This window comes from Oncorhynchus masou, chromosome 18 (genome assembly GCF_036934945.1).
Source record: "Oncorhynchus masou masou isolate Uvic2021 chromosome 18, UVic_Omas_1.1, whole genome shotgun sequence".
In the NCBI taxonomy this organism is placed as follows: domain Eukaryota; kingdom Metazoa; phylum Chordata; class Actinopteri; order Salmoniformes; family Salmonidae; genus Oncorhynchus; species Oncorhynchus masou.
Genome location: NC_088229.1, coordinates 33,613,130 through 33,679,907, shown reverse-complemented (window position 1 = coordinate 33,679,907; position 66,778 = coordinate 33,613,130). Strand labels below are relative to the sequence as shown.

The following is a 66,778-nucleotide window of genomic DNA, read 5'->3' as shown; positions in this document are numbered from 1 at the left end:
CACAGTGGAGCAGAGACCGAGACCGTCCCCTACCCACCTTTTACCCAGACCCCTGTCACTGTCACCCACATTCAAATGTCAATCAATCAAATGTATTTATAAAGCCCTTTTTACATCAGCAGATGTCACAAAGTGCTATAGAGAAACCCAGCCTAAAACCCCAAACAATACAGATGTAGATGCACAGTGGCTAGGAAAAACTCCCTAGAAAGGCAGGAACCTACAAAGAAACCTAGAGGAAATCGGCTCTGAGGGGTGACCAGTACCTCTTCTGGTTGTGCCGGGTGGAGATAAGAGTACGTGGCCATTTAAGGCCAGCCACAGGCAGAACAGTTGAATCTGGAGCAGCAGCACAACCGGCACATAGACTATTGCAGCATAGAGACTGAGACGGGTGGGTCAGGGGACACTGTGGCCCCATCCGACAATATGCCAGGACAGGGCCAACCAGGCAGGATATAATCCCACTCACTTTGCCAAAGCACAGCCCCCACACCACTAGAGGGATATCAACAAACCACCAACTTACTACCCTGAGACAAGGCTAAGTATAGTCCACAAAGATCTCCTCCACAGAAACAAGCCCGAGGGGGTGCAAAACCGGACAGGAAGATCACGTCTGTGACTCAACCCACTCAAGTGACGCACCCCTCCTAGGGATGACATGGAAGAGCACTAGTAAGCTAGTGACTCAGCCTCCATAATAGGGTCAGAGGCAGAGAATCCCAGTGGAGCTGGCCAGGCAGAGACCACAAAGGTGGTTCGTCGCTCCAGTGCCTTGCCGTTCACCTTCGCACTCCTGGGCCAATCTACACTCAATCATAGGACCTACTCTTTGTTTATTGGGACCTATAACTAGCATCTCTGTTTTGGCCGACTTTAAAAGTAAAGCATTTGCCGTCATCCACTTACTTATGTCTGAAACACAGGCTTTCAGGGTAGCCAATTTTGGGGTTTCATCAAAATGTAGAGCTGTGTGTCATCCATATAGCAGTGAAAGTTGACATTGTGTTTCCAAATGACATCGCCAAGAGGTAGAATATGTAGTGAAAACTAAAGTGTTCCTAAAACAACCTTGAGGAACACCGAAACGTTCAATTGATTTAGAGGACAAACTATCCACAGAGACTAAATTATATCTTTCTAACAGATCTAAACCAGGCAAGAACTTGTCTGTGTCGACCAGTTAGAGTTTCTAATCTCTCCAAAAGAATGTGGTGATTGCTTTGGGTCAAAAGCAGCACTAAGGTCTAGGAGCACGAGCACAGATGCAGAGCCTTGGTCTGACGCCATTAAAAGAACATTTACCACCTTCGTGAGTGCAATCTTAGTGCTATGATGGGGTTTAAAACCAGACTGAAATAAATATTGGTTGTTTGATGTTTTCTGAAAAAGATGTGGCAGCATGACTAGGTTTGGGTGGATTAAACCGCTTGAGACAAAATGATGTAAAGTCGTTGTGAAATTGGTTGTTGGTTATTTGATACACTACATGATACACTACACTACATAACCAAAAGTATGTGCTCGACGAACATCTCATTCCAAATATGTGGGCATTGGTATGGAGTTGGTCCCCTTTGCTGCAGGATTTCAGAATTTCCAGTAGATGTTGGAACATTGCTGCGGGGACTTGCTTCCATTCAGCCACAATCATTAGTGAGGCTGGGCACTGATGCTGGGCGATAAGGCCTGGCTCGCAGTCGGCGTTCCAATTCATCTCAAAGGTGTTTGATGGGGTTGAGGTCAGGGCTCTGTGCAGGTCAGTCAAGTTCTTCCACACTGATCGACAAACCATTTCTGTATGGACCTCGCTTTGTTCATGGGGGCATTGTCATGCTGAAACCAGAAAGGGCCTTCCCAAACTGTTGCCACAAAGTCGGAAGCACAGAATCATCTAGAATGTCATTGTATGCATAAGCGTTAAGATTTCCCTTCCCTGGAACTAATGGGCCTAGCCCGAACCATGAAAAATAGTGCCAGACTCATCCGTTGGATGTTGGATGTTGTAATTCATCACAAGCTTTATACCACTCCAGCTGAAGCTTGGCATTGCGCATGGTGATCTTAGGCTTGTGTCCGGCTGTTTGGCCATGGAAACCCATTTCATGAAGCTCCTAATGAACAGTTCTTGTGCTGACGTTGCTTGGAACTTGGTAGTGAGTGTTGCAACCGAGGACAGACGATTTTTACACACTACGCACTTCAGCACTCAGCGGTCCAATTTTGTGAGCTTGTGTGGCCTACCACTTCGTGGCTGAGCAGTTGTGGCTCTTAGACATGTTCACTTCACAATAACAGCATTTACAATTGGCCGGGGCAGCTCTAGCAGGACAGAAATTTGACAAACTGACCTGTTGGAAAGGTGGCATTCTATGATGATGCCACATTGAATGTCACTGAGCACTTCAGTAAGGCCATTCTCCTGCCAATGTTTGTCTATGGAGATGGCTGTGTGCTCAATTTTATACACCTGTCAGCAACATGTGGCTGAAATAGCTGAATCCACACATTTGAAGGGGGGTCCACATACACTATATTCGAAAGTATGTTGAATAAGTAATGAGTCATCAATTTCCGAAAACCGATGTACGAACATGACTGTGTGATCTCGCTATCGATAGCCGATGTAAGACCTTTAAACAGGTTAACATTCACAAGGCCGCAGAGCCAGACAGATTACCAGGACGGGTACTCAGATCATGCGCTGACCAGGTGGCAATTGTCTTCACTAACATTGTTTTGTCTTTAACCTCTCCCTGACCCAGGTTGTAATACATACATACATACATACATACATGATTCAAGCATACCACCACAGTTCCTGTCCCCAAAAGGTAATCTGTCTAAATGAATATTGCCTTCTAGCACTCACGTCTGTAGCCATGAAATGCTTTGAAAGGCTGATCATGGCTCACATAAACACAATCATCCCAGATGCCCTGGACCCTCTCCAATTCGCATACCGCCCCAACAGATCCCTACATGACACAATCTCTATTGCACTGCCCTCTCCCACCTGGACAAGAGGAACACCTACTTGAGAATGCTGTTCATTGACTATAGCTCAGAGTTCAACACAAAAGTGCCCTCAAAGCTCATCACTAAGCTAAGGACCGTGGGACTAAACACCTCCCTCTACAACTGGATCCTGGACTTCCTGATAGACTGCCCCCAGGTGGTAAGGGTAGGTAACAACACATCCACCACGCTGATTCTTAACACAGGGGCCCCTCAGGGGTGTGTGCTCAGTCCCCTCCTGTACTCCCTGTTCACTTATCACTGCACAATCTGGCACAACTCCAACACCATTAAGTTTGCCGATGACACAACAGTGGTAGGCCTGATCACCAACAACGACGAGACAGCATATAGGGAGGAGGTAAGAGACCTGGCCATGTGGTGCCAAGACAACAACCTCTCCCTCAACGTGATCAAGACCAAGGAGATCATTGTGGACGACCTGCTCCCCATTCTCATCAACGGGGAGCAGGTTGAGAGCTTCAAGTTCCTTGGTGTCCACATCACCAACAAACTAACAAATCCCATGGAAACTCGATAGAGACCGAAATGACGGCTGAGAGAACTTTCCCAAACTGTTAGTAATGTGCAGTTTGTGAAAGATTTGTTATTTCTTAATAGTTTGCAATTTGTACCTATCACCCTCACGGCAGTCATTTAAGCTATGCATTCTGCCAAGAGTCATTCACAATCTCGTCCGGTTGCGGCTACAACTAGACCTCGTTTCAAATGTATAAAGAAATAATTGTATTTCTATGCCTAGCAATCAACAAATGTACATTGTTTAAAGCAAACGTTTACATGTCTCAGTCACAAATGACAGGTCCAATAAGAACCCTATTGAGAATGAGATGTGAACAAGAGATTTGTGGAATCATGACTCTAGTTTTTTCTAGTTTAAGTTAATCATTTGCCGGTGTAGGGTCCTGCATACTCTGGGCATTACTGACTCGAATGAACAAAATGTGTCTTACTTGGAGAGGAAAGGGGAAAAGGGGATACCTAGTCAGTTGTCCAACAATGTATTCTGAATCAGAGAGGTGTGTGGGGCTGCCTTAATCGACATCCGCGTCTTTGGCGCCTGGGGAACAGTGGGTTAACTGCCTTGCTCGGGCACAACGACAGATTTTTACCTTGTCAGCTTGGGGATTCGATCCAGTTACTGCCCAACGCTCTAACCACTAGATGGGCCCATGGTAATGGCTGGAGCGGAATTAGTAGAATAGTATCAAATAAATCAGACACATGGTTTCCATATGTTTGATGCCATTCCATTTTCTCTGTTCCAGCCATCATTATGAGCCGTCCTCCCCTCAGCAGCCTCCTGTGACACCAACTCCCCTTTCTCCTGTCTGCTCCAGGTGTTGTAATGTCTGTCAACACTTTTACAACCCACACTATCAGTGTTACAACTTCTCTGTGACATACACTATATATACAAAAGTATGTGGACACCCCTTCAATTTAGAGGATTTGGCTATTTCAGCCACACCCGTTGCTGACAGGTGTATAAAATTGAGCAAACAGCCATGTTATCTCCATAGACAAAGATTGGCAGTGGAATGGCCTTACTGAAGAGCTCAGTGACTTTCAAAATGGCACCGTCATAGGATGCCACCTTTCCAACAGGTCAGTTCCTCAAATTTCGACCCTGCTTCGAACCCAACTGCCTCAGTTAACTGTTATTGTGAAGTGGTAGGCCTTTACAAGCTCACAGAACGGGACCGCTGAGTGTTGAAGCGTATCGCAACATTCACTACCGAGTTCCAAACTGCCTCTGGAAGCAACGTCAGCACAATAACTGTTCGTTGGGCACTTCATGAAATGGGTTTCCATGGCCAAACAGCCGCAAGCTTAAGATCACCATGTGCAATACCAAGCGTCGGCTGGAGTGGTGTAAAGCTCACCGCCATTGGACTCTGGAGCAGTGGAAACACGTTCTCTGGAGTGAAGAATCATGCTTCACCTTCTGGCAGTCCGACGGATTAATCTGGGTTTGGCGGATGCCAGAAGAATGTTTCCTGCCCCAATGCATAGTGCCAACTGTAACGTTTGGTGGAGGAGAAATAATGGTCTGGGTCTGTTTTCATGTTTCGGGCTAGGTCCCTTAGATCCAGTGAAAGGAAATCTTAATGCTACATACAATGATATTCTAGACAATTCTGTGCTTCCGACATTGTAGCAACAGTTTGGGGAAGGCCCTTTCCTATTTTAGCATGACAATGCCCCCGTGCACAAAGTAAGGTCCATACAAAAAATGGTTTGTCGAGATCTGTGTGGAAGAACTTGACTGGCCGCAGTCAACCGCATCGAACACCTTTGGAATGAATTAGAACACAGACTGCGAGCCAGGTCTAATCGCCCGACATTAGTGCCCGACCTCACTAATGCTCTTGTGGCTGAATGAAAGCAAGTCCCTGCAACAATGTTCCAACATCAGGTGGAAAGCCTTCCCAAAAGAGTGGAGGCTGTTCTAACAGCTAAGGGAGGACCAACTCCATATTAATGCCAATGATTCTGGAAGGAGATGTTCCACGAACAGGTGTCCGCAAACTTTTTCGCTGGTTAGTATCTATGCATGGTCACTTTACCCCTACCTACATGTGCAAATTACATTGACTAACCTGTAGCCCTGCACATTGACTCGGTACCGGTACCCCCTGTATATAGCCTCGTTAATGTTATTTTACTGTGTTACTTTTTATTTAAAACATTTGTTTATTTAGTAATATATTTTCTTAACTTTATTTCTTGAACTGCATTGTTGGTTAAGGGCTTTATAAGTAAGCATTTCATGGTGAGGTTGACACCTGTTATAATAATGCTTGTCTCTATCAAATAACAGCTAAACACTCCACCTTCCCTCTTGATTAAATTACTCCGCTTGAGCTGCTTTTCATACAAGCTTTAGATTGCTCTCTTAAAGACTGGAGCTTCTCCCATTGAGTTGAACTAGTATGATGACTGTTTAGTGCCTTGGGTGGATTGGTTTGCACATTATGGTTCAGCAGCTTGGGATGAACTGTCAGTTTATTGGAAATGTGTCTATTTCATATAATGTGGCTAGGATGTTCAAAGTCCAGTCATAGACAGAAACTGGAATTAAAGCTGTGGGATGAGGGATGTGCCACAGGCACAATCATTAGTTTGTGACTCATTCTTTGGCCAGAAACAAGCACTGTCTATTTAAGACAAATCTCTGGTTTTGGTTTAATTTTGAATGGACATTTTAGTTTTTTAGGTGTGCCCTCTCTACTCATAATAACCTTTAATGATGCTTTTAAGAAATTGTGAAAACACTTGCAGTGCTCCTAATCCGAAAGTAACTAGGCCTCGGTCATAATTAGTCAATAAGGTAGGAGGAGGTGTGGTATATGGCCAATATACCACGGCTAAGGGCTGTTGTTAAGTACGACGCAATGCCGAGTGCCTTATAGCTATTAGAAACTGGTTACCAACGTAATTGGATCAGTAAAAATAAATGTTTGGTCATACCCATGGTATACGGTTAAATAAGCCACAGCTTTCAGTCAATCAGCATTCAGGGCTCGAACCACCCAGTTTATAATAAGTCTTAAAATATGAGATATTGGCCTATCCGCATGGTGTATTGATTTTGTTAAATGTTTCCTCTGTTGCTCCTGATGACAATGAAACACCAAGAGAGGAATTCATCTGACAGTGTTTTTAAAATGAAATATTAGCAGTGTTACCATAACACTATACAGTATAATTCTTGGCTATAACACTTAATATCCGTCATCAAACAGGAGCTTGTGTATATCGACTGGCCTTCCAGCTGAAACTGTAGATTTAATTTAAATATGGAACTCTTTCATATGCAAACAAGTATCAGTCGATGACTAACACTAGAAGCACTGAAGTAATCATTTTGACGGCATATTAATTTAAAATTGAAATAGGCCTACCTCTGCCATTATTAGAGTCATGCCCCACCTCCGTCCTTGACCTTTCCTAAATAAGTATATTTAACACACTAATTTTGTTAAAATTTGAATACCACAAACTTCTTGCCCCTCATTCACCGCTAGTCATTCACCACCAGCCTGTGCAGCCCAACTACACCTAAACTCTATCAAAACTAATTTCACACATATATAAACAGAGCCTAAAGACAAGATTAAATTAACAATATTCTGATGGGTGACAATATTATCAATTGTCAAATTGTAGCCTAAAAGAAGAGATGCATGAGTAGCTTGGAATTGACACAAAGGCAAGGAAATGGAGCGCCAAAAAGTGACTTTTTCAAATCCTCCGACAGTCACATGCAGGTATGACGTTGTCTATATAGTATGAAAAAAAGCGAATTCTGAGGTTTCCAAAACACTTACCTTTGCCAAATAACGTTTATATTTTAAGAGATGAGCTCTATTTTCAAATATGACTTCTTACCAGAATAACAGCTGTTCTATGCCACATGGGTAACATATAGCCCAGGTTACAAAGCAAAGACTATTAATACAATAAAACTAAAAATATGCTATTTTGTTATTTTGAATGCATGTTCTTAGTTCCATAATGTTTCTTAAAACCTCTTGGAACTCCCCATCCCGGATCCGGGATCGTCACTAAAGCCTCAGGCTCATTAGCATAACGCAACGTTAACGATTTCTGAAAATCGCAAATAAAATGAAAATAATGTGTCTGCTCTCAAGCTTAGCCTTTTCTTAACAACACTGTCATCTCAGATTTCCAAAATATACTTTTGAACCATAGAAATTGACTAATTTGCGTAAGAGTATGCAAAGCTAGCATAGCATTTTGAGTAGCATTTAGCACGCAACATTTTCACAAAAACCAGATAACCAAATAAATAAAATCATTTACCTTTGAAGAGCTTCTGATGTTTTCAATGAGGAGACTCTCAGTTACATACCAAATGCGCAGTTTTTCCTGAAAGCGTCTGTGTGTAGGAGAAATCGTTCCGTTTTCTACATTGCATCTGGCTACCGAAACGAACCGAAAATTCAGTCACCTACAACGTAAAACTTTTTCCGAATTAACTACATAATATCGACCGAAACATGGCAAACGTTGTTTGGAATCAATCCTCAAGGTGTTTTTTCACATATCTCTTCATTGATATATCGTTCGTGGAAGCTTGCTTTCCTCTCTGAATCCCATGGAAAAATACTGGCAGCTGACTTTTGCGCACCAATTTCGGCGCAGGACACCGGGCGGACACCTGGTAAATGTGGTCTCTTATGGTCAATCTTCCAATGATCTGCCTACAAATACGTCACAATGCTGCAGACACCTTGGGGAAACGACAGAAAGGGTTGACTCACTCCTCTCGCGTTCACAGCCATATAAGGAGACAATGGAAAACAGAGCTTCAAAAATCCTGCTCTTTTCCTGGATGCCGTCTCATCTTGGTTTTGCCTGAAGCTCACGTTCTAGGGCACGCACAGAAAATATCTTGGTAGTTCTGGACACGTCAGAGTGTTTTCTTTCGAAAGCTATCAATTATATGCATAGTCGAGCATCTTTTTGTGACAAAATATCTTGTTTAAAACGGGAACGTTTTTCATCCAAAAATGAAATAGCGCCCCCAGAGCATCAACAGGTTAAAACCTACCATAAAGAAAATGTATTTCTCTTGTGATGGATTTAACACTTGAATTGTGGTGTTTTTTGTTTGTTTTAGAGCGAGCCTACAGTAACATAAATGAATATGCTATTGTCTTCTTAATTGTTCTTCTTTGTATTCTAATGTTACCCAAGACCTTCGTAAACACAACCAAATGATTATTTTTGCGACGGCATATTAAATGTACTTATTAGACTGTTAGAATGTTGCAGTCAAAATGATGGATGACTGAAAACGGGATGGCTCAAGGCCGGACCTTTCTAGTGTTAAACAGAGAGACACATAGGTAAGAATACAGCACTGACATAACATTCTGGTCTGCTATACATGGACGATATCTTCTCTTCATGAAATGTAATGTTATATAAAAAAAATTCAGTTCATTTTGGGTTTAAAGTGATATTACTGAAAAAACATGTTTTATGCACGATGTGGGAAAAATGTTTATTCCCTTTTTTTGTAAGCTGTTGATATATATAGAACAACTACAAGAGACTGACCTCAGTTTTAATATCACATCCTTTGTCGTCACTCTGAAACGTAAGTAATAACGTTGTGCTCAATGTATATGGGGAAATAATAAATACTTCTTTGGGCAACAGGCTCAGACATGTCCCCGTCTGGAAGGTAACTCCTCTCCCCTCTGATTGACACCACCATCAACCACCACCAATTCAGAGTGACCTGTCTTTTCATGATATTATTTAAACATTGAAATTCGGCCCATTTGGCTGGTGGAACGAGAGAAATGACACACTTCGCTCTGCCCCAATTTCTTTGTTGTGGAATGATTTTAACAGAGGGATCCCACGCAGGGTGTGAAATACACACATGTGCACGCACACACACACACACACACACACACACACACACACACACACACACACACACACACTCCCTGACACAACTCAAAGCCCCGCCCCCTGCGCGCACACACTCTCACTGACACATACCCACACTGGTCTGCCTCTACAATCCTCGCCCTGCCCTCTTCTCCCTCAGTATCCGCCTGACTTCAGTAAGCACACTGCCTCCACACCGTCTGCTTTGGGTTACACAGTCACCATCACAGAGGAACATAATACAGGACATCTATAGAGGAGCGGACAGCCCCGACAACAGTAGAGCAGCATGGGGAGCAGCATGTCATGTGTTCCCCAACAAAACTTCAGGTTCTCCAGCAAGAGTTTCATACGCAGGAACAGGTAAGAAAGGGCAAATCCTCACAACACAGGCAGAGTCTTAATGTCATACATGTCTGGCTTGTGTGTTGTGGTGTGGTATTGGAGATGGATGGAATTCCTGGTATTTTTCACAGTGTTTGAGGTGTACGGTTTAAACGGAGGTTGGGAGGTTTATGGGATCAGAGACAGGATCACATAGGGGGTACACGAGAGCACATGAGCAGTGGTATATTTCCAACTGTGTGATACAGTTACTGTTTTCCTCTTATTTGCATCTCCCTGTTAGACTGTAGTTTTGTTTCTTGTCAGATAATCTGGTTCCCTTCCCATCAGTATCTGACCCAAATTAGAATAGAATAAAAGACAATGGTTAGGATATAATATAATATAATAGAATGGTTAGGATAGAATATAATAGAATGGTTAGGACAGAATATAATAGAATGGTTAGGATAGGATATGATATAATGGTTAGGATAGGATATGATATAATGGTTAGGATAGAATAGAATAGAATGGTTAGGATAGAATATAATAGAATGGTTAGGATAGGATATGATATAATGGTTAGGATATAATATAATAGAATGGTTAGGATATAATATAATAGAATGGTTAGGATATAATATAATATAATAGAATGGTTAGGATAGAATATAATATAATAGAATGGTTAGGATAGAATAGAATGGTTAGGATATAATATAATAGAATGGTTAGGATATAATAGAATGATTAGGATATAATAGAATGGTTAGGATAAAATAGAAAATAATGGGTAGGATATAATAGAATGGTTAGCATAGAATATAATGGTTAGGATAGAATATAATCACTGCCGGGACATAAACCGACAATGTCCTAGTCATGAAATAATTATTTTGGATTGTTTCGAAGTTGATTGGTATTGCTGTAAGCTTATGCTACTTTAATGTACTATCAGAGTCATGAAATGAATCAACTTTATGACCCTCAGTGAAATGCTTTTACTTATAGCCACTGAGCAAAGCAAGGGCCATGATGGTACAACTGTTATGAGTTGCTACTTTACCACATGGTTCACCATTCTGGAGGCAGCCTCTATCTCTAGTATCCTTAGGGTTCTGCCAAGTAAATTTATGTTCAAATAAAAACAGAGGTTTAGTGTTGTCCAAAGTGCACCTAACCGTTGCCTCTTTACAAGCATGCACACACTTGAAAGCGCACACACACACACACACACACACACACACACACACACACACACACACACACACACACACACACACACACACACACACACACACACACACACACACACAGGTGAATTGATTGTTCACTTGGAACAATAAATTCCGTGTTCTCACATACTCTGTGTTCTGCTCTCTCTCAATTCAGTTCAATTCAAGGGGATTTATTGCCATGGGAAACATACAGTCGAAGTCTGAAGTTTACATACACTTAGGTTGGAGTCATTAAAACTCGTTTTTCAATCACTCCACAAATTTCTTGTCAACAAACTATAGTTTTAGCAAGTCGGTTAGGACATCCACTTTGTGCATGACACAAGTCATTTTTCCAACAATTGTTTATAGAAAGATTATTTCACTTATAACTCACTGTATCACAATTCCAGTGGGTCAGAAGTTTACATACACTAAGTTGACTGTGCCTTTAATTAAACAGCTTGGAAAATTCCAGAACATGATGTCATGGCTTTAGAAGCTTCTGATAGGCTAATTTACTTCATTTGAGTCCATTGGCAGTGTACCTGTGGATGTACTTCAAGGCCTACCTTCAATCTCAGTGTCTCACTGCTTGACCTCATGGGGAAATCAAAAAAATCAGCCAAGACCTCAAAACAAATTGTAGACCTCCACAAGTTCATCCTTGGGAACAATTTCCAAACGACTGAAGGTACCACGTTCATCTGTACAAACAACAGTACACAAGTATAAACACCATGACACCACACAGCCGTCATACCGCTCAGGAAGGAGACGCATTCTGTCTCCTAGAAATGAACGTACTTTGGTGCGAAAAGTGCAAATCAATCACAGAACAACAGCAAAGGACCTTGTGAAGATGCTGGTGGAAACAGGTACAAAAGTATCTATATCCACAGTAAAATGAGTCCTATATCGACATAACCTGAAAGGCCACTCTGCAAGGAAGAAGCCACTGCTCCAAAACCGCCATAAAAAAGCCAGCCTACGGTTTGCAACTGCACATGGGGACAAAGATCGGACTTTTTGGAGAAATGTCCTCTGGTCTGATGAAACAAAAATTGAACTGTTTGTCCATAATGACCGTTGTTATGTTTGGAGGAAAAAGGGGGATGCTTGCAAGCTGAAGAACACCATCCCAACCATGAAGCATGGGGGTGGCAGGATCATGTTGTGGGGGTGCTTTGCTGCAGGAGGGACTGATGCACGTCACAAAATAGATGTCATCATGAGACCGGAAAATTATGTGGCTATATTGAAGCAACATCTCAACATTACATTACATTACATTTAAGTCATTTGGCAGACGCTCTTATCCAGAGCGACTTACAAATTGGTGAATTCACCTTATGACACCTTACTCACCTGACATCACATTATACCTTACTCACCTGACATCACATTATACCTTACTCACCTGACCTCACATTATACCTTACTCACCTGACCTCTCACATTATACCTTACTCACCTGACCTCTCACATTATACCTTACTCACCTGACCTCACATTATACCTTACTCACCTGACCTCTCACATTATACCTTACTCACCTGACCTCTCACATTATACCTTACTCACCTGACCTCTCACATTATACCTTACTCACCTGAAGACATCAGTCAGGAAGTTAAAGCTTGGTCTCAAACGTGTCTTCCAAATGGACAATGACCCCAAACATATTTCCAAAGTTGTGGCAAAATGGCTTCAGGGCAACAAAGTCAAGGCATTTGAGTGGCCATCACAAAGCCCTGACCTCAATCCTATAGAACATTTGTGGGCAGAAATGAAAAAGGGTGTGCGAGCAAGGAGGCCTGCAAACCTGACTCAGTTGCACCAGCTCTGTCAGGAGGAATGGGTCAAAATTCACCCAACATATTGTGGGAAGCTTGTGGAAGGCTACCCAAAGCAGTTGACTGAAGTTAAACAATTTAAAGGCCATGCTACCAAATACTAATTGAGTGTAAGTAAACTTCTGACCCACTGGGAATGTGATGAAAGAAATGAAAGCTGAAATAAATGGTTACCCTAACTGACTTAAGACAGAGAATTCTTACTAGGATTAAATGTCAGGAATTGTGAAAAAAGTACATTTAAATGTATTTGACTAAGGTGTAAACTTCCAACTTCAACTGTATATGTTGAAAAGGGTGGGGCTTAAGCTGCATCCCTGTCTCACCCCACGGCCCTGTGGGAAGAAATGTGTGTCTTTTTGTCTATTTTAACCGCACACTTGTTGTTTGTGTACATGGATTTTATAATGTCGTATGTTTTCCCCCCCGACACCACTTTCCATCAATGTGTATAGCAGACACTTGTGCCAAATTGAGTCGAAGGCTTTTTTGAAATTAACAAAGACTTTTTCTTTGTTTTGGTTTGTTTGTTTGTCAATTATGGTGTGCAGGGTGAATACGTGGTCTGTCGTACGATAATTTGGTAAAAAGCCAATTTGACATTTGCCCAGTACATTGTTTTCACTAAGGAAATGTATGAGTCTGCTTTTAATGATAATGCAGAGGATTTTCCCAAGGTTGATGTTGACGCATATCCCATGGTAGTTATTGGGGTTGAATTGTGGATTGGGGTGATCAGTCCTTGGTTCCAAATATTGGGGAAGATGCCAGAGCTAAGGATGATTTTGAAGAGTTTTAGTTTCGCCAATTGGAATTTGTTGTCTGTATATTTGATCATTTCATTGAGGAATCTATCAACACCACAGGCCTTTTTGGGTTGGAGGGTTTTTATTTTGTCCTGTAGTTCATTCAAGGTAATTGGAGAATCTAGTGGGTTCTGGTAGTCTTTAATTGTTGATTCGAAGATTTGTATTTGATCATGTATAGATTGTTGCTGTTTGTTCTTTGTTAAAGAGCCTAAAAGATTTGGAGAAGTGGTTTAAAGTTTCTTCGGTTTCTTATTTGAGATTGCTGAGAGGTCAGATATACTGTTAATATTTTCTACTGCAGAGTTTACACCTTCACTATTACAGTGGAACGTTTTGTACAGGAAGTTGTCTTAAAGGGATTGAATTTGTTGTTGCCTAATTGTTTTTTGGTAGTTTTCCAAACTGCATTCCTTCCATCTATAGCATTTCTTAATATTACTCAGTTCCTTTGGCTTTGATGCCTCGATTGAGTATTGCTTTGTTCAAGTAGACTGCGATTTTGCTGTGGTCTAATAGGGGTGTCAGCGGGCTGACTGTGAACGCTCTGAGAGACTCTGGGTTGAGGTCAGTGATAAAGTAGTCTACTGTACTACTGTCAGGAGATGAGCTATAGGTGTACCTACCATAGGAGTCCTCTCGAAGCCTACCATTGACTATGTACATATCCAGCATACGACAGAGCTGCAGGAGTTTTTATTGGTTATGTTATCATAGTTATGCCTAGGCGGGCATATGGGGGAGAGAATGCTGTCACCTCCAGGCAGGTGTTTGTCCCCCTGTGTGCTGAGGGTGTCGGGTTCTTGTCCGGTTCTGGCATTTAGGTCGCTACAGACTAGTACATGTCATTAAAGTATGGTGACTCTAGTGGGGGGATATAGGTAGCACACAGGAGGACATTTTTCTCTGTTCTATACCAAATTAGCATACCCCCTTACCCCCTTAGTCCCTTCCCTATTTTACACCTGGTAGTTTGGTGGATGGGACTACCAGCTCTCTGTAACCTAGAGGGCAACCAGTGGGTCCGTCTCCTCTATACCAGGTTTATTGTAGGATGACAATGTCTCACACTCTCTCTGTGTAGTGAAAGGGCCAGGTTCAGCTCAGTTATTCCCTGTAGAGCAAGATAATGTGACTGCCAATCTAGTGACACAGAAAATACTAGGTTCGCAGATACCAGTCTTAGTCAATACGTTTACAGAGTTTACATTTCTGGATTGCATTAGACAGTCAGTGTTCACATTATATTGTTCTGCTCAGAATTCAAAGAACAAGAACCTGGAATGTAGTGATCACTTTATTGATGATTGATTCATGCTTGTCAGTCTTATTTGTCAGTCATCACATTCTGATCCGAACTTGATTTACCACCAGCTCAGATGAAGTCTTTGTTTCATGCTAATGTCATTTAGATGGGCCACAGGGAGATAGAGAGAGAAACTCAAGGGAGATTGTAAAAGTTGACTCACTCTGTTGTCAATGCACCGGAAATGTTTCTTTATGAAGCGGTGACACTAAAGATAAGAGACGGGGTTCAGGCTTGACAAAGGAGGATATTGAAGCCTTTATTTCTTTATTTATGCACTGCCTATCTGAGACATAAGCCCTGAATGTTTTGCTCATTTAAATGGGTGATATTGAAGGGAACTGACCAAAAGGTTTCCTGGTCAAATGTGTCTAGATTTACAATGTGAAACCAGGCACTCACTTTACACTCCACACCCTCTCAAACTGAAAAGGGAACTCTTCAGAAAGGAACACATTCATCTTGAACTCATTGTTTTCATCCGCCATTGAGAAGCCTGTTGGCAGCACAGCAAACAAACAGGCTAGCTAGGCTACCTGCGTGGGAAACATGGGAGAGTGAGTTGTAACAGAAGTTTCTTTTCCCCCTTCCCTCCCGGAGCAGCAGCCGCTTGTTCCGTAAGAGGTATCCCCAGGAAGGACAGGAGAAGTCCAACAGCATCATCAATATTCTCTGCACTGTCACTCCGAGGAAGGTATGGAATGCTGGAAAACTCTCTCCCTCCCTCTTCCCCCCTTTCTCCGTCCGTCTCTCTCACTCTCCATCTTCCATATTCTCTCTCTCAACCATGATAAATGACAGACATATTTCATGAACACACACAAATATTTTTCTCTCATTTCAACCATGTCAGAGAAACACACTTACTATGTTAATACATGTACAGTATGTATAATCTTGGGACACCTGAATAACCTTTTTTTTCTGAAAATTAACAATCAAACTTCTTTATCCCCAATTTAAGTTAGATTTGTTTTACCTAGGCAAGTCAGTTAAGAACAAATTCTTATTTTCAATGACAGCCTAGGAACACTGTGTTAACTGTCTTGTTCAGGGGCAGAACGACAGATTTTTAACTTGTCAGCTCGGGGATTTGATCTTGCAACCTTTCGGTAACTAGTCCAACGCTCTAACCACTAGGCTACCTGCCGCCCCAGGTTTGTTGTGCACAATTGGCTAATATTCACTAATGTGATTGGTTGCTTGCAGGAGATGACCCATAAGGATCTGCAGAAGATCGAGAACATTAAGTGGGAACCTCCGTTTCCTTACGACCCAGCCAGTGGCTGGAAGAAAAGCAGCATCAATGTCAAAAATTATGGCAGGATGGTCCACAGCTCTAAAGTCCGCTTCCGCTTTCTCCACTGCCAGGTGAGAATCTACACACACACACACACACACACACACACACACACACACACACACACACACACACACACACACACACACACACACACACACACACACACACACACACACACACACACACACACACACACACACACACACACACACACACACACACACACACACACACACACACACAGAGAGGCGAGCACACACACATGCACACACACACACACAGAGGCGAGCACACGCACACGTCCTCTGACGGAACTGTAACACCTCAAGTCACTTCAGATAACTGACTAACTAAATGATGAAACAACAATAAAGCACAATAAACATATGCCTCCACACAGTCATTGTGGTTAATGAGGTCTTTAAAAAAGCCTCAACCCTACAGTGAAACAGTGTGTTAGTCACCCCCGACGAGAGGCAAACCAAACAAACAGGTGGAGGGGACAGGATGTAGTCCTAGCTCTGCGGGTTTGTGAAACGGTTAGCTAATGCTTAGCTAACGTTGACGTGGTGACCGAGGGGGATGAATAAAACGAGGGTAGGGGATCGCAGGCCGTGTCAGCATAGGGGACCGCAGGCCGCGTTTCAACATGCTGGGCACTGAAGGAATTGGGAAACAACTCCCTGAGACAACCTCAGGGCTGATCTAAGAACAGGTATACGGGAAAATACCGGCGCCCAACCGTGGGAATCGCTATCTGTCACAGATGCAATCACACTGTCAAAGAGAGTGAGAGAGCGAGAGAGAGACAAAAAAGGAGTGAAAAAATGGAGTGTTGTAATGGAGTGTCATAGGGGAAAGAACACATTGTTTGGTAACTCAATACAACGCAGAGAGTAAATCGAGGAGGAAGTATTGCTTCACTGTTTTTGAACCTGAAAAGAATACAGGGCTAGTCTTGGCAAATTGCAGGAAGTGATTGTAAATCACAAGTGGCTCTTTGAGAAATCCCATAAATCCTCAGAATACCACAAGTCCTCATAATACCACACATCCTCCTAATACAACACGTCCTCCTAATACAACAAGTCCTTATGATCGAAATCTAGCACAACACTTACAGATGTAAAATTACCCCCAGTCAGCAAAATTAGTGCACTTTACAGGGAATCGGGTGCTTTGTGGGACGTTCATTATGTCATGATGAATCAATCTCCAAATCATTATTTGGTAACACTGCGTCATATTGCCAATCTTTTAGTCTTTCTCTGATATTCTATGTTTCCCCAAATGACCACCATAATAGACAGATAGAGGCATATCACTTCCTCACACACACACACACACACACACACACACACACACACACACACACACACACACACACACACACACACACACACACACACACACACACACACACACACACACACACACACACACACACAGGCAGACACAGGCAGACACCCTCAGTCTCTTGCACTCTCTCCTCAGGATGTGCATGACTGCTACCTGGACCTCTTCCAGACACACCTTCATTTTGTCTCCAACAACACCACTGGACTCACCTACCAGGTGAGGCTTTCCAACTGTTCTTCAAAGTCTGCCGTTATGTTATTTACGGAGATAGATTGTACTCAACATGTTGTAAATTAATGAGTAATGATTCACAAATTGATCACAAATGACAAATGGAGAGGAAATGTTTCCTATGACACAGTAGTCTCAGTGCACTGATTGTAAAATAGCTCGGTATTATAAGAGCATCTGCTAAATGACTCAGATGTAATGTCGTTTTCAATCTCGTGTCCCCGTCTAAGTGAATATAACCGATACACTGATTACGTGTCCCTTGCGAAAGGTTTTTGTATAGGTTAACATGGTGTGTATGACTGTCTCCTTAACCTGTCTAATAAAGTATGAACAGTCATCAAGCAGTGTCTATATCGTGTTTGTCTATATCGTGTTTGTCTATATCGTGTTTGTCTATATCGTGTTTGTACTAGACTCAGTGACAGGGTGGGAGGCTGCTGGAGCATTACTGGATATTAGACATTATGACAACAAATGTAAGGCCTCAAACAATCATACATGCAACCTGGCTGGCTTTAGTTTCACACCAATTAATTGTGATATTTGCCTAAGTAGAAATTCCAGAACTGAAATGGAAAAACGAGCACATTTGACCATTGATGGTCATAAGATCCCAAAAAATCAGAAGCTATTTTGAATACATTTTCTTGGTCCTAGAGTCATGAAATGTTCATAAAGGGGAGTGACTGCTTTCAATGAATATAAAACTATAACATTTGTCAACAATTTAGTTATGAGGTATTATCCATGCTTGAAAAACAGTGAAACCCATCCTTTTTTTAAAGTATATTTCTATGGTCATGACAATGAAACTGTATGGTTCAATGGAATGATTGAATGACTAAGATTTGACTTGTGTTTTGTGTGTGCAGGGGACTCTTCCTCTGAAAGAGCTCACCATCTGCAACCTGCAGCAGAACTGTAACCACAGCCAACTCCAGGAATTTGCCTTCCAGATCAACGGTTAGTTGGCCTTTTACTTGAAAGGGAAAAACAAAATGACTCCTTGTGGTAGTAGCATTCATAATTAGCAGAGCATGGAGCGCCGAGATGTTGAAATCACTTGCTTCGTGTTTTCTATTGACTATAACCAATCTGTGTTGAGTTGGCATTGGACCGCCGTGTGTTTATAGTTGTTTATGATTCACAGGCTAACCTCAAGCCTCTCTGTAACTCAGCTGTGTGGTAGGCAACGTTCTATTCTCACCGACTGAAACAAAGAAAATCTAGTTCAGGAATTTGTAAAAGCTACTTTGCATTAAGTAGTGACTAAATGCCCCTCTTCTTTCAACCAATCTCAAAGCTACTTGAGATGTGTGCGAAATAACTTGACTGTCACTTATATCTTGTATTGCTGTCAAAAACTCAAAACGAAGCGCATGGTTCTCAAGTTTCGTTTCTTTCTCAGCAAAGACAGGCAGAGCCCATATTCATGTTCACAATCCCAAACTGCAACCACCCACTATTTTCAAATGGTGGCGTTTCCTATATTCCGGTGACTCAAAAGTGCTGTGACCTATTTCACCTCCACACAACCCCAAGACTAACTAGAGTCGCCTCCCTCAGCCCTCAGTCAGGGGGCCAAGCCGCTCTTGAAGGCCCCTCTTGTTGTGCGACAGGTGCTCCTGAACTCGCTCAGCTGTCAAGGCAGAAAGGCCAGCGCCCGCTCTAAGCCCTATCAAGACATTTAATCTATTGCACATTCCAGGGGCATCCTACTTAATGCCTGCTAGTTTTGCCCCTTAGAATCTGGGCTCATATCCACAAACTGTCTCAGAGTAGGAGTGCTGAACTATGATCCGTTTTACCTTATAGATATGAATGAATAAGATGATATGGACAGATCCTAGATCAGCACTCCTACTCTGAGAGGTTTTGTGGATATGGGCGCTTATCTCTAAATGTTCCTGGACTTCATTAACAACTTGACTGCATCTTTGATAGTGATAGGAAGTAGTTGCAAAATGAATTTGAGCATGGTTGATGGATTTGTCCCTTAGCCAGCTTCTCTGTCGTCCATTCTATGGCATAAGCAATTATTGTCAGAGGGGTCTGTTAAAGCACAGACATACCTGGCACCCGGGCTAGAATTGGAATGTATTTAGGATTTAAATGTGTTTGATGAGGGGATCTTGGGCATTTCTCTGCACTCAAGATGACATATTGTGAATAAAAGTCATTGACACGTAAAGTCAGCTCAAGTCACAGAGAATTCTTTATCATTCACATCCTGTTTTTGAAACGGAAGAGATTTCCACTGTCAAACGTTTTCTTCGCTACCTATGGCCAAAACATACATCACATTCATGGCTATTTTCCGGAGAAAACTGATTTAATAAACTGTTGTATTTCCGATATTCAGCCTTTATTTACCTGCAGGGAGGCTGTAGTAGACTTCACTGGAAACACACGTAGAATAACATGACAAGACTGAGTGAAGTGAGATATTGTGCGCAGCGATAACCCTGAGTAAAAATATTCCTCATTGCTACACTACTGAATTAGCTTCACTGTAAACTGACCAGGAATTGACTTAGCATGACATACTAGGAACATGTAAGGTCCGGAAAACTGACCTAAAAAATCCTGGAAAGTTCATTGAAATTATAAGTTGGTGTCATGTTGCGCCACATTTTTTCATAACATTTTTGTAATTGCATTCTGATAGAGATGTATATGAAATGAGGATGAGACAGATGAGAGGGTAATCACAGCCAGGAAAAGAGTAGTTGAGGGGACCACACGCTACCGCCTCTAGGAGGAATGGACTCAGTCCAGAGTCGACAGCGCTACCGCTAGTCGCTAGTCCAGACTCTCACACGTCAGTTAAGGTGGACAGGTCAGATCAATAGGCCTCAACTCCTGAAATATTTCACAACCCGACAAGCCTTGGTTGGGTTTGAACTTTGGCTGTCCTCACGTGAACCATGTGAAAATGCCTCTTTCAAGGGAGTGTGATGATCAAGGTCTAAAATGAAGGCTGGAACAAGGAGAAAGAAAACTAACGAGAGCAGCATGGCCGCCGATTAGAGAAGCAGCCAGCTGGCAAGGCAAGCATTCCGGACAATGACAAAGGGGCTGGAATGAGAGGCTGTTATCTCTAGTATGTGTGGTAGGGCTGATAAAGGGAGATTCCTGCTCTTTTCACCGCAGGTCCTGTAGGCTACATTCCTGTTGGGAAGGAAGGTAGTCCAGAGGGAGGTGGGTTTGCTTCCCCACTACGTGAGCTGTTATGAGGCCAAAGAGAGCAGGGCTCATATGTAGCAAGTGATTCAGAGTAGAAGGGCTGATTTAGGATCGGTTTGGCCTTTTAGATCACAACGGACAAGATGACATGGACATGGGGACCTGATCCTAGATCAGCAGTCCTGCTCTGAGACACTATGAATAGCGGCCCAGGTTGCAAGCTCTCTCCTGTAGTAGTTTACATGTAAGTTATAACTAATTCACACATGATTTACTGTATGTTTCCTTGGGGTATTGCTTGTATGGCCTCCTTTCAAACAGTCCTCTTTTTACCACATTCTTGCCGGCGTAAACCTTTTATATATCCTGTGTGCATGCCGCCACTGTTGACGAGTGGGAGTAGGGGTGTGCCGATGTGGATGGGCCTATTTGAAAAAATCCATTAAATATACACCATTCCGAAGTTTGGAAATGATCCGATAATCATTTGTTTATAATTTGTCCATAAGAGACATTAAGACTAATACAATTTATTTTCATATTTTGCTTTTTAATTACGTTAATTACGTTACGTTACCATTGCTATGCAGTGGTGTAAAGTACTTAAGTAAAAATACTTTAAAGTTTTTTGGGGGTATCTGTACTCTACTTTACTATTTGTATTATTGACAACTTCTACTTTTACCCCACTACATTCCTAAAGAAAATAATGTACGTTTTATTCCATAGTTTCCCTGTCACCCAAAAGTACTCGTTACATTTTGAATGCTTAGCAGGACAGGAAAATGGCTCTGATCTGGCAGACTCACTTAACCCAAATGCTTTGTTTGTAAATGATGTGTTGGAGTGTGCCCCTGGCTATCCGTAAGTAAAACAAATATAAAAATCATGCCGTCTGGTTTGCTTAATATGAGGATTTTTTGATACTTAAGTATCTTTTAGCAACTACATTTACTTTTGATACTTAAGTATATTTAAAACCAAATAATTTTACTTGAGGTATTTTCTATTAAGATATTTTTACTTTTACTCAACTATGACAATTGAGTACTTTTTCCACCACTGTGGTTGTGCCACGCAAATTAAATCAATAGTTTATTATTTTGTTCATTAAACAGACAAGACATTCTTACATAATTGCACATGGGCTCATCTGGAAAAGAGAGGCTATGTGTAGCTCAAGAAGTTCATTCATATTAACCCATCGTTCAGTGGCTAAATATTATTCCTAATACTGCAGTAAATAAATCACCAGCCAATGTGATCACACCATTGTGTGTTCTCTCCTTTCAAACTACCCAGTTATTTTGTTTGAAGACAGATAAACTACAAATGGCTAGTAGTTAGATACGTATGCATATTAACCCATCATTTATTAGCTAAATATCAGTGGCCTTTAAATATTTATCTGTCAAAGTCAAGAAAAAATATGAAATGGCAGTGTGCGTTCCCCCAAGCCAAATGCCAAGGCATTTCTGTGACAATAGACAAGAATAGCTCAAGGACAGAACTACATACATTTAAATGGAGAGAATAAATGCATTAAAATCATTTATGTGAAGCTGCGTCTGTAAGTTTGAAAGGGATATCAGGCTACAGGGTATCTTCTGGGGAAGTTTGACAGAACGTGTAATTAACATGACGGAGAGCTCTACCTCTACAGTATTTTCACAATACTTTCTTTGTGAAATAGTGGTAAAACCAAAAGTCTGATTTACTAGCGACGACAAGCTTCCAGTTGCATAATGTACAACCTTCTCTTTGTAAATGGATAGGGTAGGGCTTTAGCAGGAAGCGCTGGTGGCCATCTCCTCTCTGACCTCATGACCTTTGACCCCTGCAGGTGTCAGCCTGAACCCCATCATTGTCTATTGCTCCAACCAGGAGGAGATGGACATGTGGTTCGGCCTGCTCAAAGAACACATCGAGATCAACGGGGGCACCCCCATCGCACCTATCGAGACCTACACCAGGGTTAAGGTAAGGAAATAATACTATGTTTCATTGATATGGCAGTGCAGATGACAGAAATAGAGGCCAGTTAAAAAGGCCAGTTAAGGAGGCCCAAGTAGGAGCTACACCCTGGGTTGATCCTGAGGGTAAAACAGCAATCAATCAACAGGATGTGTTGAGTCATGTAGGTCACGGCTGTCTCTTCCTGAGTGCATGATCCATTCCCAGGGAGCGGTCATGACTGTGGCCACACCACAACCACATCACTAGACTCACATCTGCACTGGGTCAAAGTATGGTTACACCAACAGGTGTGGAAAAGGCTGATCATACACATTCAATAGTGGACGAAATATAGGGCATCTACACAAGCAGGTTTGACCAACGGTATAACCCAATGCATATGTTCTGAAAAGCAAAGAAAAAAAACATTCATGCAACATTCTTCCTGTATCACTTCCAATAGTGACAGCTAGGAACAATTGTTGTTTTGTTATACAGTATTCTCGCCCAGGAAGTATGATAGTATTTAAGTATGATTGCGTCACTATCAGAGAATGAAAAGCCCCATCATTATAGCAATAATAGCTCATGCTGTGGAGAAGTTCTGTATGTGTTTAATGTTTATTTCTTGTAACTGGTTGGGTGAGGTAGATTATTTCCATGCCTCGCTAATGTAAACATGTCTACCTGTTTCCTGCAGAATGTAAAGGAGAACATGGACGGGAGAGAGGAGCTGAGGAACTCAATCAGTAAAGACCCCATCTATGAGTGGGAGGGTTCTCAGCGTGAAAGTCTGGGGCCCATCACTTTCGTGACCAAAGTCAGTCTGCAGCACCTCCCCTGCCAGGTACAACACCCACCTCCGCTCACCTTTCTTTGTCTTATGATGTGCCTATGGTGCATTGTAACCTGACACTGAAACATTATAACCTGACAGTGAAACATTATAATCTGACACTGAAACATTATAACCTGACAGTGAAACATTATAATCTGACACTGAAACATTATAACCTGACAGTGAAACATTATAATCTGACAGTGAAACATTATAATCTGACAGTGAAACATTATAACCTGACAGTGAAACATTATAATCTGACAGTCAAACATTATAATCTGACAGTGAAACATTTTAATCTGACAGTGAAACATTATAACCTGACAGTGAAACATTATAATCTGACAGTGAAACATTATAATCTGACAGTGAAACATTATAATCTGACAGTGAAACATTATAATCTGACAGTGAAACATTATAATCTGACAGTGAAACATTATAACCTGACAGTGAAACATTATAATCTGACAGTGAAACATTATAATCTGACAGTGAAACATTATAATATGACAGTGAAACATTATAATCTGACAGTGAAACATTATAATCTGACAGTGAAACATTATAACCTTTGATATTAGAACATGACTGATTATTGATTGTAGAGACACTTTTTGATATTCAAATATCACTCAAACGAAGAAGCCTGTATATACAGTCCGCATTGCTCATAAATAGATTAGACACATTGTAAGAAAGATGAATAAGAGAGTGTATTCATGGTCTTGACTGTTGCCATCTTGTTTTGTGAAACCAGACAATTTATGGAACTCTCCATTAGACAGTTATGACTCCAACCTGTTATCAGGCAGATAGCGGAGATCTGAGAATGAGGAGTAAACGTAACATTATCAATCAACAACATCTACCTTAGAGCCCACTGACTCTCTCTCACACACACACACACACACACACACACACACACACACACACACACACACACACACACACACACACACACACACACACACACACACACACACACACACACACACACACACACACACACACACACACACACACACACACAATTACTCTTTCTCAACTTCACCATGGCCTCACCACAACGTAAGGAGTGAGCATTGTTGTCTGCTGGGACTCTAAACCTTGAGGGAGTGTATGGGCAGAACACTAGTCTACTACAGTTACCACAACACTTACTCCCTAGGTATCTTACACTCCTACAAGACGTGACGTTACTCTGCTAACCGAGCGAGAAAGTAACCAAGGAAATACATGATGCTGACTAGGCTTAATCCTATAAAACAGCAACGCTCATGTAGCCGGCGGGTGAATCGGCAAATTAACGTTTGATGTGAACTTGCGGTAGCCTGATGGAATTATTTCGAAGGGAGATTGAAGGGCTTGTAAACTGGGTGTGTCAGAGGCAGTTGCTTAGCTCACGCAGCAACTTGACTCACCTCACAGCTGGAATGTCAGCTGTCTGCCAGACACGCCCTCGGCAGGGCGGAGAAACACGCTCACGGGCATGCAAGTGCGTGCGCACCACACACACACACACACAGGGTTGGGTCGGTTACTTTCTATATGTAATCCATTAGTTACTAGTTACCAAAATTGTAATCAGTAATGTAACTTTTTGATTTCCCAAACTCAGTAATTTAATCAGATTATTTTCTGTTACTTTTAGATTACTTTCCCCTGAAGAGTCATTAGAAGAAGAGAAAAAGAATGTAGCATATTACGTTGTGGGTTGGTTATGTAGGCTTACTACAGATAATAATGCAATTAGGCTATTTCTTTACATTAAAAACCAAAATCTGTCAGATTTCCAGTCATTCCATTTAATATAATACCCCTTGAATATAGATCAGCCAAATTGTTTTACCAGCGCATAATCCAAAAATGAAGGATTTATTAGTCTACTCTGTTGTTTATTCATTATGATTTTGTTGTCATGGAGGACTGATTGGGCTCATTGCTTCAAAACATGGTTGAAAAATAAATGCTGCTGTCTTGGAATGGCTTGTTTTGAGAACTACCAAAAACGGTTATTTGCATGTGGAAACACACACACACACACACACACACACACACACACACACACACACACACACACACACACACACACACACACACACACACACACACACACACACACACACACACACACACACACACACGCTCAGGGAGATAACAGCCTACTTGCACTTAGCTACTACACTGAAAAAAAATATAAACACAACATGTAAAGTGTTGGTGCCATGTTTCATTATCTGAAATAAAATATCCCAGAAATGTTCCATACTGTACGCACAAAAAGCTTTCTCTGAAATGTTCTGCACACATTTGTTTATATCCCTCTTAGTGAGCATTTCTCCTTTGTCAAGATCAAATCAAATCAAATTTGATTTGTCACGTGCGTCGAATACCACAGGTTTAGACCTTACTATGAAATGCTTACTTACAGGCCCTTAACCAAGAACACAGTTTTAAGAAAAATAAGAGTTAAGAAAAATATTTACACAATAAACTAAAGTAAAAAATTAAAGAGAAACAATAAGATAACAATGCTGAGGCTATATACGGGGGTACCTGTACCGAGTCAATTTGCAGGGATAGAGGTTAGTCGAAGTAATTGAGATAATATGTACATGTAGGTCGAGGTAAAGTGACTATGCAAAGATAATAGATAATAAACAGTGAGTAGCAGCAGCGTAAAAAAAGTGTGTGGGGGTCAATGCAAATAGTCTGGGTAGCCATTTGATTAGCTGTTCAGCAGTCTTATGGCTTTGGGGGTAGAAACTGTTAAGAATTCTTTTGGCCGAGTGGCAAGCGGTACCAGAGAGAACAGTCTATGACTAGGATGGCTGGAGTCTTTGGCAATTTTTAAGACCTGTCGCCGCCTGGTACAGAGGTCCTGGATGTCATCAAGCTTGGCCCCAGTGATGTACTGGGTCATATGCACTACCCTCCGTAGAGCCTTGCGGTCGGAGGCCGAACAGTTGTCCTATCAGGCGGTGATACAACCAGTCAGGATGCTCTCGATCGTGCAGCTGTAGAACACCTGACAGGTGTGGCATATCAAGAAGCTGATGATTATCAAGCTGATTAAACAGCATGATTATTACACATTACACAGAGGAGTATTTCTGTCTGTAATAAAGCCCTTTTGTGGTGAAAAACTCATTCTGATTGGCTGGGCCTGACTCCCCAGTGGCTGGGCCTGGCTTCCAAGTGTGTGGGCATATGCCCTCCAAGGCCCACCCATGGCTGCACCCCTGCCCATTCATATGAAATCCATAGATTAGGGCCGTATTAATTTATTTCAATTGACTGATTTCCTTATGAACTGTAAATCAGTAAAATATTTGAAATTGTTGCATGTTGCGTTTATATTTTTTGTTGAGTAGATTTCAATGTAAGGGCCTTCTATAATTGACACAGAAAGCCCAGTACAACTATGTAACTGATTGCATCTGATGTGAAAACACATGGCACTTCAATTAGTCAATCTTACACTGAGCGCAAGATACATTGACAGGATATAGACATTTTTAATTCATTAGCTAATGCAGTGAGAGTTGATTGTTTCTATTGTGTCCAAAACAGGAGCAGAGTGACAGACTACTGGTGATGTACCCAGCCACTCTAATCATCCTATCAGAAGAGAGCCACGGACTTTTCTACAAGGTACCTTTCATTCGTCCCATTGAACCATACAGATGTAGGATCTTAATTTGAGCCATTTTTCTACAGCAGGAAAATAATTCTGCCGCAACAGGAAATGTGAATTATTATGTGGATTATAATTAATGGCCATTCTTTGTAGGGTTTGATATATTTTCTGGCAAATCAAGGGCAAATCAAGTCTGACGTTTTAAATGGAAATGACAAACAAGAAGCCTTTTAAAACCTCAAATACACTACAAGTTTCCACTTCCTGCTGTGCAGAAATATTCTCAGCAACAAAAGAGTGATGCAATTAAGATAATACATCTGTAGATGTAGACTCTTAGCTAGCCTGGTCCCAGATCTGTTTGTGCTATCAAGTCAAATCCTTGTCATGCCAAAAAGTGGCAAGGAATTGGCATGATAGCACACACAGACTGGCATTCAGACTAACTCTTATGTACATTATGTACTATACATAATGTACTCACCCCAAGAGCTCATATACAGTAAGTGACTCATATCCTTGATTATGCTCGAGGGCCTTATTTGTCATGTACCCTCTGATCTGTCTTTGAATCAGAAGTGTGTGAAATGGTATGTATAACGGTGTGTGTGTGTATGTGTATGTGTATGTGTATGTGTGTATGTGTATGTGTGTGTGTGTGTGTGTGTGTGTGTGTGTGTGTGTGTGTGTGTGTGTGTGTGTCTGCCTGTGTCTCTCTCTGTGTGTGTGTGTGTGTGTGTGTGTGTGTGTGTGTCTGCCTGTGTCTGTGTGTGTGTGTGTATGTGTATGATTGCAGGGGAAACTTCCACTTAACATGATCACTGTGACCACACCCTGCCAGGACGTCAAGCCCAACACCTTCATGATTGAAGGTAAATTGACCTCGATGTCACACTTATTGTGCAAGCCTCCCCTCAAATACAACATATGTATATGACACAGGTCTGTTGTGATGCATAGAATTTAATGAAGGCGGGTGTTTTGTCGACATTTCCAAATGTCAGAAAACAAGAAACGTTTTTATGCCCAAATATTGATATAATCACCATCATATCGAAGTAACTTGGAGTCACACGATGACATGCTGTGTGGTCCTCCTACTACGAAAGGCATGCAGTTTATTAGGCTACAAATGAAATAAATTACGATGAATTTATCAGGGTGGTGAAAGTGCAAGGTGATGAGCTTGATGCTCCTTTCTAATAAATATCGGGGGTCTTATTCTGGTGACGTGATGATCAACGTCTTCTGTTTGACAAATACAAATAATCTCACTCTTTGGTCCATAATAATCTCATCATGTAGGCTATTTGTGCGCTCTAGCCAATGTGGCTCTAGCTAACAGCACGACATGTCAATACCAGAGTGGGCACACTTGCTATATCTCAAAAATGTTTGTGAGAAAACCATCAGTAGAGTTGAAAATGCAATGGGAACCCAATTCATTTGTATCTTTTCTTCGGTACATGGGAATTTAACCACAAAAGGTATTTTTATGTGCACTACGTCATCACGCACAGCCTTTTGTCGGAAACAAGTCAATTTGATGGAAACATCTCCAGCGGGAAAATGTGCATGAAAATCTGTCCCCAATTGAATGCAAATCTAGCTGATGTCACTGAACATTGCCTCATGCACATTCAATGAGTGACCTTAGCCATTGTTTTGCCCTGCTGTCACAGGCAAGATGATAAACCCTATTGTGGTGTCCTGTTTGGATAAGAGGGAGTTCTATGACTGGATCCAGCACTTCAAAGCCTTCGATGTCCCTGTGGTCAGCCCCCCACCCCCCGTTTATGACATCATCTACACCCCCACAGCGAAAGAGGTGAGACATTAGATTAGGACAACAAGGCCCTTCTGAGTTTTAACTGTGTCCATTCCCTTGTTGTCAGTTCTTAACATGTAGTGTTGTATTTTTCACACTAGGCTCCAGAGGTTGATAGGTGGAGTTGGAACAGCCGGAGCCAGAGCCGGAGTGAGTCTCTGAGGCTGGGGCAGTCTGCTGGGAGTGAGTCTCTGAGGCTGGGGCAGTCTGCTGGGAGTGAGTCTCTGAGGCTGAGGCAGTCTGCTGGGAGTGAGTCTCTGAGGCTGAGGCAGTCTGCTGGGAGTGAGTCTCTGAGGTTGGGGCAGTCCGTTGGGAGTGATTCTCTGAGGATGGGTCAGTCCCACAGTGGACGGGGGTCTGGTTCCGGGTCCCAGCACCTCCAGTTCCCGCCTAGACACGCGGACAACCCTCTGTCCCCAGGCTACACAGAACCCCTATGTGTAAGTTTGCACTTGAATACTTTCTACCAGGCCTGGATCAAATACATATGTAAGACTCATTCAAATGACAAAATAAGCTAAATTAAGCACATGTCAAAGTATTTGAAATGTTTTTGAGCCAGTTCTGCTTTCTACAAAGATATTAGGGTGAAATGGAATGTGTGCTACTTCCATGTGAACTAGGCCACTCAAAGTGAATTTATTTACCTTTGCACTACGATGTTGGGCATTGTAAGGCTCTGCCTTGTGGTAGTCATTTTTATGCAGACGGTATATATAGTATCTGATATCCATATCATTAAAGCGCTTGTTTGTTTTGGTGGAGTTGAGCTCAGCATTTTCCAAATGTGAATTATTAACAAAGGTTTAGACTGTGCCTCTCCTGGTACAACCCAAGCCAATGTTGAAGTTCTTAAACCTCTCGAAAACGAGATCATTTGTTGTGTTTTCCTCCTCTGAAATAACACCATTAAGATAACTTTGACCATGAGAAATGAGGGGCACTTACACGCTGCTTCAGCAATCAATAGCTTAACTGATAACGGAGAGTGTTTCAGATTCAGCATAAGTTGCGTACACTATCAAGACCTTGAGTTGACTTCCTGAAGAGAGAATGACCCTATAGACAGACTGGTCACTCATCCGAATGACCCCTCAAATTGAGTTGAGACACTAAAAACAATAGAGTCAAACATGCTACAGAAGTCATCTATTAATACATTGCATCATTTATACACATACAGTATATGCAAAAAAACAAAAAACAAAGTACAGTCGATTAAAGGACAGTTAGGTAATTATAAAGAAACGTTTCCATTGGAGGATAAGGTGGCAGGCTTTGATGCAGGCATTTACATTATTGTTACCTGATAAAATTTCACATAATTAATTATTTTAATTGAGACTGTTAACATTTTCATTTTGGCTGGAGAGCTGAAGAAAAAGATCATTCCTAATATTGTTGTACAGTGAGGGAAAAAAGTATTTGATCCCCTGCTGATTTTGTACGTTTGCCCACTGACAAAGAAATTATCAGTCTATAATTTTAATGGTAGGATTATCTGAACAGTTGAGAGACAGAATAACAACAAAAAAATCCAGAAAAACGCATGTCAAAAATGTTATAAATTGATTTGCATTTTAATGAGGGAAATAAGTATTTGACCCTCTCTCAATCAGAAAGATTTCTGGCTCCCAGGTGTCTTTTATACAGGTAACGAGCTGAGATTAGGAGCAGGGAGTGCTCCTAATCTCAGCTTGTTACCTGTATAAAAGACACCTGTCCACAGAAGCAATAAATCAATCAGATTCCAAATTCTCCACCATGGCCAAGACCAAAGAGCTCCCCAAGGATGTCAGGGACAAGATTGTAGACCTACACAAGGCTGGAATGGGCTACAAGACCATCATCAAGCAGCTTGGTGAGAAGGTGACAACAGTTGGTGCGATTTTTCCCAAATGGAAGAAACACAAAAGAACTGTCAATCTCCCTCAGCCTGGGGCTCCATGCAAGATCTCACCTCGTGGAGTTGCAATGATCATGAGAACGGTGAGGAATCAGCCCAGAACTACACGGGAGGATCTTGTCAATGATCTCAAGGCAGCTGGGACCATAGTCACCAATAAAACAATTGGTAACACATTACGCCGTGAAGGACTGAAATCCTGCAGCGCCTGCAAGGTCCCCCTGCTCAAGAAAGCACATATACATGCCCGTCTGAAGTTTGCCAATGTACATCTGAATGATTCAGAGGACAACAGGGTGAAAGTGTTGTGGTCAGATGCGACCAAAATGGAGCTCTTTGGCACCAACTCAACTCGCCGTGTTTGGAGGAGGAGGAATGATGCCTATGACCCCAAGAACATCATCCTCACCGTCAAACATGGAGGTGGAAACATTATGCTTTGGGGGTGTTTTTCTGCTAAGGGGACAGGACAACTTCACCGCATCAAAGGGACGATGGACGGGGCCATGTACCGTCAAATCTTGGGTGAGAACCTCCTTCCCTCAGCCAGGGCATTGAAAATGGGTTGTGGATGGGTATTCCAGCAGAACAATGACCCAAAACAAACGACCAAGGCAACAAAGGAGTGGCTCAAGAAGAAGCACATTAAGGTCCTGGAGTGGCCTAGCCAGTCTCCAGACCTTAATCCCATAGAAAATCAGTGGAGGGAGCTGAATCCCTCCTGAGATGTGTGCAAACCTGGTGGCCAACTACAAGAAACGTCTGACCTCTGTGATCGCCAACAAAGGTTTTGCCAAGTACTAAGTCATGTTTTACAGAGGGGTCAAATACTTATTTCCCTCATTAAAATGCAAATCAATTTATAACATTTTTGACATGGGTTTTTCTGATTTTTTGTTGTTGTTATTCTGTCTCTCACTGTTCAAATAAACCTACCATTAAAATTATAGACTGATCATTTCTTTGTCAGCAGGCAAACCTACAAAATCAGCAGGGGATCAAATACTTTTTTCCCTCACTGTATAACACACAGTAAATCAAGGCATGAGATTAAGTTGTTAGTTTAGTTTAGTTTCAATGCAACTATCATAACAAAAACTACATGTTTATCTACAACCTGTTCTCAGAGAATGTCTTATTATTCTGTATGTGAATCTGATACACTCCATTTAGTATGATATGTTACGTTTCGCATGTTATGTATTAATTTGTGGATGTCCATCACCCATTTCATATGATCTGTTACGAATTAGAATTCATATAATATTTTACGAATTTCAGAAAACATACAATATGTTATGAATTTGCTAAATGTATGATATGTTACGAATTCTAGCTAGGTAGCAAGGTGGCTAACTTTAGCTAGCTGGCTAACATTAGCTAGGCAAGGTATTAGGGTTAGGTTTAGGGAAAGAGTTAGCTAAAATGGTTGTGGTTAGAGGAAGAGTTAGCTAACATGCTAAGTAGTTGCAAAGTAGCTAAAAAGTAGTAAGTACTTGAAAAGTTGCTAATTAGGTAAAATGCTAAAGTTGTCCGTGATGAGATTCGAAACCTTTGGGTTGCTAGACATTCACGTTATACTCCCACCCATCCACCCTGACCAACGACCCTACTTTAGTTTTGCCTTAAGTAACCATCTGTCCTATGTAACCATGCCCAACTTAACATATCATACCAATTTGGGTTTCCAGGAGTTACATTTACTATGTTAAGTCCAGTCTATTAGACAAGGCTAAGGGGAGTGTTTTTGTATCTACCAGTCTCAATAGAATGAGGGGCCACTCCGCCACTCCACCTCCATCTACATTTAGCAAAATAGCTTCAATTTTTGCTTGGTTAAAACTTTCCGTAGATAGGGTTCAGTCCCAAATGTGCGTTTCAAAAGGCAGTAGTTGCGCTGTTTGTTACTTTCAGGTTTATTTATCAGTTGGTACCACTTTAGTTCATTGCTCTCGAAAAGTGCTGATTCAAAAGCATTACGATCATTTCTAGAATACACTCCATCTGTATCAGTGAGCTTAGTCATATGGATGGACTGTGTGTGTGCGTGCGTGTGTGTGTGTGTGTGTGTGTGTGTGTGTGTGTGTGTGTGTGTGTGTGTGTGTGTGTGTGTGTGTGTGTGTGTGTGTGTGTGTGTGTGTGTGTGTGTGTGGCCTACTCCAAGCTACTGAACTGCACCTCCGCAGTACCAATTAAGATGATTGAAACCTTCAACTTTCCTTGCTTAGATTTTGGCAACAGATAACATAAGCTAAACTTATTCAAATAAAGCAGGAATCCAACCTGAGTTTTCAGGGCGGGTAGGAACAAAAGCATCAGGTTTGCCAGATTCCAAGTTTCTTTGAATAGCACACTTTGGGCCGGTTTCCTGGATCTCTATTAAGCCTACACCTTGACTCAAAAGTTTGTTCAATGGAAAAGTATTGAGGATTGAGTAGTAGTATCAGTGTTCATTCGCAACACCCTAGCTTGTTGCAATGTCACCGAGCATACTTGAACTTTGCCCCCTGTCTCTGTGTGTCCTTACAGTACATCTCCAGTCGGCCCTGCTCTACTGAGACAGCTCGGCTGGGCAGCCGCAGTAACAGTGTTTCGTCCCACGCCGCCAGGTCCGAGCGTGACCCCCGACCTTTGTCACAGCGCTGCTCCTACCTCCCCCATGAGGGGCCGGTGGTGCTGTCCCCGGTGTACAACACCCCCTACTCAGGCCTGCACCGTGACCGCGCCAGCACCCCGCAATGCCTGGAGAAAGCCACCCTCGTCAAGGTACTAACTTCAGCCTGGCGGCTAACTTAATTTTGCAATATTCCCTCTGGGACTTATCTTTGCATTTGGCATTTTAGTCATTTAGCAGACACGGTTATCCAGAGCAATTTACAAAAGCAATTAGGATTAAGTGCCTTGCTTAAGAGCACATGGACAGATTTTTCACCTAGTCGGTACATCATGGGTACTAGAACTAAAAGGGACTAGTACCACAAAGCAACAGGTCTGTGAGTTAAAGAAGTAAATGGTAGTACCTCTTCTGCTTAATTCAGACAATGTGGCTTCATGTAGATATTACATCATAAGTGCTGGACATGAAACAACTTACCGTAACCTTCCGCCGTCAGGGGGTTCCAATTAAAGAGACTAAAGACAGATTAGTGTAGTAGGCTAGTGGCATACACTCCCCACACCACACACATACAGATGTGATCCTAGTAGACTACACCCCCACTACCTCACCCCTTTTCCTTTCGCCCCTCTGTAGAGCATGTGTGAGATTAGACCCATCTCTCCGCTTGGTAACTCTACCCCAAATCCCAGCGCTAAGTGCGGCTTAAATGATTAGCTTCTGCTAGCCTAGGAGCGTGAGAGAGCGAGAAAAGACAATGGCCATTCACCCACTGTGCCGCAAGGAACAGATGACTGACTGAGGCTCGGAAGAATAATGATAACCCCTGGAAATCCCTGTGTGATTAGTCCAACAGCTGGAGCACCTCTCAGACGTCCCCGAAGTACGCATCGCTCTCCACCCCCCAGCGCCACTCAGACATGTGTGCCGCCCGGCAGCCCCTGTCGCCCCTGTACGATGAGCCCTGCACCCCTGACACCTACGCCCAGGAGGAGAGCTGGCCCAGGCAGCAGCCAACGGTAAGCCGACCACGATACTGGATCCACGTGTCTCAGTTTACACCACAACCGCACTCCCCGCCAACTCTCACACACATACTGTACACACACATATCACATATGCACAAATGAACTGTACAACAAAAGTACACACATACACACAATCAGGTCGTGCGTACCTGATTGTGTACATGTGCATATAGATGCAGGCACTTGCATGCACGCATACAGGAAGCGTTTGACCAGGGGGTGACTGACGCAGGCAATGGACAGAGGATAAGGGCTGCATGTTGCTGATGACTAATTGATTATTTCTGATGCATAATGAAGTGGACTGCTGAGAGATTAAATTCCTTGTCACTAGCAACGTCCTGTCCATATACATGACCTGTATTTTAGAGAAATATGATTTAATCGATTGAATTGAAGTTTTCTGTCTAGGTTTGTCTAGATTTTAGACACCATATTGACACATGGGGGTGCTTAAGGTTCTCGCCAGTGGCTTTATGTGCAAGACTGTCATTGGACAGGCACTTCAATTCCAATTACCATGACTACAAATTTGACCTGCTGGCTTTGTAACGCTTGCACCCTCTGATTCTCAGCAACAAAGTTGGCGAGGACCACCACAGAAGCAGCAGGACCCTCATCTCCTACCCTCCTCCTTCCAGCTGTGCACCCCTCCCCTGGGCAAGCGTTGCAGGAGGAGCCTGGTGCTCTGCCAAGGCCAGGGGCTGGAGATGGAGGGCCCTCAGGGGCCAGCAGACCAGAGAACTGAAGCTATCCCCAGAGTAAGGCTGCTGCCTGCACCCAAAGCAGTGCAAGAGGAGGTGGGAAACTGACACTCAATGGCTCATATTCACAAAGCATGAATGGTGATCCTTTATCAGAACTCAATGCTTTATTGTTACGGGTCAATACGTCTTACAGATGTAGGATCTTAATTTGATCACTCTTTTGTTGCTGAGAATTTTTCTGCACAGCAGGAAATGCAAACTTGTACTGCATTCAAGGTTTAAAAATGCTTCGGAAGTTTGTCATTTCCACTTTAAAAATGTCAGACTTGATTTGCCCTAACGAAAAATATATCAATATATCAAAAAAATGTCCAGTAATTAAACCAACATAATAATGAACATGTTTTCCTGGTGTAGCAAACTGACTCAAATTAAGCGCTTGAGCCGACATCTGCAACCTTTACCTTGAATGCAGTCGCCGCAGACACAGGAGCATTGCCTTTAAAAGGCGCATTGTTGACAGTGCTGTAAGACTTGAATCCTGGCCATAGTTAATAATGCATTATGGCTCAATCATATTTCTTTCAAATACTTTTGAATAATCTCCATTTGTACTCTATAACAATCGTCTCTAAAGTACTATTTGTTGTTCTTGTACAAGTGAAACAATTTTCTATCCTCATCTTTTGACAGAGGCTCTTCCCATCGATGGCTGCTATGAACACCCCCCAGATGCCGTATGGTTACTCACCAGGTAAGAATGTCAAGCATGCTCTTGTAAACTAACACGCTGCACATCACAATGCAACAACATTGGTTACCTTTAAACCTGCTACGTTCTTAGCATTTCTGTCATGCACACCATTTCAAACCTGTCTAATACATTGTCACGTCGTCATTCACCCACTACAATCCCACTAAAAGCAAAGCCTGCCTTAGTTGGTAATCTACTTCAAAAACCTCAACGACCCAGAGGTCTGTTCATAGGGGGACTGGAGAAAAAGGGCACATTTGCACATGCAGTATTGTATAATATACCATATAAAACATTGGAATATTGGACTGGGTGTGTCACTGTCAACATGCAGTTTGAAAAAAAAGTGCAGGAAATGCGCAGATGTGCCAATGAAATGGAGCTTAGGCCAGCTTTAAATACCATGTATTCAGGTGTCTCATGGGGGGAAAGCCCAGTGTAACAGAACACTTCCAGACAGGGTTACTGCTAGCCATGACTGACAGCTCACAACTAGGCTAGGACCGCTCGCTCTAGCTCATATCTATGTCTCCTTTTATCTCATATAAAAACAGGATGGGATTTATCTCGGTATCTCCAAATATAAACCCACTGTAAAATTGGCTATAACTCAGGGCATTATCAGGTGATCACCTCAAGTTGTATGTCTTTGCACAATTCCTAGGACAAAACAGAGGACAAACAGTGGGTGCTGTTAGGTATGCAACAGGACGGGTTTTACAGTACAGTAACACTGTGTGTAGCTGTTCACACACACCATGAGAGAGTGACAGAATACATTGGACCTGATCCAAAACTAGTTGCCCAATCTGGGCCAGGTCTTGTATTCTTCTTCTTCTGCTCTTTGAAAACTAAAAGCCTGGGAATCGCGTCTCTCTCGCCCCCACAGATCACAACTCATACCTTGAACCATCCGAGCCAGATGACCAGGAAATGGACTATGACAACATTTGGGAGTACGACTGCAATACCGAGAGAATTCAACCCATGTCTGGAATTTCGCCACACCGGACGGGATTAGACATTGGGGCCAGAGGCCTTGGTGCCATGGCAAACAACCAGCAGAGATGGTTCTAAAAACAATGGGCCGGCACTCGTCTGGACGTGCGCAAACAACAGATCCCTATCAGAGAGCCATTCAGTGACCCAAGCTCACTACTGCATATTATGGTTGTGCCCCAAATGGCACCCTATTTCTGATATAGTGTGCTCTGTTTCAAGGTAGCCCACTATTTAGGGAATAGGGTGTGAATAATGTATTTGCTAGATAGTCAAAAGAATGCTTTAAGTGGCCATGAGATAAGAGGAACTTCTTAGTATTAATGCTGCACTACTGTGTACTGTATGTAAATGCAGATAAACATGATTCAGCAAAAACACTTTCCCACACAACAGCATAAAAAGGTAGGAAACTGAGCCTACCTCTGTTAACGTAGCATTGATGAAAGTGCAAAATGTGCATAGTTTCTATCCCTGAGTGCTTGAACATGTTTTTTGTTGTTGTTTTTTTTACCACTGTCATTACACTGCATTTGGCTTCATTTGAATTTGGAGTTTTTTTTGTATTATTTATGGGCATTTTCTTTAACGTCGTCCTGTTTCGATGGTTTTATGTTGTGTAAACGTTTTGATTCATATGTTATATCATTATTATAATCTTTGCATCATAGACAACGTGTCTTTGGTTGTACGCTGTAAAAAGCATTCCAGCAAGCTTAATAATAGCAACACATCAGTATAATTTATTTAATGTTCTGAAATAACAAGGCAAACATTGATGGCTTGAATGGACTTTTCTCCATTGTGTTACTGCTGCAAAATGTTGCTTGTCTTTGTGGCTTTTTTCTCATACTTTTAGGTGTTTATTTAAGTTTTTAATATAAACTAGTATTGATATTATTTGCATTATTATACTGTGATTATTTTGATGGATGTTTAGTAGTAATTATGACCTAAAACATACTAAGACATTATATAAATAGGTAAAACCTTTACACATTTCCTGCATAAACATGAATAAACTATTTATAAATATATATACATACATATAAATAGTGTAAGCATTACAAGTCATTAGCATTTAACATTTATTCTAATTGATAAAACATTTGTAACATTCATAAACATGAATATGCATTTATAATGGATGGAGGTCATTATGTTGTGTTACCTGACAGTTCATCTCTACTGGACAAACCATGTAAACATTAATAGTACTGACCTATTACGCTAGACTTTAGCTCTCAGTTAACCAAGATCACCGGACAGTAGAGTCCTACTGTACAATAGACAAGCTCCTTTGAACTAATAGAAGTTGATAAATCAGATAGTATAGGTAAGATTAACTTCAAATCGAATATCAAATGTACTGAGAGGAATGCAGTACAGTCATTTGAAGAAATGTGTATTATTCAGTCAAAACAAACACATTTTACTAGTCAACTGTTTTTCATTTTGAAAAAAATATAGAACTTTGGTCAAATGAGCACATGCCAGTAGACTGGTGTTATTTCACCCCGGATCAGAATCTGTGATACTCCTCTCGTTCTCTCTCATGGCACAACCTCGCTCTCTGCTGGTGTAAGACAGTCATCTCTACAATTATATTGGAACCCCATGTCTATGGAGTGCCTGTCTGATGCAAATGGCCCAGTAGGAGTTAAATGTGATGTTATGTGTGTTAGGGATTGCACAATTTAAGAGCAAAAAACTACTTTATAGTGGTTTGTAATCTGGCAGTATTGATAGTATTGTGGAGGTAGTTTATACACGACACTATAGCGCCCTCTAGTGTATAAAATCTGACAGAACACAGGAAACCGCAGTCAACTCTGAAATGCCATATATTTGAAACGTAATACATCCACAGTTCACAGAACAAACCATACAATGACAGAAAGTCAACTAATAGAGGCCATCAAATAAGACAGCCTTAATTATGTATAAACAAAAAACACTGGCACATTTTTGTAGTCCCCTAAATAAATCTGGTTACTGGCTCAGAGCTCTAACCGCTAGGCTACCTGTCACCTCATATAATACACCTTTGTTTTGTACTGGGGTATGCGATGATTTCACATAGCAAAATACTTTGAAGTTGATTGAATAATCAAACATAGGTATACTTTTATATCCATTCTGTACCTTTTACTTTACTAATATTTGTCATTCAATTCCAAAACATACACACTATATTCATGTCCTCATCCTAACACATTGACAGTTGCACTTTCCACTGGCATCTTATGTCTCTTCTCTACATTTTGGTACCTTCATTATGAAATCTCAATATATCTGTCTCTTTTTCTACGCTCATAAATATCATACATCTCTTACCCAAGGATGCTGTCATCTAAACCCTTGTTATAGGTTATATTTATCCAAATGACATTAACGGACCTCAAACACACTCTTAAAAAATGGCATACAGGAATATTATCATACACACTATCTTGACCATTTCAGTAGATTGGACATGTTTTTTTTTCTTGCTAACTTGATGTTCATAAGTTATAGTGCAAACATTTTAGGCACAGCAAAACATAGCTTTATCCCTCTATTTAAAAAAAAAGGAGAAGGAAACCACAGATTTCACTTGCAGTCAAAGGATGGTCCATGCTATACGGTATCCTTGGGTCGTCCCTACCCCATTGAAGTAGAAATGTCAAATGGTTAATGGGTTAGGGTACGACGTCCCAAGGAACCCTGATAGGACTGAACGTCAAAGCACCCAAGATGAATTCAGTTTCCATGGGAGTAAGGGGTAAACTTAGGAAGGACGTAGCTGTGCATGGTGACTGTCCCAGGAACAGATAGAGGGTGTTTGATGTTATGGCTTCTCTCCAGATGCCTCTTCCCTGCCCCTTCTCCGCAGGTATCGGATGGCAGACAGCGCACTTATGTTGGCCAGGAGAACTGTGCAATGTTCCGTGGGGAAAAAAATATCACATGAGCCAATAGCGTGACTGCATCATTCTTGACTGAACAACTAATGACATTTTCTTATTATTGAATTGAATGTTTGAGGCATGTTGCATAATAATGTAATCATATAATAACTCATAAGAACAAATAGATTGGGAAAAAAAGGTATTAGATCTTGTCTAATACTAGACTAGAATATAACAATATTCTTCAAAATATAACATTGGCTTTAATTGTCAACTGCCCCTTAAAACCAACTTCTCTTGTTTAAAATGGCATGTGGCATCAAAATGAGTAAGAATAGTTCATTTAAACCTTTATTTAACTAGGCAAGTCAGTTACAAATAAATTCTTATTTGCAATGACGGCCTACAGGAAGGCAAAAGGCCTCCGACTGGAGCAGGGATAAAACATATAAAAAATAGGACAAAACACACATCATGACAAGAGAGACAACACTACATAAAGTGAAACCTAAGACAACAACATAGCAGGGCAGCAACGCATGAAAACACAGCATAGTAGCAACACAACATGGCAGCAGCACAACATGGTACAAACATTATTGTGCACAGTCAACAGCAAAAAGGGCAAGAGGGTAGGGACAACAATATATCACGCAAAGCAGCCACAACTGTCAGTAAGAGTGTCCATGGTTGAGTCTTTGAATGAAGAGATGGAGATAAAACTGTCCAGTTTGAGTGTTTTTTGCAGCTCGTTCCAGTCGCTAGCTGCAGCGAACTGAAAAGAGGAGCGATCCAAGGATGTGTGTGCTTTGGGGACCTTTAAGAGAATGTGACTGGCAGAGCGGGTGTTGTATGTGGAGGATGAGGGCTGCAGTAGGTATCTCAGGCTCTCCAGAGGGTAGTGCGGTCTGCACAACGCATCACCGGGGGCAAACTACCTGCCCTACAGGACACCTAGAGCACCCGATGTCACAGGAAGGCCAAAAAGACCACAACCACCCGAGCACCTGCTTGTTCACACTGCTACCATTAAGAAGGTGAGGTCAGTACAGGTGCATCAAAGCTGGGACCGAGAGACTGAAAAACAGCTTCTATCTCAAGGCCATCAGACTGTTAAACAGCCATCACTAACATAGAGAGGCTGCTGCCAACATACAGACTCAAATCTCTGGCCACTTAAATCAATTGACTTAATAAAGGTATCAATAGTCACTTTAAATAACGGCACTTTAAAAATGTTGACATATCCTACATTACTCATCTCATATGTATATACCGTATTCTATACCATCTACTGCATATGCCTATGCCGCATCGCTCATCCATATATTTATATGTACATATTCTTATTCCTCCCTTTACATTTGTGTGCATAAGGTAGTTGTTATGAATTTGTCATATTATTTGTTAGATACAGTGCCTTGCGAAAGTATTCGGCCCCCTTGAACTTTGCGACCTTTTGCCACATTTCAGGCTTCAAACATAAAGATATAAAACTGTATTTTTTGTGAAGAATCAACAACAAGTGGGACACAATCATGAAGTGGAACGACATTTATTGGATATTTCAAACTTTTTTAACAAATCAAAAACTGAAAAATTGGGCATGCAAAATTATTCAGCCCCCTTAAGTTAATCCTTTGTATCGCCACCTTTTGCTGCGATTACAGCTGTAAGTCGCTTGAGATCATGAAGAAAGGCTTGCTCATGAAAGTTTTTTAGCAAGCGTCTATGACATGTCAGGACAGGCCGTTACGAACACAGGCTGTAAAACAGTGATCACCAAGGTCATTACAGAAAACACCAGACTGATACCTGTCAGGATTATTTGTGAGAATAACATCAAGGAGAATAGCCTTTTCTGGGTGTTTGGAGTCATTCCTTGTGGGATTTGTAATAACCTGAGAAAGATTTAGGGAGTCCCATTGCTTTAGGACTTGGTCAGGTGGTTTAAGTATGTCCAAGTTTCGGTCACCCAGCAGGTCAAATTCAGACTTAGTGTAAAGGACCAGGAGAGAGTTTATGGCATTTAGGGTATAGGCCGGTGGTGAAGGTGGCCAATAACACCCAGCAACAGTCAACAAAGAGTTATTTGAAAGTTTAAAACCAGCAAATCAAACTGTTTGGGGACAGACTTGGGGGAGACAAGCGAGCACTGAAGGTGTTCCTTGGTAAATATTGCCACTCCATCACCTTTGGAAGATCTGTCTTGCCAAAAAAGGTTATAACCAGAAAGGTTAACATCAGTGTTCAGAACACTCATCCTTAACCACGTCTCAGTAATGACAAACACATCTGGATTGGAGCTGTGAACCCACACTTTCAATTGATCCATTTTAGGTAATAAGCTTCTATTGTTAACGTGCAGAGAACTCAGGCTTTTATGAGAGCAGAAATCAGTGAAGCAGATATCAGAGCACAAATAAGAATTGGGGCTAGCAACTGTAGATGGGCCAGGGTGTACATGCACATTTCCAGATATAATCAGAAGTAATATAATCAGGGCATGGCAAAGGACAGGGAGAGCTCTGCAGTGGTGATTTATATAATTTGAATGTGCATCAGATGGCAACCAGATGATATTGTACAGCAATTTCATCAGGTAACATGAATATAAAGCCGGCGAGAGGTGGTTCAAATAGGATGGGAGGCCAAGAGTCTGTGTAGCCAATAGAGTCAGAGTCCCGAGTGTAGGAACAAACAGACTGTCCCACGGTTGGGTAAACAAGCAAGTTCATAGTCAAAAACGCACGCAGGAGTCATGAGGTAAATAACATAAAGCACAAGAGAAAAAATATAACAACTTGGGGCTAGCCATTGTAAGTTCAGAGAAACATTCATTCTCGTGTCAAAATTGACTACAAAGGATATCCTCTAGAGTGGCTCAGTAGTCTAAGGCACTGCATCGCAGTGCTAGCTGTGCCATTAGAGATTCTGGGTTAGAGTCCAGCCTCTGTTGCAGCCGGCCGCGACCGGGAGGCCCATGGAACGGTGCACAATTGGCCCAGCGTCGTCCGGGTTAGGGAGGGTTTTGCCGGCAGGGACATCCTTGTCTCATCGCGCACTAGCGACTCCTGTGGCGGGCCGGGCGCAACGCACACTGACACAGTCGCCAGGTGTACGGCGTTTCCTCTGACACATTGGTGCGTCTGGCTTCCGGGTTGGATGGGCATTGTGTCAAGAAGCAGTGTGGCTTGGTTGGGTTGTGTTTTCGGAGGACGCATGGCTGTCAACCTTTGCCTCTCCCCAGTCCGTACGGGAGTTGCAGTGATGAGACAAGACTGTAACTACTACCAATTGGATACCACGAAATTGGGGAGAAAAAAGGGGTAAAAAGTATAAATAGGATAATTTTGGTCATAAAGTTATTCTCGTCCAAAACAGCGTTTTGTGAGTTACTGAAGGGTTTGGATTACGATCATGCCCAGCTGCCTAGTGCCCACTACCACAAGAGAAGCAGCCGCTCCAATCATAGCAGCCGAAACTTCCAGAAGTGATACAGTCTCGCCCATTACGCAGCGCCTCAGACATGCAATTCTATCTATTTTTCCATGGGGAAGCTTTTTTGTTGTTGCAATTTTATAACATATATCTTGCAATTCTACTCATTTTGCCATGGGCCAGAGGCAAATTGTGGCAGTTTTGAAGCCAATTTCCTGCAACTATAAACATTTTGCCATGGCTTATGCCATGTTAATGATATCTGAGTGAGAGTGACTAAAGTAATTGGCCTAGCAGGCCTATGCCTGGATCCGGCCCTGCCCAACTGCAACTTGTCAATATTCCAAAACCTATTCTTGATCATCTCGTGTCCCCTCGTGTAACATGATTCGCTATGAAATACTGACCATGTTTACATGTGCACAGTTTTCCAGATAATAGGTCATATCCTGTTTAAGGTCTTATTCGGGATAAGCCGTTTACATGCGCCTTTGATATCCTGCTCATGAGTATCCCTGTATCCATGAATAAACAGAGTGTTCCTCATTTAAGTTCATATGGGTTAAATAGAATGGTAACTGAAATCTGGACTGAGAGGCCTAAAACCTCTCACATGTAGCATAACATAATATTATCTCCTGCAGAATAATGCATTTCTTGCAGTAAAATTCTACAACAAATGTTAACTTTGTCTGACGAACAGCAGTGGCATCTTTTGAGAAAATGTAAATCAACGTGTAATCTGCTATCTTTGACACTGCAATGCCATCAGACCACAGGAGGTTGGTGGCACATTAATTGGGGAGAACGCTCAAGGTAATGACTCGAGCGGAATCATTGGAATGGTATCATATACATCAAACACCTGGTTTCCAGGTGTTTGATGCCATTCCATTTGCGCCGTTCCAGCCATTATTATGCGCCGTCCTCCCCTCAGCAGCCTCCTGTGAAGCAGACAGTATTTCAACCACATAAAATATGCACCCAAGAGGAACTGAAGTCTTATCAGAAACATGTTTAGTTGTTTCCTCAGCTTTTCATTTCATTAAAACCGATCAAACTGATGATATTTGGACAGGACCAATCTTTACACTGTTTTGGAGTTATTGCGTTTTCTCCCCGGTCCCTGAAGGAAACAGACAACTTTACCGGTGTTAACTAGATGACTAATGCATTCATGTAAGACATTATTTTGTTGAGCAAACTGGATAGTTGTAACATTCTCAATATCTCCGATCAGGAACAAGCTAAAATCATGTGACTCACTGTGCACATGCTCAGTTTAGTCTTCAAACCCCGTGAAGAAACAAGACCTTGTGATAAACTCATTTTTTATTGACAAAAATCAGATTTGGTCGTAAGAAAGTCATTTTTTGGCCAAATTTGTTTTTGTGATGGCATCATCTGCTTTGTAGGTAGATTCACCAAACTTATTTCAGGTTTAAAACCAGTTTGTGTAGATATACAGTACCAGTCAAAAGTTTGGACACCTACTCATTCAAGGGTTTTTCTTCTTGAAATGGTCCGTAGTGACTGACGTTCATGTCTTAAAGTAATGATAGATTGTTGTTTAATTTGGACGTGGTCTTTTACGAAATGCAGTTCAAGAAATAGAGTTTAGCAAATATTTACTAAATAAACTAAAGTGAAAAAAAAGTAACACAAGAAAATTACATAACAATAACGAGGCTATATACAGGGGTACCAGTACTGAGTCAATGTGAGACGGTACAGGTGTGTTGAGGTTATTTGTAGTGACTATGTGACTACGCATAGATGCATAGATACATAAACAGCGAGTACCAGCAGTGTAAAAACAAAGGTGGAAGGGGGGGGGTCAATGTAAATTATCTGGGTGGCCATTTGATTACTTGTTCAGCAATCGTATGGATTAGGGGTAGAAGCTGTTAAGGAGCCTTTTGGTCCTAGATCTGGCGCTCCAGTACCGCTTGCCGTGCGGTGTCAGAGCAAAAATCAAGCCATGAGGTCGAAGGAAATGTCTGTAGAGCCCTGAGATGAGATTGTGTTGGGGCACAGATCTGGGGAAGGGTACCAAAACATTTCTGCAGTATTGAAGGTCCCCAAGAACACAGCGGCCTCTATAATTCTTGAATGGAAGAAGTTTGGAACCACCAAGACTCTTCCTAGAGCTTCCTTCCCGGCCAAACTGAGCAATCAGGGGAGAAGGGCCTTGGTCAGGGAGATGGCCAAAAACCCAATAGTCACTATGAAAGAGCTCCAGAGTTCCTCTGTGGAGATGGGAGAACCTTCCAGAAGGACAACCATCTCTGCAGCACTCCACCAATCTGGACTTTATGGTAGAGAGGCCAGATGGAAGCAACTCCTTAGTAAAAGGCAATTGACAGCCCACTTGGTGTTTGCCAAAAGGCACCTAAAACTTTCAGATCATGACAAACAAGATTCTCTGGTCTGATGAAACCAAGTTTGAACTCTTTGGCCTGAATGCCAAGTGTCACGTCTGGAGGAAACCTGCCACCATCCCTACGGTGAAGCATGCTGATGGCAGCATCATACTGTGGGGATGTTTTTCAGCGGCAGGGACAGGGAGACTTCAACAAAGTAGTGGGTAAAGGGTCTGAATACTTATGCAAATGTGATATTTCAGTTTATTTTTAATACATTTTCCAAAATCTCAAAAAAACTGTTTTTGCTTCGTCATGATGGGTTATTGTGTGTAGATTGAAAAAAACTATTTAATCAATTTAAGAGTAAGGCTGTAACGTAACAAAAATGTGGAAAAAGTCAAGGGGTCTGAAAACCATGCTTGTTTCCAACAGTTTCTACCAATTGCAAAGACATCTGAAGTCATCGGTGGTCACAGAAAGACCGATAAACATCTTGATTTTGTGTTTAGCTGAGATCTTCTATGTATAAAGCGACACGGCAGGGAAAAAAATAAATAAATCATCTAACGAAGCACATAGCTGCTATTTGAGTGGTCTGAGCAAATCATTAAATAACAAGCATTTTCAAGTGTAACTTTAGTAACAATGGTTTTGGGAAACATCTCGGAGATTTAACCATGCTCAGACAAAGGTTCTAACGATGGACTTAGCCTTAAGATGCTATTGGGAAACCAGGCCAAGGTCTATAGAATGTACATACCGGCCTTCCAGGCATCTCCAGCTTGTGGGTTAGCGGACTTCAACACCCAGGAGGCGAATGCGATGCAGACTAAACACATGTCTGACTGTCTGAGAGGTACAAGGGAGGCATCTAATCCTAGAAAGGACACAGTATGTGGCTGTTTAAATAGTCAAACAAAATGTATCACATTCAAGATTGAACATTCTCTACTGTTCCGTACTGTGCTGGCTTGGATATTTTTTTTTCACACCGTCCTCTCCAGCACATTTCCAGCAACTATCGTGGATGTGTAATGAGGCCAGCGCAGTACAAGTTGGCTTGGCTCAGTAGATTGAAAAAATATATTTGACTTATACAAGTATAATAGAATAGATGGCAAATACCTATGCAATGGTAAAGATGACACACAGGTGAAACTGTTTGTGTGAGTACTTTGGAGTACTTTGTGTGCTCTTTGGCTACAAAACTAAAATCTAAAGTCTGACACTGGGGCAGCTCTGTGGCACCCAGGTATTTCTGTGCACCTTAAAGGGATGTTCTACTCAAGAAGAATGTTCACTTTGGCTGTTGTTGACTCCAAGACAGTTTTTGAATATGTGTTTTGCTAACTTCCCTTTAAGGAAAATCTATGGGTGAATCATTGTTGATCACCATGTTAAACACATTGTGCTATGTGTGTATATTGTGCAATTGTATATATGTGCGGTCAAGGTCACTGGTCCGTCTTAGAGCTGCTTACTGGATGGAATGGTGCTCCTTTGGCCACCATGGTGGGCCTATTTATACTTATCATTTGACGGCAAACATGTGAATAACGCTTGGCACTAGGCAACTTGAGATGACACGGACAGTGATTGAAGAAAAATTATCACGTGCAACCATTCCTCTGGCACTTGGCTTAGCACTACTACGTGCATCTAGTCAATGTTCCTTGACAGCTGGATTGAGGGAGCACGTTAAGATCACAACAGTTAGTAATCGATTATGACTAAGGTCTTTATCTAACATGTGATTGTCATCAACTATTAGATTGCACTACCTCTTGCCAGCTTGCAAAATTTGGCATGGTAAATGACTTGTCTGGTTGATGAGATGTCAGGTAACCAGATTACAACCAGATAAAAAAAAACATCCTTTTACAACCAGTATACAACTTGGCCATGATGTCAAGAAATGTATCAGTTTTCCCAGCTGGGTTAGATCTATTTAAAAAAGTAAAATACTTGAAGACGACTCCAAGTGCTGAATGTGCATAGTATGTGATAATAATAGAGAAAATGGCCTTACTGGGATTAGCAACAGCCATCTGCCGATCCGGATATCTCCTCTTCTGTTCGGCCAGCTGTCTGAAGATCCTGCCTTCTAGGTTGTACAGCAGTTGATCAGGAAAAGGCTGGTCTTGGATGCCCAGCGTGTGGATGGGTCTAATGCTTCTGCAGAATGAACTCTTGATCTCATCCACAGGAACCAGCGACCAGGAGTCAGATCTCGGACTTTGGCTGGTGGAGCCAGTGAGGCGGACCTTCCGTAGGGAGAAATAGTTTTTCCAGAAGAAGTTCTCACTTAGACCCTCGTCTGTGAAAAAGTCCTCATATATGTCCGGAGCCACTATTACACCTTGGGTCTCATTTGGCTTATGGTTCAACCGCGTGATCACCCGGATCGGACTTCTGACTTGGTTATCTTCCTCATCCGAGTCTGCAGACGAGTCACTGGAGAAGAAATGATCGTAGGCCTCCGGGAACTGAAGATTCTTGTTGGCAGAATGTCCGCAGGAAAAGATGGGCAACAGCTCATCCTTGTTGAGGATTGATGCCTCCCTGACAGGGTAGAAGAAGCTTCCTGCATCAAACTCGGAGTAGAAATGCTCATAATCAGGGACTGAATCACTGTTGACATAGTAGGCGGCCATGTTGTTTGTTTCCGATGGACTGGCCTCCGATTTATTTCCTCCAAAGACGTACTGGATGATCTCAGAGAAAGAGATCTGATTGCTTTCTTTTGACACATCCTCTGAAAAAGATGCTGAAGGTAAAGAATTCATGCTACTGTGCTGCCTCACTAAATGTCCATCACTGCAGGACTCCATTTCTGGTTCTCTTTCCTCTGATATGACAGCTGGTAAGGCCTGACCTTTCAACACCTGGCAAAGTGGTTCAACTTCCAGAGCTAGTAGGTTCTGCACGCTGACGTTTTTGCTAATTTTTCTTACGTACTGTGGGGCACTGCCTGAAAAGATTGGTCGGGGGATGTAACTTGCGGAACTTAGCATTGCAACATTTTCTGTGTATATACCATCCCCAACGCTAACTGAGTCTGGCTCGCTTTCCCATAAGATACCAATAGAGTTGGATGATTCATTTCTCGTGATTGGATCAGTGCTTGGATTATCAGCATTTGTATTTTGTGAGAATTTTTTGTCAAAATCAGAAATGGTGGAAATGTCGCCACTGGAGCGGTGAGGTTTGGAGTCGTCCAAGTGAGTGAAGTAGCCTGAGTCTGCGGCATCAGAGCTGTCGGCTGCCTCAGCCTCTGGTGGCTGGGGGAGAACACTGGACTGGTGGGCATTGCTGACCATACGTAGTCGCAAAATGTCATTAATGGTCAGCTTCTCCATCTCATTCCAAAAAGTGGAGATGGCATACACAGGACGTGTTTCGTCGGGTGCTTTTTCAATCCCCTCGCACTCTGCTGTTTTGGCTGTGCTAACAGTGTCCTCTGTTTTGACCTCTATCTCAACTTTGAGTTCTGGAGTATCTTGAGATGTATCCTGACTGTCATGTTCAGACATTTCCATTGTTGCTTTGCCTACAGAAAGTTTTGCTTCTTCACCATTGAATCTGGTTTGAATATCAGGTGTATCAGAGCTTTCAAATAACATCATTGGCAAGTCTATGTCAGTGTTACGTTTATCTGGCAGTGCTATCATATATGTTTTGTTAGACTGAAACCCAACAATTTGGTTACTTTCCATTTGTAATTCAGGGGAATTCGAAATTGAAATATTTGATTGAGTTAATGGGACATTCTCTGGAGAACACGAATCAGGGTCTTTTTCAGTGACATTATAACTTATATAAGTATTATTTATTTCATCTGCCTGATTAGAGTTCATAGCACTCTTTGGAATAACAGAGTAACAAGAGACAGTAAAAAGAGGTATTGCTAATACAGGATTAACTGTCTGGTTTCCATATGTTGTTTGACTGATTACATCATCTGATTTTGAACAGCAGGGCTCATTGAAACTATTGATTTTGCCAAGTAATGGTGTCTTGGTAGGTTTTAGTGTTGTGTTAGTGCTGACCACTTCTGATGGCATACTCTTATCAAGAGTTGGGATGAGTACATGTTTTAATTCTTGGTGCATCTTGAGGACTATGTTTTCATGGGCAGGCAGCTGCAATGTGTTTGAAACAACACCACTGCTGCCTTTAGAGATGAGTAAGTTGTTCTTTCTGTGTGCGGTGTTATGTTCTGTTGATTCTGGTATATTGAGATTCTCAGATGAGGCGTCCCCGTTTTGAGTCTTTCCATTCACTTCGTGGAGTTGCAGAGGCCCAGATTCCCTTTGATATTTTGTGATGTTATCTGGGCCAAACTTTGCTTCCTCTGTGACTGGAGATGACTCACTAGAAGCACAGGTGGACATCGAGACTGGCAATCCAGGACATTCTTTAGATTCTGTTGATGGCTGTAATTGTAATGCGCTGCTTGGCTGTAAATTTCCTGCCACATTACTGTCATAATTAGGTGTTGACAAACCGCTGTCAACAGCTCGACCTGGTGGGGATGTATCAGTGCATTCACTGTTTACAGGTAAGCTAGATTTGGCTTGTTTGCAGTTAGCCTCCATACCAAGAGGCTCAGCTTTTACTGGCCTCAACTCATTCTTCTCAGTTAGTGTTTGACTTTGACGGTCTCTTAGAAGGGGAGTTGTTAAATTGAGGCTCACTTCGTCATGCTCCACTGCAGTTGGGCCAGGTGTCACATTGTTTCTGGCTCTCCCTTGGAGTATTCCTGAGTGTGTAGGTGGACAATGAAAACTCTGAGTTTGGTGAGCTGAGGATTTGATATGCTCACAGCCGGCCTCATTCATGCAAACTGCAGTGTAATCTCTTGATAGTCTTACATGAGCATCCATTTCTATTCCCCGTGCACATCTCTTCGCCTCAGAGTCACTATGATTGGCAAAGAACTGCCTCTTGTACCCTTGGCCAGCGTCCACAATACTGACCATTTTTTTTCTCCTTCTCTTCTTTTTAATGGTGAATGTTGGAGACTGATCTGGGCTCCTTACGCTCTGCTGTTCTGGGTCTTTCTTTGGTGATGTGACAGCAAGGTATTTGCCTTCTGTTGATTTATTGTGTGGCATCACTTCAAGGTTTGTAGATGAATCCCCATCAGGGTTAAGGCATGAATCAGAGGTTTTCTTAAGAAGTGGTTTATCTAACATGCTATCCACATTACTCTCATCACCCACACTTTTGCATACAGCTAATTCTGAGTTCAGCACTTTCCCAGAAGCAGGTGTCTTTAATGAGTTGGCTGTCATTTCCAATATTGCTTTGAGTAAGTCACAGGATTGACCCTCCCTTTTCAGCCTCCCTGCTTCATTTGCTGGCACCAACATCCAATCCTTCTCTCTGATGGCCAACTCTACATTGGGATTGGTGTATTTGTCTGTCTTGCCCTCAGAGGCATCATTGACTGGGAGCTCAGGAGCCACCTTGGAGTCAGGCCTATCTGTTGTGTTGGCATTATCTGGCTCTGTGGTTTCCATGCCAGTTGCTGCCTCACTGCTGGCAGACAGGGAGTTGAACTCTGGGTTGTTTATTGGCAAAGCGTCGTCATTGGCTCGTGGCCCATCACCACACACCTCCCCCTGCCCCACCTTGCTGCTTTTCCCCACTGTTGCTTGGCTGTGCTCAATAAACTGTTCTGCCTCTGGGAGACTTTTAAGCCTCTCAAAGAACCTATTGATAGACTCCAGGTGCACATCCTCATCCTCGCTGCACGACAAGACATTCTCCAAGCTACCGACACTGTACTTGTTGAGGTAATGCTCCACGGGAGAACCCTCGGAATCCCGGGGGCCGTCCATGGGGCAGACAGCCTCCCAAGCATCTGACTTGAGGTCAACTCGCAGACCCTTGTCTAAGAAAGTGGACCCTCCCGCATCATCAACGTCACTCAAGCTGTAGTCACTAATGCTAGAGTCCAATCCAGCCAGCGCGGGGGGGTGGAGGTCACACTCCTCGCACTCCTGGAAGAAGGAGTCCCAGTCACCCTCGGAGACGTGCACACTGTGTTCATAGTCATCCATTGTGAGGAAGGGTTACAAAACAGTTTCACCACTACCTGTGAAATAAATCAACACTGTGCTTTAAAGGTCACTGCAAACATGGTGCGACACCTGAGAAGATAAAGATACTCGTGTCTCAAACTAGTTCAACAAAAAAGTGGGATTCTTAACAGTTCTACTGCAACGAATGACAGATAACGTCAACTCTTGAAAACCTTTGTTTGCTATCAGTTTAGGCTACATGACGTCTCAACCAAGAATTGGCTACGTTTGCCAAGTGCATTGCGAAAACTTGTTTGAGGAGAGCAACTAAGACTAGCCTTGCAAAAAGCATTCATAGATAATGTCTGCTAATGCATGATGATATGCTTTATATGGGCTATGAGCCCCCACTTCATGTGCAATTTCTTCTGTCTAGGTGGGGAGATTTAATCATTACCTAAAATAAAAAGATAGTTGTCATGAAATTCATGTATGTCTCAGATTCACTAACTCCAACAGTACTTGAAATGACCTTAACATTGAAATTACCCTAACTATTAAAGGACTCCCCACACACACCTGTATCAGAAAGTGTATTGTCCATGTGTGCAGCCATAAGGTCCTACCTGTTAAGCCTCCTGCTGCTGTGCCACTCCTATATAGAGTGTTATGCTCCGGTGTCCCAGCAGTGGCATGCTGTTTCTCTACGTGTCCTCTGGTCGGCCGTCCATATGTTGTGAGAGTGCAATGTGTCAGGCCCTATGATCCGTTATAAATAGAGCGGTACTTCGGTGCTTCTCATCACGTAATACACGCAATGCTCCATTCTGGCGCTCGCCATCATTCCCAACAGAGGTATAACGTTTCAGCACCGTAAATAGACGCCACACTCACAAAGTGATCACAAGATCTTGAATGTCCATGTGATGTTAATGTAGTTTATCCACTTTGTCACACCTTCTTCATGCCAGTTGGACAGCAAGTGGTCTTTCGTATAAGTTTATATTTTGGGGGTTCCTTGCTTCCTTGTAGTAGTGAATTAGACAGATTCATTCTAACATTGGTTGTATGGAACAGCCAGGGCATAACACAACTGTAACTGGTGTTGCTGCAGTAAAGTCTTGTGAGGCAGCTAATGCTCCTGACAATGGCCACACTCCCACGGAAGAGGGTCATTTGTGGCAGTCAGTCAGCTGATACATCGCTGGGATGATGTCACTGGGTGACAGAGGATCTGAATCTTCCCCTTAGACACACTGGACACTGTGGACAGTCAGAGTGAATGCCAGAAAAGGTTGGAGTGCTGGAGCGGCCATGGAAAAAAATGGATGCCAGTTTATGTGAGAGTCGTCTGACACAGGCCATCTTGCAGCCAGAATCTAGCTATCTGATCCCTCCATGCAGGGCCAGCTCTACCCTTTTGGGGGCCCTAAGCGAGATTTGGTTAAGGAGCCTCCCCAGTAAGGGGAGAAAAAAAAATGGTGTCCCCTCTTGACAGTGGAGAGAAAAAAATATTTTAAAGTAAATGTCCTGCATTTCTACACATTTTGCCATTGAGCATAGAGAAAATGTTGCAGTTTTAGAGCAAGTTTTCTGCAGCTCTATATATTTTGCCATTAGGGGGCGACCGTTGGGTCCTAAGCAACTGCTTATGTAGCTTATGCCTGGAGCCGGTCCTGCCTCCATGTGGGAGACAGAATAATTCTACAATTATTTCAACTGGATACAAAAAGTGACAGTGTGTGCAAAGTGCAATAAAGTGCTAAATAAAACTTTGCCACGTGACTTTTTGTATTATTTCAAGCATGGCAGTAGATTAGGATGTATTTTTTGTTGTTGTTGCCTTTTTATGGTTTGAGTGAGAGCAACAGCTGAACTCTACAATAAATCAGACAGGTCAAAGAAGTGATCCTGAGGGTGATATCAACCATCCGTATCTTCACAACAATCTATGGTTCTTATTCTGTTATTTTACGTTGACTTAACTTCTGCATATACATTGTTTAAACTGTGAGGTCTGCCATTCAGATGCCCCAGGATTAAACTGAGGTGGGTTTAAGTCTTTGTTTACAGCTATCAGAAGGATTTAATGAGAACAATGGGATTATGGGGCCATCCCTGCTCTAAAAATGTTGACTTTATGACCTCATTATCAACACTTAACCTGGGCATAACAGACTGCTGATGTGTCTCGATTGCAATGGAATGGGATGACAAGGACATTGACTTTAGAAAAGGTTTAGACACAGAAAGCAAACAAGGCGCTTTCAAATTGTTCACCATATTGTCAGAAGAGTAGCCTACATTTGGAAACGCTTTCATCCACAGGGTTGGCTCACACAAACACCAGTTGGATTCCAGTCTTGGAGGAGAGACTGTTGTTAAGCATTCCAAACTTGCGTCTAAAAACATTCAGGATTTGCATCGACACTCCACATTCACAAACTCTATGACTATCCACGGCCACCACGGCCATTATGCGCCCTGATTTTCACCACTAAGGCTAATTATGGGAAAACAGCCCACCTAATTAACAAACTGCAGGCTGGGCCGTGTGCCCAAAAAAAGCCCTATCAATGCATCTGGTTTCATAAAGAGACAAACCAGGGCCTGTGTCTGACTACTGCACCTGGGGCAAGAGCAGTGGGCTGTTTTGACGTGGGTGGGATTCTGTTGCCATTGACAGGATTAGGCCCTCGTGAAGTCAGTTTTGGGGATTAAGATCAGAATCTGTTTGGACTACTTAACAGTAGCTAAAGCCTGGTTGGTTTGTGCTAATTGTTTCACCGTGTCACCTCCGGCAATTCAGCATATATTAAACAAAGCCTTGTAAACAGAGCCATTCAGAGGGCAGACATAGCGACATGATGTTGTTTATACAGAGAGGGTTTGTATGGATATGCCGCATTGGCTTGCATGCCTTGGTTGGTGGTACCTCAAGTACCTCACAGGTGGCACAGTCAGTAACATTTTCTATTATGACCAAGAGGGGGGAGCACTGTATTCTGTCTGGAGCATACTATGACAGAACAGTTGACAAAAGAGGCTGTTTTAGAAGCTTGGTGGTTGTTTTGACAATTTGACGTTACAAATGCCTCACAGGGTGTTTGAGGGCTGTGTTGTTAGGGGATTAAGTTTGTTCAAGTTGAGCTTGACAACACAGTGAGCAAGACAGCACAGTCCCATTTAAACCACTAAAGCAGTGGTTTTAGCTGCATGGCACAAGTAATAAGGTTAATGTAAAAATGTGTGGTTGGTAATTTCAATGAATATACCCATTCAATTCTTGAGGAATATAATGGAAAAAATGCTTTTTGAGTGCAGCTCCTCCTGGTTTTCGTTGTCATTTGAGACTTTGTTAACAAGACACGTAGGCATAGGCTATGGTTTCAAAAAATATGTTTTGCTATCATGTCAATCTCAGTGTCAATTAACATGCAGTTAAAATGACAGATTGCGCCTTAACATGATAATTTAATTAGATGTACGGTTGAGTGCCTTTCTCTTCCTACTGTCTTGAACTCAACTCATGTCAATATATTTAAAAAATCTTTTCCGACTGTCGGTAGCCTATCTAGCCTAGCCTAGTATACAGTCTTTTTGGATTTGTCATACGGTGTAGTCCTGCTTATCCTCTTGACACCCGAAGAAAAATAGTCTACACATAAACCCATCGACTGTTTTCAATTCTTCTCCTCTCATCTTGGTTGTAGCTTGATGTAGGCCTAAGATTAGCCCACAGATTATCCTACCTCAGCGCGAGAGAGCGCCTTGCCAAAGGCCACAGTTGGGACTGTGGGACAGTGATTACCTCATGCAGACAATCGTAGGATATGAAGGTGAGGTGCCAGTAGTGCGACCCCGCGTGCTGGATCAACCTGCAAACAATGGTCGTGTTCCCCTGCTCAGACATTGCATGCATCAACCGAAGGATGAATGCCACGCCATCATCTGTACCTCCAGGCACCAAATTGCTATAACATAAGATGTGGTTAGCTAATACGTAAAATACCTATCCAGGCGTTGTAAGATCTGGCATGTGTCAGCAATGTCTGAGCAGAGTAACACGACCAAGACATTATTGTCCTTAACTCAAAAGCAGCTGAAAACGTCTAGGTATCAGTGCACTCGGCATTTTGGAATGATCATGTCCTAATAACAGACCCCCTTTGACAAAAAGTATGGTTACTCAACTTAAGTTTCAAGGAGATCTGTGTTTGATTTACGATAGCCGAAATACCATTTATTTAAGGTACAGTTTAAGGACCCCTGAAATGAATAATTGTCTATACAAATAGTTGAATTAGTTTGGCACATAGACTTATCGTTTCACAGATCTTCGATATCAAATGGGCACAAATTGGTTTTGCTGAATTGGCCATATAAACGTTGGAACCTTATTTGATATTCAATTAACAACATGGATCCAATTTTGCCCTAGAGAATAACCGACAGGCTAGGCTACATCAATCTCAACCTATTCATTTTAGGCTACTATGTGGAATGGGCCTTGATAGGCCTACCATCTAAAGTAAAGTAGGCTACAATACAGTAGACTACAAAACAGCCAAAAACAGGCAGTGGCAGGAAGCCCTTTCAATGCATTAAGTGAACACAAGATGGCAATGAAGAGCCTTCAAATCTTAATGGATTCACAGAGATACAGAGTTTGAGGAGCAATCAATGGGTGGGCGCAGTTGCTTGGAATCGAGGTAGGCTACAGCCTGCAATGGTCCTATTATGATTTGTGATCAAGTTTGGCTGAAAAACAAAATCAGGGTTGTGAATTTAACGTCATAATTCACATGTTCAACATTTCAACCAATATTGATCATAATAGAATTCGGAAAATATGACATTTAATGTTGGGAAATTGGTGTTAATTGAGTGTTTTTTCATTTGCAATTTACGCAACATAGTGAACGTAAATCCGGGACACTCAAATTAGTATTATACTGTATGTAACGATTGGCATGGTTGCATAAAACAGAGTTAGTCCTAGCTCAAACACCGCATCGGAAAAAAACCCGTCACTTTCTCTTTTGGAGAGTGGGGATAGAGTGCCGTCTGAAACAATATAGTGCCCCTCTTCGGACTTTTGACTATAGTTCGGCAGCCTCTGTCGCTCTTTTGGCATGTTGCGGGTGAAGCACACCTGTTTCACGCAGCGCGCCAGAGCTGGTGTGTATTAATTCGACAGATGCTGTTGCAAAACGTTTCTTAAACGGAAGCAAATGGAATGAAACAGGGAGGGACATACCTGAATTAGTCCAATAGAAACTCTAGTTTTGCTGTTTGCTTCCGTTTGGTTCTTAAACGGCAAACGCTTTCCGTTATGAATACACCCCAGTTCTTACACTGTCAGGCGAAATGGAAATAAAGGTTGTTTCTCTACCATACCCACAACGGAAGCACAATCATGGCCTCGGATTCACAGGTGGAGGACTTCGGTGAATGTCGCCAAAACGAACAAGGAAGTCTGCTGCTGTGTGGGGAGCGGTTGTAAGAAACCAATCGGTACATCAAACAAAGTTCTTAACCGTGCCAGCCCGCTCTTAGTTTCTATTCAGTTCGACTCGCCATAAATTCGGCATCTGAACCGTGTGTTACTTAAGGCACAAAAAAAAAATACACAGAAGGGGTGGTTGGTTGTTCGGGTGTGTGGGCATATAATGCGAATGTCAAGCAACGCAAAGGTTGTGTGTTTGAATCTCGTCACGGACAACTTTGCCACTACTTGACATGTTAGCTAACCCTTTGACCTAGCTCCTAACCCCAACCTAAAAGGTCCCGAAAAGTTTAAATCACATTTTCACAAGATTGAATGATATTTGGATGAAACCAGTTCAATTGACTTTAGCTGGTACATTGATTAAGTTTCAACATAAAGTTACTGGTTCCCACCCCCTTCTGTGTCAAGATTTGGATTCAGGAGTCAGGCAATATCAATATCATTAGGGAGAACATTCAATGGGTCTTGCTAGGAAGCTAATACTGAAGGTGGATGCTGTACCATCATTAACAGGGGATCTTGCAAGTGCTGGCCATAATATAAGTATCAGAGTTTGACAAGTCTGACACGTTAGCCAACATTTTTTATGTTTTTTTGGGGGGGATCAGGGAGCTTTAGTTAATGCAACTGTGGCTGTTTTGATTATATATTTTCTGTATCACACCTGATAGTCATATGTTTTTTTTGTTCTTCCATCTCTAAACCCCCTACATGTTTTCCACAAGGGGTCCTGGTGGCACAGTGGTCAGAAGCACTGCACCGCAGCCTGGGGTTCGATTTTTGGTTACATGGTTACATGTACATGACCTGGTTATATGTACATTGAACAACACAGCAGCCTGTGGTGTATTTGAAACTTTATTATTCAGAATAACCAATCATATTAATTCCTCAGAGGGTTATGGCTTGAATGAACAAATAGTAATTGGATTACTGCCCTCCAAAGAGTGTGATTGGCTAATGAGAGGCAAGGTGGTCACCTGGAAAGGCAGTAGGGTTAGTAGGGCTGAAGCAGCAAAGAAGTGGTGGCTAGCTGTGTTACCTGTGTGAATGTGAAATAAACTTACTCAATTGTTTTACAAATTAGCAAAGTCTCGGAGTCATCAGTAAAGAACCCAGCATCTAAGATGCAACAACTGGCGACAAGGATGGGATGAACTCTGAGGTAAAATCCTGTTTGCTGACGACCAACCGAGAGAGCTAGCTGCGCGGCTAGTTGGAATCTGCGTGAGCACGTGCGGGCCAACGAGAGCCATGAAATTGTTCAGTAGTGAGATCGGTTTGTGCTTTGAAAAAAGCTAATGAGAGTTTCAGCACGTGAGAAACGGTTTTCACTGTTTTTGGAGACCAACTAGAAGCAGCGTTTCTATCGGTCGCTGGTTCAAAGACTTCAACACTGCTGAAAGACTTGGTAGTGCCAAAGAAGCCTGCTGAGAAGCTAATGAAAGCTCTGAGAGACTTTCATGCACCAAAACGGAATGTGCTCAGCGAGAGGTATATTTTTCATAGTAGGAAACAATTATCAGGAGAGACATTGGCTGAATATATCGCATCACTGATGGGATTGGCAGCTACATGTGAGTTTGGGCCTGGACTAGAAGAGCAACTAAGGGACCAGCTAGTGTATGGAGTTTCCTGCAAGGAGCTGCGTGGCAAACTACTAAGAGTCGCATATGTTAAGAACTTGACATGGGCTAAAGTGTTGGACATTGTCACAAATTTTGAGTCTACAGCCCGGAGCATGCATCAATTCCAGCAGATGCCGTCGCAGCCGAGAACAGGTAATCTGAACAGGAAACTGGCGGGACATCGTCAGGTGCCAACAGGGACCCAGGGGATGTTGGACCAGAAAGGGGAGATATCGAAGCCCTGTTCCGCTGCCTGGGAACAGCACACTTTCAAAGCAACGCTCTCAAACAGCTCACCCTAATCCAGTGAAGGGGACACGTTTCTTTACTACAGATCAAGGTGAGGTTTCAGAACTGCTACTGCTGGCAGGGACCAGCACAGCCGAAAATAACCAGTCAGGAAGTGACTTGGGACCTTTTACTGTGTGTAATGATCATGAGTATGTGAAACTGTTCACCTGGTCACCATTGTTTATCAATTGAAATGGATGATGGACATCCATAAATTAATACATATAGTACCATACGAAATGTAACATATCACACTTACATTTACTATGTTACAACTACTCCTGAGTCCAGGTTGCCTGATGAGACAGCAGCTATATGCCTGAGGTGTTGGGTGACCCTGGGTGTCACTGGCTGACTGGGATCTGTCTCTTCCCCCTCGGAACGCTGCTGTCATGACTATCTCGCTCATGACCAAGCATTACCCTCTGGGCCCTGGGCTAATTGTTAGAGAAAGACAGCAAAGTCAGCTCTCTATACTTGCTTTTACAGCTGGGATGTTCTGACACATCTGGCTACTCTGAGATAGAATTATTTATAAATTAATGTTTTAAAAAGCAGCTTGATTCATGGAAATCAGTGACTTGCATTGTTGAGATGGAGATTAAGACATGGTAATCAATTTGATTTCCTCTGTTAATGAAGATAATAAGGTAAAATGTCACACATTCATACCAGTACCAATGTATTGTATATCATCTGTACTGCTTTTGATAAGCTCGGCCTGGAGAAAACAGCTATTTCTGAGCGGGTAGACCTTTTACGGCCTATACAAAGGAATTAACTAATTTCAGGAGTTTTAAGATGTCTTACCCCATTTCTACACAATATATACTGAACAAAAATATAAACGCTGAAATATAAGATCCCAGAAATTGTGAAACCACGCCACCCCAGGACCACTACATCCGGCCTCTTCACCTATGGGATAGTTTGAGACCAACCACATGGACCGTTGATGAAACTGATTCATTTGTAATAAAGCCCTTTTTTGGGGAAATACAAAATCTGAAATGGCTCCCCAGTGAGTGGGCCTATACCCTGCCAGGCTCACCCATGGCTGTGCCCCTGCCCAGTCATGTGAAATCCATAGATTAGGGCCTAATTAATTTATTTCATTTGACTAATTTCCTTATATGAACTGTAACTAAGTAAAATCGTTGAAATTGTTGCATGTTGTGTTTATATTTTTGCTCAGTATAGTTGATCATTCAGGCCACCTGTAATAGGCGATCACAGTGTTTGCCAGCAGATTAATTTAGATTGAGTGTGGAGAATGATTAGATGAACACTAAACAATGTCCTTGTTTAGATCTATGGAGGTTTGCAGCAACAGCCGACAATGATTCATTCAATTCAGAGAGCAAGCAAGAACATCCTCCCAAACCTCGTCTACTTATCATTTGTGGTCCGTCTCCTGTTTGCTCTGGGTTAAACATACTGGGAGCCATGGGAAGACCCATTCTCCGATGGTGGACTGTTTGGGTTAATAAGTTATCTGATGACAAAGGGTCGACTGGCCCGCCACCTCCAGCCGAGTGATGGCCTTCCTTCCTTGAGCTGGGGCGGCGGGGTTATCAGCATCAGGGAACAATAGCAAGTGGCACGGTCAGTCAAAGGGGTGCAGGACTGTCAGTCACTTCCTGCATACCTACACAGGCTGACCAACTTGGTCTCAGGGCAATTCTTATTATTCTGCATGTAAATTTGTGACAATCAATTTAGGATGAACAAAAATCACAAAGAAAATAGGATTGGCAGCACCTCCTACTGGAGAATTGATCTACAGCTATTATTTTGGTCTCCCATCCAGGATTTGAATTTAGCCCAGCTGAGCTTTTATATTTGTTACTAACTATTAGCAATGTGCTATTGTGAGAATTATTGTTGAGACATATCCACTTCAAAACTATATAGATTCACTTTTGCTATCTAAGTTATTCCAAAGGGTAGGTTTAACAGAGACATTGAAATGTGACCATACTTTATCACTCATGTGAAAATGGCACATTTTTGTAGAAAGAAAATATAAAGTTCAAAAGTTCTACCTGATGACATACAGTGATTTTCAAACACTATGAGATGAAAATACCCTCCCTTGGGCTAGAAACTTGTTTCAGGTTTTGAAAATCACCGTTTTGAAATCCTACCCTGTGATGTCACAGGGAAGCATTCTCCGCCACGGATCACAGAAAAGCAATGTGTTTCATAAGGCTCTCTCTCAAACTAATTTAACAATCCATTCAACCTTAAAATGAGAAACACATCCATGGCCACATTGAGGTTACTGTAACTATAAATGTCTTCTTCTGTAATCATAGAAACCATGCATGTTCAAGATAGCATGCATAGGTCGTTGCAGGTCTGTGGAGATCTTCACAATTGCTGTAATAATCAAAGCAATATCTTGAATGGCATTGATCACTAGCACTACGTACTTTCAATGTAATCTCAACTGCAGTCCGGGTCATTTGGTTCCAGTGGTGCAGTGCTATTTATTTAGGTGACGTTGAGCGCACTTTTTTTATAACGTCATCATTACCTCAATCAATTTCTACCGACAGATGTAGCCAGTTAAATAGCTTATCATTATAGAATATGCATAAAATGAATCCTCCGATTGCATAGTCTGCCTATGCCCACACACAAATTGACTAAAGAACAAATGTTTTTAATACCCTCAAAAACCAAGTTAGGCCATCACTGTCAATTGTGAATGATAATTCACGTTTTACCAGGGAAATGTCCAAACTGCATCTACACGCCAATCATTTGATTGAGCTCAATCAGTTTGGGAATATGCATTTATATATTCTGGAATAACTGTTTTGTGAGCAAATTAGAGCAGTTGGTATTAACTATTAGTCTCTTGTATTTTGTTTCAATAAAGCATATATCCCGCCTGTCACGACTTCCACCGAAGTTGGTCCCTCTCCTTGTTCGGGTGGTGTTCGGCGGTCAACGTCACCGGCTTTCTAGTCACCACCGATCCATGTTTCATTTTCGTTTTGTTTTGTCTTCATTGTACACACCTGGTTTCCATTCCATAATCAATGTTCCTTATTTAACCCTCTGGCTTCCACTTTTGTTTTGTGCGTGATTGTCGTTGTCAAGTGGTTTCTTTTATGTGCTCTGGATATTTATGTTTATCCTTGTTGGAACATTGCTTATTTTGAGTAAAGCTCTGATTTTACTCATACCTGTGTCCTGCGCCTGACTCCGCCTTAACCATTCACCTAGAACGTTGACACTGCCTAATGGCACACTTGAGTTTTGATGCATGATCATTTATTTGTTGACTATTCAGCTTCCCATCCTAAAGTGCCATTAGAAATTAGGTGTTTTTGGTGTAACAGCAACGTTATGAGCCTAAGCTATCATATTCGGTTCTGTTATGTAAATGCTATATATCATCTTGCAAAACATTGATTCAGCTTTGATCTAACTTTACTAAACAAGCACCATTGTGAGTGATAATCTTTATTACAAATAATCTTCTATTTGTAATAAAATGATGAGTAGGACTATTAGGTAACATCTTGATGAGTGTAATTTTAAACGATTGGAGATCCCTTTATTGTGCTAAAAGAACAACGCCAGGATCATGCAATGATGTTAAAGAAGCTGAAACAACTTGTGATGCTTTAGGATAGCTCTGCCATTTGTCAGGACCAAACAACAATTAGCAATAGGCCTATAGCCTAATAGTCCTACGACTACATGGTATATCTATTTGTAGGCTATAGCCTAATGTAAATACAAATACATATAGCTTAAAATAATTTGCGAGGAGAGCTTTAGTTGTGAGTAGGCATTTCATTTTATAGCTAACACGCTGTATCATAAATCAACTTTTATTTGATTAGCTTGAACACATGGATACAATGTATCCTATTACAGAATAAAATAAAGCAGAGAGATGAACTATCACATTTTAGGGAAGACACAGATGCAGACAGTTTTTATTACTAGAACAGGGGCAGGCATAATGACAGGTCAGGGGCCGGCAGAGGTTTGTAATCCAGATCAGAGACAAAAGGTACAGAACATCAGGCAGGCTCAGGATTGTTCTCCGGGTTCCACCCCCAGTCCAACAGCCAGTCAAAGCGAGCCAACCAATATTTGGAGATGACTCTTCGCTGCCTGGTCTCTACTAACCCCTCCACATGGAGCCAGCAACTACTGTCACACCCTGATCTGTTTCACCTGTCTTTGTGCATGTCTCCACCCCCTCCAGGATTTCACCAATCTTCCCCATTATCCCCAGTGTATTTATACCTGTGTTCTCTGTTTGTCTGTCAAGCCTACCATCGTTTTCCCCCTTGCTCTTGTCTTTGTCTATAGTTCCTGTTTTGACCATGTGCAGAACGCCTTCCAGAACTGGGACAAGAACTGAGGACCCCGGTCTGAGACCATGTCTACTGGGAGCCCATGGATTCGGAAGACGTGCTGCACCATGAGCTCTCTCTCTTTGGTAGAGGGTAGCTTGGGGAGAGGAATGAAGTGAGTGGCTTTGGAAAATTGATCCACTACTGTCAGGATGGTGGTGTTGCCATTAGATGGGGAGACCCGTGACAAAGTCCAGGGCTATGTGAGACCAGGGACAGTGAGGGACAGGCAGAGGTTGAAGGAGACCAGCCGGAGCTTGTCGAGGAGTCTTGTTCTGCGCACAGACCGTGCATGTGGCGACGAATGCCGCGACGTCAGAAATCATGGTAGGCCAACAAAAGTGTTATAGCAAAGGTCAGGGTCTGACGGGAGCCATGGTGGCAGGCAAGCCTAGAGGAGTGGGCTCACTCCAGGACCGAGGAGCTAACCTCATCAGGAACAAACATCCAGTTATATCGGCCCTCCCTGGGGTTCGACTGGGAACGCTGCGCCTTACAAATCTGCTTCCCTATCCCCCAGCTGAGTGCCGTTGCCAAGCACGAGGTGGGAAGAATGGTCTCGGGTTCCAGTGTTGTAGCCGTGGGGCTGTAGCGGCACGACAGCGTATCCGGCTTGCAGTCCTTGGATCCCGGTCAGTATGGGAGGAAGAAGTTGAACCTGGTGAAAAGCAGGTCCCATCTAGCTTGCCTGAAATTGAAACACTTGAACGTATGTTCCGCCCCCTCCAGCCAGTGCCTCCACTCCTCCATCCCCATCTTCACCGCAAGAAGCTCATGGTTCCCCATATCATAGTTCCTCTCCATGGCTTTGAGGCGATGGGAGAAGAAGGGGCAGAGATTTGAGGTCCAGGGCAGACCGCTGGAACAGGACAGCCCCCACTCCGACATCTGAAGCATCGGCCTCCACCGCAAACTGGCGGGACAGGTCAGGATAAACCAAGATGGGAGCTGTGGTGAAACGGTGTTTGAGATCTCAAAACGCCTGGTCAGCAGCTTTGGACCACGTGAACCTTCGGAGAGGTGAGTGCAGGCAGGGGGGAAGCCAGGGTGCTGTAACCCCGGTTAAATTGGCGAAAAAAGTTGTAGAATCCAAGGAAACATTGCAGCTGCACCCTGGAAATAGGCTAGGGCCAATCCACCACCGCTCTCACCTTCCCGGGATCCATCTGTACACTCCCTGCAGTGATGATGTTACTTAGGAAAGTGATGGTGGAGCAATGGAATTCACACTTCTCAGCTTTCACAAAAAGCGGTATTTCCAGGATTTGTTGGTGTTGGACGTGGAGCACATGTTCTTGGGTGGAGTGGGAGAAGACGATGATGTCCTCAGGGTAGATGAAGATGAACTGGTTCAACATGACGCGGAGAACATCATTAACCAAAGCTTGGAACACAGCAGGGATGTTGGTAAGGCCAAATGGCATGACCAGATACTTGTAGTGATCACTGGCCGTGTAGAAGGCAGTCTTCCACTTGTACCCTATCTGTATCCGCACCAGGTGGTAGGCGTTCTGTAGGTCCAGCTTGGAGAACACGGTGGCCCCCTGAAGCGGCTCGAAGGACGAGGAGATGTGTGGTAGCGGGTAGCGGTTCTTCACCCTGATGTCGTTGAGAATCTGTTAGTCGATGCACGAGCGCAGGGTTTTGTCCTTCTTCTCACCCGCGGGGGAGGCAGAAGGATGGATGAAACCTGAAGCTAGGGAGTCCTCGATGTAGGTCTCCATAGCCTTGGTCTCTGGATCCGACAGAGAGCACAGTCGCCCCGGGGCGGAGTGGTGACTGGGAGAAGGTCAATTTCGCAGTCATAGCGTTGGTGTGCCGGAAGCGAAGTGGCCCGGTCCTTACTGAACACCTCATGGTACTCCCCGGGAGTCGTGGAGAGGTCCATGGCGACTTCCGAGCCCCCAGGAAGACGTCCCGGGGCAGGCTACGCTGACTTCAGGCACTGAGCGTGGCAAAACGGGCTTCAACCCATGATGGCACCAGCCGGCCAGTCAATGAGGGGATTGTGTTACTGGAGCCAAGAAAATCCCAATACCACCGGAACCTGAGGAGACTTAATGAGCAGGAATTGGATCGTCTCGCTGTGGTTCCCTGACACCCGTAGGTTGATGGAGGTGGTATTGTCGGTGACCCGGCCTATAGAGGGCCTGTCCAATGCTTTAACGTCCATGGGAATGGAGAGGGGCTGAGTGGGATGCCTAGCTCGGACTCCAGGGTAGCATCCACAAAGCTCTTGTCGGCGGGCAAGTGTAATCAAATCTCTTTCCTTCGTTCATGTAGTCGCCCGTCGATCCAAATGGTCAAGCCGTTGAGCGAGTCGAGATCCGTCGGTAGTACCCGGGCTGCAAGCTCGTCCTTTGCTTCCTCCGTGCAGGAACATGTCGAACAGCACTTCCGGGTTCCAGGCACTCTCAGCTGCCAATGTGAGGAAATCCACCTCATAGTCTGCCACACTAGAGCCCCCCCAGACATCAGCGTGATGAGATCATAGAGCAGTCCGAGGGGAAGGAGGAGGGCTGCAGCACGATGATGAAGGAACACGTAGCAAGAAATGCCCGACAGGTGCCCGACTCTCGATCGAAGCATTCCGGGGGAGGTAAGTGGGGTTCCCGGGAAACCGGGGTGACCGGGGAGGCAGCGTTGCTAACAGCCAGGTTACTGTGGGTCTGGGAGGTTACCGTTGTGGTAGTCTGTCTAACAGGCAACCCGCGGAATTGCTCCAGCTCAGTAATGGCTTTGCGCCAAGGTCTGGAACACTTCCATAACACCATGAATCAATCAACTCCTCATGCCTTCCGATGGTGGCTCTTTGGGAGGCAAAGGTGTTGCGGAGCTGGTCCGAGTCTGCTGGGTCAGTCATGGCCAGTTCGTAATATCATGTT

At 42.6% G+C, this 66,778-nt stretch overlaps 2 protein-coding genes across 2 annotated transcripts; one reads left to right on the top strand and one right to left on the bottom strand.

Annotated features, from left to right (window-relative positions):
- The first annotated feature begins 9,631 nt into the window (after positions 1 to 9,631).
- On the top strand, positions 9,632 to 38,256 carry plekhn1 (pleckstrin homology domain containing, family N member 1). Its single transcript, XM_064923054.1, has 16 exons — positions 9,632 to 9,840; positions 15,593 to 15,683; positions 16,199 to 16,360; positions 17,787 to 17,867; positions 18,758 to 18,848; positions 22,915 to 23,051; positions 23,728 to 23,874; positions 27,445 to 27,525; positions 28,308 to 28,383; positions 29,194 to 29,339; positions 29,441 to 29,779; positions 33,775 to 34,011; positions 34,711 to 34,881; positions 35,466 to 35,690; positions 36,291 to 36,351; positions 37,241 to 38,256. The coding sequence occupies exons 1-16, from the start codon at positions 9,767 to 9,769 to the stop codon at positions 37,426 to 37,428; spliced, it is 2,307 nt and encodes a 768-aa protein (XP_064779126.1). The 5' UTR covers positions 9,632 to 9,766; the 3' UTR covers positions 37,429 to 38,256.
- An 8,535-nt stretch (positions 38,257 to 46,791) lies between these two features.
- On the bottom strand, positions 46,792 to 52,116 carry LOC135559352 (PPARGC1 and ESRR induced regulator, muscle 1). The gene is made up of 3 exons (XM_064993520.1): positions 51,422 to 52,116; positions 48,078 to 49,630; positions 46,792 to 46,925 (listed from the first exon to the last, which is right to left on the bottom strand). The coding sequence occupies exons 1-3, from the start codon at positions 52,114 to 52,116 to the stop codon at positions 46,792 to 46,794; spliced, it is 2,382 nt and encodes a 793-aa protein (XP_064849592.1).
- Positions 52,117 to 66,778: the final 14,662 nt, after the last annotated feature.

Bases quoted from the DNA above. Each gene is read 5' to 3' on its own strand.
- LOC135559352 (XM_064993520.1), bottom strand. From the start codon at position 52,116: ATGGATGACTATGAACACAGTGTGCACGTCTCCGAGGGTGACTGGGAC. The intron at 49,631-51,421 runs GTTGGTGCCAGC...TATTCAAACCAG, and splicing joins ATCAGAGAGAAGGATTGGAT to ATTCAATGGTGAAGAAGCAA. The intron at 46,926-48,077 runs GTAAGGCCATTT...TGTCCTTTCTAG, and splicing joins GATGGCTGTTGCTAATCCCA to GATTAGATGCCTCCCTTGTA.
- plekhn1 (XM_064923054.1), top strand. From the start codon at position 9,767: ATGGGGAGCAGCATGTCATGTGTTCCCCAACAAAACTTCAGGTTCTCC. The intron at 29,340-29,440 runs GTGAGACATTAG...TTTTCACACTAG, and splicing joins ACACCCCCACAGCGAAAGAG to GCTCCAGAGGTTGATAGGTG. The intron at 35,691-36,290 runs GTGGGAAACTGA...ATCTTTTGACAG, and splicing joins CCAAAGCAGTGCAAGAGGAG to AGGCTCTTCCCATCGATGGC.